The 67,602-nt window shown below is 52.9% G+C and overlaps 5 protein-coding genes across 10 annotated transcripts in view; 2 read left to right on the top strand and 3 right to left on the bottom strand.

Moving 5' to 3' along the window:
• The window catches only part of FUOM (fucose mutarotase), a 4,107-nt gene extending 994 nt beyond the window's left edge, over positions 1-3,113 (bottom strand). Inside the window, exons 1-5 of one of the 2 annotated variants that reach the window (XM_023559855.2) lie at positions 3,029-3,113; positions 2,146-2,214; positions 1,454-1,524; positions 1,218-1,316; positions 263-340 (exon numbers count right to left, since the gene is read on the bottom strand). In XM_023559855.2, coding sequence (XP_023415623.2) covers positions 263-340; positions 1,218-1,316; positions 1,454-1,524; positions 2,146-2,214; positions 3,029-3,113 — 402 coding nt within the window. The remainder of the gene's footprint in view (positions 1-262; positions 341-1,217; positions 1,317-1,453; positions 1,525-2,145; positions 2,215-3,028) is intronic. The other variant, XM_023559856.2, reaches the window with a different exon arrangement.
• Positions 3,114-7,138: 4,025 nt separating this feature from the next.
• Positions 7,139-13,556, bottom strand: ECHS1 (enoyl-CoA hydratase, short chain 1). The gene is made up of 8 exons (XM_003419656.4): positions 13,432-13,556; positions 12,011-12,208; positions 11,480-11,607; positions 10,702-10,801; positions 9,790-9,894; positions 9,171-9,290; positions 8,087-8,154; positions 7,139-7,306 (listed from the first exon to the last, which is right to left on the bottom strand). Exons 1-8 carry the CDS (start codon positions 13,517-13,519, stop codon positions 7,241-7,243), a joined length of 873 nt encoding a protein of 290 aa, XP_003419704.2. The 5' UTR covers positions 13,520-13,556; the 3' UTR covers positions 7,139-7,240.
• Positions 13,557-17,057: 3,501 nt separating this feature from the next.
• On the top strand, positions 17,058-30,131 carry PAOX (polyamine oxidase). Of its 3 annotated transcripts, XM_003419702.4 has the most exons (7): positions 17,058-17,266; positions 17,821-18,307; positions 19,137-19,336; positions 21,503-21,755; positions 26,145-26,257; positions 26,801-26,958; positions 29,782-30,131. In XM_003419702.4, exons 1-7 carry the CDS (start codon positions 17,089-17,091, stop codon positions 29,923-29,925), a joined length of 1,533 nt encoding a protein of 510 aa, XP_003419750.3. In that variant the 5' UTR covers positions 17,058-17,088; the 3' UTR covers positions 29,926-30,131. The 3 variants fall into 3 exon arrangements, with proteins under 3 accessions (XP_003419750.3, XP_064125182.1, XP_064125183.1); XM_064269112.1 differs by lacking the exons at positions 26,801-26,958; positions 29,782-30,131 and adding an exon at positions 22,468-22,645 and having other exon boundaries at positions 26,145-26,258; XM_064269113.1 differs by lacking the exons at positions 21,503-21,755; positions 29,782-30,131 and having other exon boundaries at positions 26,801-26,914.
• Positions 30,132-32,522: 2,391 nt separating this feature from the next.
• Positions 32,523-44,701, top strand: MTG1 (mitochondrial ribosome associated GTPase 1). 3 transcript variants are annotated; one of them, XM_064269109.1, is made up of 12 exons: positions 32,546-32,653; positions 33,813-33,941; positions 34,108-34,174; positions 35,908-36,010; positions 37,365-37,445; positions 38,404-38,460; positions 38,664-38,754; positions 39,794-39,855; positions 40,342-40,438; positions 40,881-40,962; positions 42,967-43,079; positions 43,870-44,701. In XM_064269109.1, the coding sequence occupies exons 3-12, from the start codon at positions 34,119-34,121 to the stop codon at positions 44,001-44,003; spliced, it is 876 nt and encodes a 291-aa protein (XP_064125179.1). In that variant the 5' UTR covers positions 32,546-32,653; positions 33,813-33,941; positions 34,108-34,118; the 3' UTR covers positions 44,004-44,701. The 3 variants fall into 3 exon arrangements, with proteins under 3 accessions (XP_064125178.1, XP_064125179.1, XP_064125180.1); XM_064269108.1 differs by lacking the exon at positions 33,813-33,941 and having other exon boundaries at positions 32,523-32,653; XM_064269110.1 differs by lacking the exon at positions 32,546-32,653 and having other exon boundaries at positions 32,961-33,941.
• A 147-nt stretch (positions 44,702-44,848) lies between these two features.
• SPRN (shadow of prion protein) lies at positions 44,849-47,414 on the bottom strand. The gene has a single exon (XM_064269111.1). The coding sequence runs from the start codon at positions 47,412-47,414 to the stop codon at positions 46,968-46,970; it is 447 nt and encodes a 148-aa protein (XP_064125181.1). The 3' UTR covers positions 44,849-46,967.
• Between the last annotated feature and the right edge of the window lie 20,188 nt (positions 47,415-67,602).

The raw sequence follows: 67,602 nt of genomic DNA, 5'->3' as shown, positions 1-67,602 counted from the left end.
AGCACCAAGGTGGGACTGAGGGAGGAAGCCTGATGGGACCCCTGCTCCCTACCTCTCAGGGACGATCTCGTTGATTCTCATTCTACCCAATGGACAGAGGCTCAGAGACAAATACAGCCTGCCCTCCCCCACACACGCATACCATACCCACCAAATCCTGCTCTCTGTGGGACAACTCAGAGCCCGGGCTGAGCATGGGCGGACTGAGCGGGGTGAGGGCACAGGATGGGGCCTCCAGGAAATAGGGGCATGCCCATGGGACTCGACGGGTTGCTACCACCGCAACGGCCTTTTTGGACCGCTCATAAAACGCAAACCGTTCAAACTTCTCCAGCGAATTCTGGAAGACAAACAGCAGTGGCTCTGTGGGTCAAGGGAGCCTGCCTCGTTTGGGGCCTGACTAGGTCGCCCAGCAGGCTCAGCCAGCCCTGCCCCCCGGGGTTGCACCCCAAGTCCCAGTGGTGGAGCAGCCCCTCCGGCCCCCCTGCACAAGGACAGCTTCCCGCAGGCTGTGCAGACTCGGGAGGCAGCAGATCTGAAGCTTCAAGCGGGTCAGTGGCTCCAGCCTGGTCCCAGGTCTTCCCTGTTGCCAAAGCCAGGCTTCAGTGGGCCCTGGGAGGTGGGGCCTGGGGGAAATCTGGGGGCCCTGGAGCAGTCCTGAGGCTCTGAGGGGATAGTTGGGGGGGCACAGATGGAAACAGGTCCCTGTCCCACCCAAATCTCAGGAGCTGTGACACCCTGTCCCTCCACGCTGGGAAGAGCAGCCACACAACCCAGGTGTCTCCCCAACCCTGGCAGGGTAGGGTGTAGGCCACAGCCAGGACTGGAGGTGGGGGTCCTGGGACCATGATTACAGTGACCAGGGAGGGGGCCAGGTACCCCCACCACCCTCTAGGTTTCACCTAGGTCCTGGTTCACTCCCAGGTGGGGTACCACACATCAGTGCCCCAGAGCTCCCCAAAGCAAGAGCTGGGGGCTGGCAGAGTCTCAGGCCTTGGAGAGCAGTTGTTGGGGATTGGTAGTGGGAAGTGAGGACCCCAGGCAGAGACAGGGGAAAGTGGGTGGGGCCGTGGGAAGTCTGGGCAAGAAGGGAGACCCAGCCACCCCCACTCCAGGTCCACTTCTTCAGCTCCAGGCAGGGAGTGTGCACCAGAGGGCCCTTTGGGCCAGCAGTGGCCACATGAAGACAGGGTCTCAGAGAAAGCATGGAGACTCACCGTGCAGCCTGCCTGGGGGAGGTGGTACTTGTAGTGTCTCCACAGTGGGATCTGAAGGCCCCTGGTCTGGTTGCTGGGCACCAGCTCCATGATGGCAGCCTGGGGCCAGGGCGCAGTCAGCTCTGCTGCCCCCACCCACCCCAGCTACCTGGCATGTGTCCCCCCCCACCAGAAAACAGCAGCAGGGGCCCCCAGACTGGGAAGGAGAAGGGGCCCCGAGCAGTGCAGGCCCTCACCGGACTCTCCATGTAGCTGTCCAGCAGCAGTAGCTTCACAACAACTTCCAGGAGCTGTGGGATACCCAGGCCTGGGAGGGAGGTGCAGAGTCCGGCTCAAACACTGCTCCTGCCCAGCCACCAAGGATGACTCTTGGCCCCCAGGACAGATGAGGTGCCCCAAGAACAATGTGACAAACTCAACGAAAGCAGTTGGTGTGACACAGTGAATACACACCCCACCACCACCTTGCCCACGACACCCACCTGCACCTTGCTTCAGAGCTGGACAGCCTTGCCCACAAGAGAGGGGCAATAGCTCTCCCCACCTTCAAGGACCTTCCTGAGGCCAGACAGTCCAAGGGTGAGAAGACGCCAAGGACACATTGAGGGCAGGTGTCATGGCTCTGGGCTGTCCACAAGTGGGCAGTAAATGACCTCGGGCCAACAAGGCACCTCCGGCCTCAGTCTCCGGGTTTGCAGGCGGTTACCACAGTGACCAGACCAGGTAGAGAGCCCAGCATCACCTCTGGAGTCTCAGGTGGCAGAGGGCCTCAGGGCCGTGGGTCATTGGGGGTTGCTCGGGGAAGGCGGGATGAGGCAGTGCTGCAGCCCCCTGAAGTGTCACAGCCAGTACTATGGCCATCAGTCCAACCGTCCTTCCCTCCCCCCGGCACCCCCCCCTCCGCCCCGGAGCAGGAGGGACTGCTCACCATCAGCGCAGATCTCCGTGGGGCCACACTGGCACAAGGAAGAGGTGCGGAAGTTGGCATCTGCAAGGACTGAGTGGACAGGCTGGTCAGACCACCCTACCGCACCTCAGTGGGTCATCTTTCTTGTCCTGTCCTGCTATGTAGACTATGCTTATCCCATCACAGCAGGTTCAGTGAGAACTGAGGTCAGAGGGCACAGACCATCCCTACTGGCCCCCCCACTCCCCCACCGGTGAGAGCAGCCTGGGTCGACGGAGCAAATACAGATAGGGGTGGGAGCCTGAAATCCACGGTGGGAGGAAAAGGCAGTTAATATCTCTGGAGATTCTGTCCAGGCCCTGAGACTCTGGGAGGGGCGGCAGAGTCAGGACCGGGCAGCAGGGCTTGAGGAGGGTTCAGAGAGACTGGAGTCCTGCCTCAGTGTCCCCATGAAGCTCCGGGCTTTGCCAACGGGCTTTGCCAACGGGGCTTTGCCAACGACCTCATGAAAATGGCACCCGCCCCAAACCGCAGGTGTTAGGGGCAGCCTGGCCTGTCGTGGTCCCTCAGGCAGCGCGGGCGGGGGGGGGGGTCTTAGGTGAGGCCGGAGAGGGAGGATTCGGGCCCAGGCCCGGAGGCTGCTGCCCCGGCCAGCACTTTTCGTCGCCGCACCTGGCCTCGAGAGCACCCAGGCTGGGGGAGGGGCTTCCTGCTCCGAAGTGGATCGAAGCGGCCGTCAGTGCGTTCTCCCCCTGCCACCCGGGCCCAGCCCTTCCAGGCACGGGAAGTCGTCGCCTCCCGGGCACGGGTGCAGGCTGGGGACTCCACCGGAGACCGGGGGCCGGCAGCTGGTGGGGACACCCAGGGCGGGGGCGCTCCCGGGGCGCTAACCCGCCGCGCTCACTGGTCTCGTCTCCCGGCCCCATCCGCGCCAGGGCGTAGAGCAGCTCTCGGGACAGCAGCGGTGGGACGCCTTTCAGGACCACCATGGTCTCGGCGGTGGGCCGAGGGAGCCGGGCGACAGCCCGGAGTCGGGCCCCAAGGGGCGAAGCCAGATGAGCTGAAAGGTGGCAGGGATGGGCGGGGCCTGGGTGGGGGCGGGACAGGAGGGGCGGGGCCCTGCCGTAGGGGCGGGGCGAGCCGCCAGGTCCTGACACTTCCTGGGACTGGACAGACACCCACAGGCCTTCCCTGGTGGCACTGGTGCCCCGACCATGGGCCCGGGGCAGCCATGCCAGGCAATAAGGGGAGTCAGGGGTCTCCACCGCCATTGGGGCCGGGACGGGGGGCTGGTCAGGGAAAGCTGCATCCAGGGTCAGCAGGGCCTAGCAACGGTGCACCGAGGCCCCGCTGGGGTGAGGGCTGTGCCTGGGAGCATTTTCTTCCCCAGCGTGGACCTGGGGTTCATCATTAACATTCCCAAAGTGTTACCTTTTTAGGACAAACACATGCTGGAAAACCAGTTTTATGTAAATAGACAAGAGGGTGCAATTTTTAGCTTCAAGAGCAGATCAAAACAAAACCAAAATTCAACAACAGAGCTAGAGGACAATGGACACAACAGAGGTGGGAGCCCTGGAGGCTTGGGGCCTCCTCTGGGGATGTCAAGTCAGGGTCCGGATTCAGTGTATGGACAGTCACCCAAGGCTCACCTTCAGCTCACTGTCCCCAGATCACCTCCAACTGGAACCAGACTTGCAGAATCCTGTCCCCTCCCCTGCCCCAGGGTGGGCTCCCTATCCCCGATGACTTCTGGAACCCAGTAACTCTGGGGAAACCTAACTTCCAGGTGGACCTGAGACTTTTCCCGCAGAGTCAAGAAAGTTTCTTGGTTGCTGGCTTTGGCCAGGCTGAGGCCAGGGTGTGAAGGCAGCCAGGGGAAATGGTCCTCAAAGCTGTCCGCAATGCCTGGTGCTTTGCTGCCAAGATGGGTCAACGCACACGAAAAATGCCATGAATGAATGAACTTTCTTGATTTGAAGTTTTCCTTCCTGGGGCACCTCTGAAAACTTCGGTGCAGCCTCTGCTTGTTGTTCTAGAATCTAAATAGAAGGTGTGTCGTCATCTAGCACAAATATTCATTTATTTATTTAGCTTTACTAATCCAAACTGCCACTTCTATCTCCTTGTGGGCGCCTACCACGAGGGAGAGGCCCATCCGCCCTGCTGAGTGAGCCCTTATCGAGTCCCCTGTACCTGTTTCTGTAACAGCCTGGGTCAAATATCCAAGTTCTCGAGGCTTATCTGAAAACAAGTCTCCTGCTGCCCCTGCCTGAGGTTGGATGCCGTCACAGCCTTAGTGGCGGTGGTCCCATCTTTATGGAAACTGCTGTCTTCTTAAGTCCCTTCGCCTCCCAAAGCCTCCTCTAAACCAGCCCATTCTGACCATGGCACACAAAACCCAGCACTTCAAAGAGTATCGGCAGGGCCAGGGGAAGCCTGCCAGCAGCTAGTAGCTGGAAGCAAGCTGTGCTGAGAGCACCTTATTTAATATTTTATTGTGCTTTAGATGAAGGTTACAGAGCAAAATAGTTTCCCATTCAACAATTTGTACACAGCATGTCCCAAGACACTGGTCGCAGTTCACTCAATGTGTCAGCACTCTCCCCATTTCTGCCCTGGGTTCTCGTTACCTTTCATTCAGTTTCAAAAGCACTCTAATCGCATGTTTCTCAAGAGATCTTTCTCAAGAGCTTGGCTTTGGTTTCACTGTACGAATGTAACCCAAACAAAGGAGCCGATAATCTGAGCTGTTCACTACCAAAAGCTTTGCAGAAGGTCAATTCACTCCTTTCTCAGTGCAGGCCAGGCTCTCCAGGTGCTGCCCTGGGGCCCTCAGAGTACGGGGTCACACACATCCCTCCCAGGTCACAACCTTTGCCTGGGTTTGTAACTGATACCCTCCGCCTAGCTGCATTAACCTGCTGGGGGCCATGCTCCACCCAGGCATGCCTTGGGAACCTGTGGCCACGTTTGCCCACATTGTGAACACAGCCTGGTCCCAGTGGTACCAGGTGCCTGCCTGTAAATGCAGAGAGCAAATCAAAACAATACCAAAATTCAGCGATGTGGGGCTGGGGCTTCTGAGGCTTGGGAGCCCACATCCTGGAACTGCAACTGTCCCTTTGGCCCATGCTGCCCTCTTGGGCCTCAGGAGGGTGTAGCCTTTGTCCAGAACACAGGGCTTGACTGACTTGCCTCTGGGACACTCACTATGTCTTCAATCCCAGTAGGTCTCCAGATGCTAGGGAATCACGCTGTTACCGCTGGCTGCACTTCCTACATGGGGTTCTGCTTCAGGAGGTCTGGGGATATGCTTTGAGCAAACACTCCAGGGTTCCAACGCAGGCCCTCCTGCTGTCAGCCTTTTGAGACCACAGCTTGTATGCCCTGGCTGGTCTCACACCTGCAGGTGTGCTGATTAGTGTGGGGGGAAGAGGGGCCCCACACCAACCTGGGGACCCCCCAACACAGCAGGCCCACTTCTAGAATCTCAGACATGCTTGGTTAATGAGCAAGGACTTGTGACCAGACACGCGCTGCGGCTTCATCCGTGGTGGTTCCATGATACCAAGAGATGGGACATATCTGAATATCCAAAATGGGAATAAGCAAGTCAGTCATGATATTTCCATATTATAACCTAACTCAGGGCCACCAGAAAGAGTGCTGTGAAGAGAGAAGATGCAGCTGTGTGACAAAGTGGCAGATGACCACGGGGCATTCACATGGGGAAGCAAAGCCAAGGGCAGTGTGTGAAGAATACCACTTTTGTAGAAAGAAAACCAAGCTATATAGCTGCGCATGTAGGGGTGTGTGCATGTTGCCTTATGTACCTCTGTTTTGTTTGAATATCACTTACAGTGAAAAAAAAAAAACCTACACTAAACTGACAGACTACTCAACCTTCTCAACTGGAGCGTGTCACTTTCCTGCATGTCGGTAGGTGTCCCTCTGGGCACAGTTGCATTTGAGCAGCTCTGAATTACACAACAACCCCACACAAGATGTGATGTCTGAACATAACGTGCTATATGCAGAACGATCGGTTTTATCATGCAGTGTGATGGTCGCTTTTGTGTGTCCTTTCTCATCACGGTCTTGTAACCCCCACCCAAGTGACTGGGCGGGTCTGTGCAGACAGGGTAATTGTGGCCCACCAAGGGGATTGGTCAGCTTTTGCCATCCCGCTGGGCTTGGAATGAGCCATCTTAGAGGCGGAAAGGAGAATCCCAGCACCACAAGGAAGAAAAGCCAGGAGACAGCATGTCCTTTGGACCTGGGATTCCTGCACTAAGAAGCTCCAGGAGACAAAGAGAGCGCTGTAACCCTGAAGGCTGCAAGAAGCTGCGGCAGAGACTCGGCAGCAGAAGATGGCGTGGCAGGCTTTCTGGCCCAAGAAGAGAGAAAGCTGAGTGCCTTTGGGCAGAGGCCGAAGGCCAGGGAAAGGCCTGCAAGCACGGCCGCGAAGAGGTTTTCCTGATAGAAGAACTGTATCCTGAGTGCTCCTGAATTGTAAATGTTACTTTCCTAATAAACCCCACAATCATTAGTATTGTCTGTGAGTTCTGTGCAGCCATTGCAATGAGTTATCAAACCCAGCAGAGTAGAGTGTGCTGTGGGTGGGCACGTTTGGTGTCAGAATTGGTAACGATGGCAGATAGAGGAGGCATGTCTGACCTCCACCTCATAGGAATCAGTCTTGGACTTTGTTGATTTTGACTCTCCTTCTCCCTTGTGAAGTTAAAGGATGTCAGATGCTACCCACATGCCATTTTTACATATCGAAACATCTCTCAGTTCCTAAAATCAAGCACAAATATTTCACCACAACAAAGGCTCCAGTGAGTGGAATTCTACTTAGAAGAATACGGTTGGTCAGAACAAGCAAGCTGCAGATGCGGCTGTCACACCTGCTGGGAGAGGACAGACCCTGTGCCTGGGAGGAGCCACAGCCCAGAGGCCCCACGTGGTCACGTAGCCCGCAACACCCAGTCAGAAAGAAACTGTGTGTCACTTATTGTGTCCTTTAAAAGAATAGGATTTATTTGCTTCTCAAACTGACAGACATATTTTTCCTACTCAGATAAAGATTTTAAGGCGAGTCAGCTAGCTCCTACTGGTCCTTGAAGTTGGCCTTTCTCTTCTCCATGAATGCAGTCATCCCTTCTTTCCGGTCATCCTGGTGGGAAAATAAAACCAAAGCTGACATCCTCGTGTTCTGCCTGTGGTCACTCAAATCATCACCCCCATCAGAAGTGTCGGTGTCAGGTGAGGACAGACGCCAGAATTCAGACTCCCCGTCTGCACCCTTTCCTTTGCATGTGTGCATGCGTGTGCACAGACGGGTGCATGCGTGTGCACAGACGTGTGCATGCGTGTGCACAGACATGTGCAGGCACAAACACATGCGGGCACGCACACATGCAAGAACATGCACACAATATGTGCAAACACCGTCTCCACTTTATGCTTAAGAGCCCAACCATCTATTTTAAATCTTTCTATAAAACACCTAGATACTGCTTCCTAATAATAAAAGAGCTGGGTTATAATGATAATGATAAGAATGATTTCCATTAGGTTATTGGCAGAAATCCTGGACTAAAGTTCCAGATTGTAGTAATACAATACACTTGAACCACATTCCAAACAATTGGTAGGTTCTAGGAAAATCATGAGTAAAATGACTTGCATTTTAAACGAAGGAGCTTGTCCAGGGTGCAATTTCATGAGCCCTTTGGAAGTGGAAAGTAACTGGCAGGTGTTCCTACCTTTGGACTCCCACGCATGGGACCGTGTGCTAGCACCAAGACTCTGGCAGAACAAACCCGACCCCACTGGATGGCACGGACAGGCTGACCAGGGAAGATGGTGCTTAGGCAAGAAGTCTGAGAGGAAACACCCAGCAGCTTTTATGAGGGGAAATACATCACTCTTCAGTGCAATACTGTTTACTCACGGTGGCAAAAGTTGAATAAAAGAGTTTCTTCTCCAACTTATTTCCTTCTGTTAATGTCATTTCAAAAGCTGGAAAAGAAAACCCTGGGAGTTATGAACTGAGCTGTTAAAAGTTGGAATGTTGGATTTTTTTTTTTTCCTAATGGTGACAGGAAACCTCCCCTGGCCCCAGCAACACATACACTTTAATTACATTGTGATTTAAAACATAACCAGTAAACCCAATTCCTACTCAAGCTTCTCTGCCTTACCCCTTCACCTCCCTCTCCAAACACATGGCCCAGGCTGAGACGACTTCATGAACAAGCTGGTCAGGTCTCCCTGGCATCCTATCCGAGGCCTGGGAGCAGACTGGCCCTAGACCGAGAAGGTTCTGGGCACCAGAAACACCATTTGCCCTGGGTCTTCATCCTGGGGGCATGAGTGAGTCTACAGATGAAAGCAGGCAAGTTGTTGTTCCGGAAATATCTTTTTAATCCAAACACGTGGAGTGATTTATCCTATCCATATGGAATTGAGCCATGATAGATGCCTTTAACAGTGACATTACCAGAAACAGCAGAGGGCCTGCATATTCAATACCCAGTATGTGCTGGTCTATGTGGACGGCTTCACAAATATTAGCAAACAGAGAGGAGCCATCCTTTCCTGCAGATAAACAGACTCACTGGGTTAAGGAACTGGCCTGGGGAGAAACTCCTCTTCCAATGCCCAAGGCGCTTTCAACAGGCAACACTAGACAGAGGTTCTTCTTCAAAATGCAAGAACGAATGTTAGATTAAAACCCAAGCAGTCCTGAGGCGGGGCAGGTCAGAGGCAGAACTGAAGGCCTCCAGACAATGTGGACTCTGCCTTATACGCTCGCATCAGGTGGTTTTAGGAAGCTGGTTCTCAGGTCCTGGGTCAAAGGGATCTCACAAGGCTTCCATGTAGTACTTGTGAATGAGGACTTGCACCAGAAGCCCACAAAGAGCTGACACTGGGACCCCAAGCCAGGCTTGCCCACAGGGGTGAGGAGACAGTCACTCAGAGCCGTAAAGCTCAAGCCTCATACCAGCTCCACGAAGCACCCCCTGGAGCCCTACCTGCATTCACAGATTCTTTGGCCATTGCTACCACAATTTTAGAATTGTTGGCAATTTTTTCTGCACACTTGATGGCTTCTTCAACCACAGTCTCAACAGGAAAGACCTTGCTTATGAGACCTGAAACACAGAAGGCAAATGATGTGTGGAAAGACTGGTTGTTATTCTTTTCTGAGTTGTCAGTGCCTTTGGGAGCAGGGATTCTGAAAGCCCAGAGTCTTCCAAGCATCCAGTGGGGACAACTTCCAAGAGTGCAGGCTCTGCTGTCTCCCTCTGCTGTGCCTGGTGCTCACAGAGCTCTGGGATGCAGACAGGCTGTAAACCATGCTGACGGTGAGATGGGAAGCAAGGAGAACAGGTGACCAGCAGGACAGTGGGGACTGCAGTCACCTGCAGGGGAGGGCTGGCGTGGCATACACAGGGACCTCAAGGTCCCACTAATGGGCCTGGGAGACAGCAGTTGACTGGTTTTATTGTTAACCTGCACATACGTTTTAGTCACTCTCCTGTGTGTATGTTATCTCCAGACAGAAAGAAGGCAGTCAGCCCTTGGTTCTGGGATGCTCTGAGCATCCGGGCCTGAATGGAGGCCCTCCCCCACAACCTGCTGCAGCCGCACCTGCCTGCTTGGCCTCCTGGGCTGAGATCCGGTCTCCGGTGAGGACCATCTCCATCGCCAGTGACTTCCCAACAGCCCGCGTGAGCCTCTGTGTGCCCCCAGCGCCTGCAAGGACCCTGCAGTTAGGATTAGTTTTGGGGACTGAAGACATAGCCTGCAACCAAGCCCTTCGCAGCCCAGTGCTCCTCCAACATCCAGACACTGTTTCAGGATCCAGCTACCTGGGTGTCCAGGTCCCAGGCCCCTCCCTGGCTCATTCATCTACCTTCTAACTGTCCAGGCCTTGCTTCCCCTGGTCCTAGCAGCTCCCGGGTGAGTCAGACCCTGAACAAATGCTTGCCTCCTGTGCTCGGGCTCACTGGGCCAAAGCTCAGGGCCTCCAGAATCTGACCTCACACCCAGAGGACAGTGTGGTGACCCCGAGAGCAGCCCACTCTCCCTCAGGGAGTGGATGAGTGCTCCAGGGACCCTGGCCCCTACATCCTTCTCCTGGCCCTTCCAAATGTGCCTCTGACAGCTGGAGCTGGGATCCACCCTGCTAACACTCCACTGGCCTAACCTCTCTCTCCTTTAGTGTGCTCCAGCTGAGAGGGAGTGCCTGACCCCACTTCCCTGCCCACAGGTGTCAGGATGCTGAAGATACACCTGCTACCCACCCAGGCTCAGGCTCTGCCTTTGCAGAGCCGAGGCTGTGGGGACCACCCGGCAGTCCAAGGGGTTTCCTTGCCTCACTGACCTGCACGCCCTCATGACTTGGCTTTGTGTCCTGGTTGCTAGGGGTGCCTGGCTCCAGGCTTGCATCTGGTGAGCTGCAAGCCTGTTTCTTTATTGTTGGAGACAGCTACAACCTTGTGTGAGGGCAATGTGTGGGAGCACCTTGAGGGCTCGTGTTCAAGGCCGGCGGATGCTCACCTGGGATGGTTCCTATGAGGATCTCGGGCTGCCCAAACTGTGCCTTCTCGCCTGCATAGATGATGTCGCACATCATGGCCAGCTCACAGCCCCCACCCAGCTGTGGACACAGAGCCCAGTCAGAAAGTCACTCTGTGGGCTCATCTAAAGATTCTGCTGAGAGGGAGCAGAGCCTGGCATGGCAGGGCTGACAGGCAGGGTCAGTCACACTGGAGCCACTATCCCTCTGTGGGACACGTGGCCTCTCGTGATGACTCAGCTCTGCTGAGGAGCTCAAAAGCAGCCACGCAGAATCCCTAAGTAATGGGCATGGCTGTACGCCAATAAAACTTTATTTACAAATAGGCAGGGCTGGATTTGGCTATGGGGCATGTGCTTTGCCGAACCCAGCTTACATCAAAGGGTAGTTTATTAAGGAATCACAGATTGCCACAGCCGTAGGCAGAGAGCAGAACAGATGTTGAAACACCAAACAGAGAACATGGAACTCTAAAATGATAGTGAGAGTGTTCACGGGGCAGTGAAGGTTGGAATGTCATCCAAACTGTGCAAAATTGCCAATGCCACGTGTCCTCAGCCTGGTGGAGGACAAGCACCTTCCTGGAGGGCTGGGGAGTGCACATGCGGAAATATGCTTAGCTCTTAGGGTCATCCAAGAGGAGAGGCACTTGCTGGCCTGGGAGCCACACTTGAGGCTTTAACAGAAAACCCTTGTTGCACTTTATATGTACAGGCTTATGGCCTGAACTGTCCTGGCAGGCTAGGAGGGGACGCTCACTGCGTAACCATTGACGGCAGCAATCACTGGCTTCTTCACGTGGGTCACTCGGTCCCAGTGGCTCAAGAACCCTCTGGAGTAGCAGTCCTGGAACTTGTGGTTCTGCATCTCCTTGATGTCAGCTCCCGCTTGGAAGAAGCAGGGCACATGCCCATCACTGGTGTGCACACTTCACCACTCCCTTGGACCCCACCTCTCATGCATCCCCAAATGCCAGAGTCAATCATGTGCAGTGACGGGGCACATCACAGGACACACAGCTGGACAGTGGCAACACGGGTGACATGTGTGTGATAAGAAGTGGTGCCAGTAGACCCAGAGCCTGGCACTGGTCTGAGCTGCTGAGAAGACTGCGCACCAAGACTGACACACACACCTGCCGGCCCTTGCACATCTTCATGTGGCACTCACATAACCCCCAGGCCGCACTGAGGCTTCCAAAGGTGTCCATCAGTCTGGAGTTCCCCTGCATGGCTGCCCCCTTCAGTGTAATCCCCTCCCTACTGCCCATGCACCCAGCTGCCCACATACCTGCAAAGGCTTTCTCCCCACCAGTGAGGACAATGGCCCCCACGGCCGGGTCTCCCTCGAAGGCTTCCAGTGCCTGGTTCAGCTCCATCATGAGGCTGTTGCATAGTGCATTGAGTGCCTTGGGGCGGTTCAGCCGGATCAGCCCCACGTTGCTACTCTGCCCCTTCTTCTCTGTGATGATATACTCAAAGTTGGCACCTGTGATGAGGAGGCACAGAGTGGCACCTTCATGTGGTGAACAAACCAGGAGGCCCACGGGACCCCGCCCAGCTCTCAATGGCTGTGGTGCTCGCCTGGAGCTACACAGTGCAAGTGGCCTCTGTGCTACTCCACTTCCACCCAGGATTGACCAGTCCCTTTATTAAGCGAAAGCACTTGTACAGACTAGCAGCCACATGGCCCTCCTGCTCTGAACGTGTCTGGAGGGCTCTTCCCAGAGCACAGCACAGAGACGCCCAAGCTTCCGCTGTCCTTTCAACAGACACTGCTGGGTGAGGGCTGTGTTGTGGGCGCTACCTGCAGCAGGACAGAGCTGCAGCCCTACTGGGTGCCAGGCTGGTAGGGGGTGCAGACAGGTGAGGATGCCAGCAGTCAGGATGGGCAGCTCTGGGATGTCAGGGGGTGGGGGCATCAGCTGAGACATCCTGGGAGGTTGGGAGTTAGTAAATCTTGGAGAGAAAGGGGGTCAGTGTGAAGAGAAGTGGGTCTGTCGGGGGTCACGAAGGAGGGTGGTTCCTGTAAGGACAACAATATTGTCTGCAGGTGTGTTAGGAAATAGCCGAAAGAACATTTGCAAAGTGCCTATCAGCAGCATGCCTGTCACTTAAAGGCCAGGAGATGACCACGGCTGCACCTGCTACTGGCGGGAGGGCCAGAGCTGAGGGGTAAAAACCCACAGGACTAGGTGATTAAGTGGGTGAGGAAGGGGGAGGACCCACAGGGTGCTTCCCCAGCCGGGGCTTGACCAAGGTTCCTCCAGCACTGGACTTGACAGTCACAGGTGGGCCAAGGGGGGGAGCCTGTGGTGCGGGAGGCGGACCCAGGTAGGGGGACACGTCTCCACCACAGACCCCATAGGACGGGGAGGGGTGGCTAGGAATACAGACTTGGACAGAGGGCTTTCTCCTCCTACCCGCCATTTCTCTTAAAGTCACTCAACACACATGGAAGGAGCCGCCTCACGCTTCAGACAAACGCTGCGATGGCCACAGGTGGTAGTGATCCCACCCGGTCCTCCCCTCCCACCTGGCCCCGTGCGCTCTGGCCGCGGGGCGCTGGGAAGACAGAGGGGGCCAGGAGGTATGGGTGCAGGCCAAGGTGAGCCCTGGATCTGGGGTCAGACTGGGGGCCTGGGGTCGACCGAGGGTCCGGGCCAGGCCGGGGGCGCGCGCCGGTCCCCGGGGCCGCCCGCCCCCACTCACCCGAGGCGAAGGAACGCAGCGCCGGGTAGCCGGCCCAGGGCCGCAGGGTACTGCGGACGCGGGGCAGCAGGACACGCAAGGTAGCCATGCCGCTGTCCGAACCTGTAGTTCCCCAGCACCGCCCCGCGGAGCCGCCCCCCGTCCGAGCCATTCAGGGCTCGCCCCACCCACGGGCAGGGTATCGCGAGACAGTGGGGGGGCGGGACCGAGGCTGGGGGCGGGGCGAGGAGGGTTCCGGCGGCTGGAAACGGGCCGGGGGCGGGGCCGAGGGTCAGATGCAGGAAGCAGGGCGGGGGTTCGCGTGTGAGGGGCGGGGCCGAGGGTCAGATGGCAGGAACCTGGGCGGGGGTTCGCGTGTGAGGGGCGGGGCCGAGGGTCAGACGGCAGGAGGGGCGGGGTTCGCTGTGTGGGCGGGGCCTAAGGTAGGAAGTAGGGCGGGGCTCGCGCATGAGGGGCGGGGCCGAAGGTCGGAGGGACCCAACAAAAGTCGGGGGGCCGCGTTCGAGGGTCGCGGGGCGGGGCGCAAGGGGCTCGGGCCAAGTCTGCTTTTCGCAGCTTGAAATCCGGGGTTGCATGAACATTGGCGGGGAGTCCCTCCGGCCGCTGAGTCTGCAGAGGACTGACAGGCGGAGCTGCCGCGCACCCCGCATGCCGACCTTCCCCGCCCCTTCCCCTCTCTGCTCCCGGAATACTGATTAGCCAGTATTCTGGAAGAATCTGGAAGTCTCCTGCCTGGGACACCTGACCGGCCCAAGGGAGAAGACCTTAGAGGTATTATCCGGGAGTTCCACAACCAACAGCTCCCAACCCTGGAGCACCTTGGAGTCAGGCTTGGATGTGACAAGCCCCGGTGGTGCAGTGGTTAAGCACTTGGGTGCTAACCGAAAGGTTGGCGATTGGATGCCACCAGCGAGGGAGAAAAGACCTGGTGATCTCTTCTAGGAAACCCTGTGGGGCAGTTCTACTGTGTGCTGTAGGGTCGCTGTGAGTCAGAACCGACTGGATGGCAACTTTTTTTTTTTAGTTCCAGTGAAGAGGGGGTATTGCACCCGTGGAGCAAGGATAGACTGTTGTTTTCCTCTAAAAAGAGACATTTGTAGAAGAAAAAACTCTTAGGAATTAAGCACTACTAAGCAGAAAATTAAAAACTCAGTAGAAGATTTGGAAGTTAAAACGGAAAGAAATCTCTCAGAAAGCAGAGCAAAAATATAAAGAGGAGGAAAATAGGAAGAAAACTCAGGGGCCAGTCTAGAGCATCTTACATTCTTAAATAGGGATTCTGGAAAGAGGCAACAGCACACCCGGAAGAAACCATTGGTAGAAATAATTGATAATTTTCCAGGATTTCATGAGGGCCAGTTAAGCGCTCAACACAGTGAGTGAAAATAGTATAGCCCCACAGTAAGGCACATCACTGTGAAATTTAAAGAGAAGACCCCAAAAGCTTCCAGGGAGAAAAAACCGGGCCACATACATGTAACGGGCTAGACATAGAATGGCTTTGAATTTCTTAACAGCACTACTGGAGGAGAGGAGAGCTAGCAGCACCACGTGAGCAATTCTGAGGGAAAATGTTTCTCATCTAGAGACTTCCTATGCCTAGGCAAATTAGTGTGAGGGCAAAATAAAGACATTTTTATTTTTAGGATTGCAGTATCTTAAAATAATGACCTCCCATACACCTCAATAAATACGTGAGTAAATCAAGAAAAAGGAGTTCGTGGTTGGGGAAACAGAAGCTCTAGCACAGGAGACAGGAAGATGGAGTCTCAGTGGTGGAGAGGGGAAATTTCAGGGGCTTCTTCAGATCAGAGGAGCGTCAGGAGTTTGTGGCCGTGTACTGCAGGGTCCCAAGTACCTGCCCCTCTCCTCCAGAGATGGCCAGAGAGAAAGTCTAGGAGCCATGGCCTTGACTGGTGAGGGCCAGAGGGTCCTGCTGAGACCGAGGGAAAGACCTCAAGAAGTGCTTCTAACATGGTGGTACAGGGACCCATGATAACAGGTGACTGGCCAGAGCCTCCTGACCCAAGGGCCGAAGAGTGGATAGAGGACTTTTCTAGACGCCGTTGTACTGGGACACACTATGAACATCCGCAGGGTGACTGGAGGCTGGAGGGTGCTCCCTCTCGGGGAGACAAGGGTGTGGCAGGTGGAGTTAGGGCTTGGGAGACAGTTCTCCATTTACCTGTTGTCTTAAACTTTGTACTCTGTGTATTACACTCTACGTATATGACCCACAATCAACACCCTTGGAAGCAGCAGTGAGGAAATCAAATGACATATTGCATTGGGCAGATCTGCTGCAAAAGACCTCTTTAAAATCTTAAAAAGCAAAGATGTCAGTTTGAGGGCTAAGGTGCAACTGACCCAAGCCGTGGTATTTTCAGTTGCCCCATATGCATGTGAAAGCTGGACAATGAATAAGGAAACCAGAAGAAGAATCGATGCCTTTGAACTATGGTGTTGGTGAAGAATATTGAATATACCATGGACTGCCAGAAGAAGGAACAAATCTGTCCTGGAAGAAGTCCAGCCAGAATGCTCCTTAGAAGCAGGAACGGTGAGAACTGTCTCATGTACTTTGGCCATGTTATCAGGAGGGATCATCAGTCCCTGGAGAAGGACATCATGCTTGGTAGAGGGTCAGAGTGAAAAAGAGGAAGACCCTCAAGGAGATGGATTGACATAGTGGCTGCAACAATGGGCTCAAACATAGCTACGATTTTGAGGATGGTGTGATCAAGCAGCGTTTAGTTTTATTGTGCACAGGGCGCTATGAATTGGAGGTGACTAGGGGGCACCTAACAACAACAGCATATGGTAGACATGTGGCTGCAGACGTGCACACATAACCTACCGTACATACACACAGCTGCATGCTGCGTGGACTGTATCTCACAACCCCCGCTTTGGACGCGTTAAGCCCTCCCCAGTCCCACCCCTGAAAATGCCAGAACCCACAAGACCTGGAAGCTTGAGTGGGCCTCTCACAGGGCTTTGAGCCCTCCCTCGCACCCTGACCCTCCAGCGGAAAAGGTCCTAAGCTCGCTCCCGTTATCTGAGGCAGCCTGTGGGGCAGGAGGGTGGCGCCTGCGCCGCCGCCTTAACAGCCGCGTCTCAGGTTCCCTGTGGAGGAGACGCGGCTGCCGGCCCGACCCCTCTTGGCGTGGGGGACCCTCGCCCACCCCGTGCGGCATTGGTGGCTGCGGTGCCTGCACCGAAGCCGCGGTCTTGCGCAGGCTGACGGTGCAGACCCCACGGACCCGGCCCAGGCTCGCCCTAGTCCTTTCCGGCGGGTCGTCCCGCACCCTCCCAACCCGCCGTCTTCGGGCTGCGGCAGTAGCCGGCGTGGGAGGGCCAGTGCCCGGGGCCTCCGCCACCGTACTGGGCGTAAGTGGAACTCCATGGGGCACGCGTGGAGCCCAGCGAGGCTGACTCGGGGTCTCGTCCCGCGCCCCGTCTCCCACCTCGGACCTCCTCCCCAGCAGTCCCGCCATCCCACGCGCCCCGCCCCCGCCCCCTGGCGCTCCAGTGCCCCCGCCCCCCGCCCCGCGCCCCAGGCCCCGCCCTCGGTCCCCGCCCCGCGCGCCTTGGGTGAGCGCCAGACCTCGGAGGGGCGACGGGCAGGGAAGCTCGCGAACTGCACACGACCGCGCAATGGAGGCGAGGAGCGGCGACGCGGAGGGCCGGCGCCCGCGGGTGCTGGTGGTGGGCGGCGGCATCGCGGGGCTGGGCGCCGCGCAGAGGCTCTGCCACCACCGGGCCTTCCCGCACTTGCGGGTCCTCGAGGCCACCGGCCGCGCCGGGGGCCGCATCCGCTCGGAGCGCAAATTCGGTAACGGCCCTTTACTGGAGCTCCTTCCTGGAACCTCTCCCCGGATCCTCTTTCCGGAAACCGTCCCCAGAACTCACCCAGTGGCGCTCTAGCTTGGCGGGCCTCGGGGCTTGGTCTGCGCCCGGGGTGAGCCGGCCCCGATGCTGACCTGGCCCCCAGAGTGAACCTCTGTCCCACGTGCACTTAATCAGCCGGAGTTTAGGGCCCCGAAACTCGGCAGCCCTCTCTCTAAAGTTAGTCAGGCCCAGGGGAAGGGAACCTGCTCTACACAGAATAAGCCCCTTTCTGCCCCCCAACCCAACCTTCGGGTCCCTCCCAGGCATCCCCTCTGCCCCCAAGCGTCCCTGCAAGTGACCTTCCAGGCGGGTGCAGGTCAGCCCCCGTCCAGGGGTCTCTCTTAAACCGAATCTGATAGGCCTGCCCCTGATTGTGTGAGACTGGCTGGGCTGGGGAGCATAGGAGGGAAGGGCAGGGTGGGTGTGGTCTGAAGAGAGCTCAGGGGCACCTTCCTGGGGAAGAGGACCTCATGCTGTGGTGCCCTTGTCCCCTCCCAGGTGGCGTGGTGGAGATGGGTGCCCATTGGATCCATGGGCCCTCCCAAGGCAACCCCGTTTTCCAGCTGGCTGTGGAATATGGGCTGCTGGGGGAGAAGGAGATGTCAGAGGAAAACCAGCTGGTGGAGTTGGGAGGCCACTTGGACCTGCCTTGTGTGTCTTATGCCAGCTCTGGGCGGAATGTGAGCCTGGAGCTGGTGGCGGATATGGCCAATTTGTTCTATACTCTGCTGGACCAGGCCCGTGAGTTCCAGCATGTGGTCGAGACCCCTGTCCCTAGCGTTGGGGAGTACATCAAGCGGGAGATCAGCCGGCACATGGCAGACTGGACAGAGAACAACGAGACCAAGAAACTCAAGCTAGCCATCCTCAACACCCACTTCAACGTGGAGTGCTGTGTGAGTGGAACCCACAGCATGGACCTGGTTGCCCTTGGGCCTTTTGGGGAGTACACCATGCTGCCAGGGCTGGACTGTACCTTCCCAGGGTATGTGCATGCCCCCCTCCCACCCCTCGCCCGCCCCCCCAGGCCTCCCATGTCCCAGCTCTCTCCCTGCAGACAAGGCTACCTCCCCTGCTGGTCCAGGCCCTCTGGCCCTGCGAGGCAGAGTTGGGCAAGAAGGCTGTTTGTCCTCTCTGTTTCAGAGAACCTTTTGCCTTTTCCTGATTTTTCTCACTTGGGAAAGAAGAATTATTTTGAACAGAAAGGGATTAAAAGAAGGAAAAAGGTCTTGTAACTCTTTCCACATTTACTGAGGTCTTTCATGTGTCAAGTGCTGTGTGAGGGGCTTCGCCTATAGAGATGGCCAGACACGCCCCCTCCCGAGACACGTAGCTGCCCCAGGCCTATGAGGGACCATCCCCAGTGGACTCTCCTGCCAGGCTGCCCCATGTATCCCCTGGCCTGTCTAACTGGACCCTCCATCAGCCCGAGGCTCCCAAGCAAGGGGCTGGGCATTTGCGGCTTGGGAACCTTGTTGTTTCAGGATCTTTGCCTTCATTAGCTCCTTTAATCTTCCCATTAGCCCAAGAGGCAGGTATTAACATTCCTGCAGCGCACACGGAAAACCACAGCTTAGGTCAGCAGCAGGAGCGGGGTGCGTGAGACCGACTCCAGGGCCACTCTTCTCCTGAACCCCTGCAACCCCCTCCTGGCAGAGTCGCATGCTGGGTCAGGAGGAAACTCAGTGGTTTCCCCTGAGATGGTGGTTCTGGCCATTGAGGCTGTTTGAGAGTCTGTAGGGTTTATTTAAGTGACTGCCCGCCCCCCTCCAGAGACAAGCTCTTTCAGCACTAATGGTGCTCATGTTCTTCAGGGGCTATGAAGGACTCACCAGCAACATAGTAGCCTCCTTGCCGAAGGACATCCTGGTTTTCAACAAGCCTGTGAAGACGATTCACTGGAACGGATCCTTCCGGGAGGAGACGCTTCCTGGGGAGATGTTCCCCGTGATGGTGGAGTGTGAGGATGGGGACCGCTTCCCAGCCCACCACGTCATCCTCACTGTACCCTTAGGTAAGGCTGAGCTTCTTCATCAGGTGTGCAGTCCACATGCACACTCCAGGTGCTGCTGACCCCAGCCTTGTCCTGTGTCAGAGTTGTCTCTGGGATATTTGCTTTTCTACTAAGCTCACACTTTCACCTTAAGAATTTCCAGGTAGACCTGTAACCCACTGCTGTTGAGTTGGCCCTGACTCATGGGGAACCCATGTGTGTCAGAGTAGAAATGTGCTCCATAGGGTTTTCAGTGGCTGATTTTTCAGAAATAGGTCACCAGGCCTTTCTCCCGAGGTACCTCTGGATAGACTCGAACCTCCAACCTTTTGGTTAGTAGCCAAGCACATTAACCGTTTGCACCACCCAGGAAACCTTCCACGTAGACAGAAATGGTGTATTTATGTTTCTAGGGAGCTTATGCTTTGGGTATAAGAGGATGCAAGCAGTGTGCACTTTGCCCAACTGGAGGTCGTTGGAAAGAGCCAGGCTGCTTTCCGAGGGTAGCCAGCTTCGCTTTCTTGGTGACGGGAAAAGAGCATTAAAAGCCAGTGTCGAGGTTAGCTCTGATGTTAATCTGTGGATGGAGTTACAGATAACAATCCTACTTAACTCCAGATCTGCTGCTTTAGGTGGAAGTCTTGGAGTAGAAATTGTTTTAAAATTTGGAGAAACATGGAGGTGATGGACTCGTAGCTGCGGTATCACACTGGTGTGATGCCTGCCTTGGCTAAATTTATCCTGTCACTATCCCCCCTTGACAAATGTGAACATTTGGGCGAAGCAGTTAAGAGATTTAATTGCTCAGGTTTACAAAACTCGCAAGTGCCAGAGCTGACGTTGGAATCTTGGTTTGGCCAAAGGGTGAAAAATGAAGAGTCGCCACCTGACGGGCCAATGCTCAGTGCATCTGTCTCCTTACAATCACACTAGACATCTCATCCTAATCGTAGTTTGCTTTGCTTTTTTGCTTAATAAATGTTTTTTGTTAGTGTTTCCAAATCAGCACACATAGGTTCATCATAGTCTTTTTTTAATGTTTAACGTCAAAGATTTTGTTCACTTAGGGATTCACTCACTCACTCATTTTTGCAATTCATAGTTACTGTAGTATAAAGCCCCTGCTAAACACTAATCATCGTCATTATGCCTAAGTTGACATTGTTCACATGGAGCCAAGTCATGTACCACATTGTTTTCTTACAGCCACATAGTATCCTGTTGTATGTACATGTTGTTATTTAACAACTGTTGATGGAAACTTAGGTTTTCATTTTACACAATGATTTTTGTGTAGGTTTAAAGACATTTGTGTGAATATGGAATCTCTGGTGGTATAGTGGTTAAGAGTTAAAGCTGCTAACCAAAAGGTTGGCAGTTCAAATCCACCAGGCGTTCTTTGGAAACGCTGTGGGGCAGTTCTGCTCTGTCCTGTAGGGTCACTAGGAGTTGGAATCAACTGGATGGCAATGGGTTTGGGTTGTGTGAATATACCTGTGGGATCATTCCCTGTAGTGAAAATTGCTGGGTCGAAGCCTGGACAAATGGGACTGCTTTAGAAGGAGAACATCAGAGTGCGCCCACTCCCCACATCCTCACAGCCCCTCGATGGCCTCTGTGTCATTTTCTCTTGGGTTGTTCATTGTTTTCTTACTGACTTGCAAGAGCTATTTTGTACATGAAGGAAGTTGGATTATTATCACGTGCTACAAATATTTCATCCTGACTTGTTATTTGCTTAATTTACTTATTTTTGCCACATAGATTAATATTTATGTAGATTCTAGATAAAACCTGTGTATGTAACTGCTACTCCAAACTAACTCTTGAGCAGGGAGTTTAAGAGGTTGAGAGGCAGAAGGCTCCAGATGGAGAAAACTGGTCAGGCCAGTTTGGGTGGGGTGGTGCTCAGTGTCCCTGCCTGGCCATTGGTGGCTACTGTGCCTGGGGTGTCCCTCTACTGCAGTGCTAGTCCTCAGGCCATCTTCATTTCTGTCTGGTGTGGGTCATGGGACTGGTCGAATGAATGGGTGGTCTTTGAAGGAAAGTGTGGCTTTGATGTCTCATGTCCCTGAGAGCCTCTTTCTCTGACTGGTTGAACTGGGCATAGGGGTTGGGTTCATGTTGGTGGTTGAGTCCAGTTTAAGAGTTTCATGTGGGTAAGTCAAGTACAATTGTGAATTCCAGGTTTTCTTAAAGAACACCTGGACACCTTCTTTCAGCCGCCCCTACCCCTTGAGAAGGCAGAAGCAATCAGGAAAATGGGCTTTGGGACCAACAATAAAATCTTCCTGGAGTTCGAGGAGCCCTTCTGGGAGCCAGACTGCAAGTACATGCAGGTGGTGTGGGAGGGCTCGTCACCACTTGAGGACGCTGCACCAGAGCCTAAGGACACCTGGGTCAGGAAGCTTATTGGCTTTTTGGTCCTGCCCTCCTTTGGGTACGTATGCTTCCCAAGTTTGTCTGTGGTCACTGCAGGTGTGACCCTGAGTGCGCGCAGAGTGCACGCAGAGTCGTTAGGCCTTTACTACAGGGCCCAACAGTGTGGTGATTCATCGCGGTGTGTTTCTGGAGGGTTCCACAAGTGAGGAGCTCAGGAGCACCCCAAGGCCCTGGTAACAGGCATCCAGGCTAGAACCCCCTGAGGAAACAGATGGAAGATTTCTGCACGCAGCTGGTTGGGGTCTCGGGACCTAGAATGTGCCAGTAGATGGGAAGGTATATTCAATCAGTAAGAAAGTATTTATTGAGATTCTGTAGGAAGCTGGGCCTTGTAGGTTAAGAAGACATCTGAAATATAGGTCTGTCCGTAACTGGGGGGCAGTACTTAAACATGCGACACCAATTGAACAAAACATCTGTGATTGTTAAGGTTGTGTGAGGCCATGATTCTCAGTGGTTTGGCAGTTATGATGTAGTTTGGCACTCGTAGATGTTGTGATCACTTCCGTGATGACATTTGATGTAATGTAATCACCTCCATGATGGGATCTGCTGTGAGTAGCCAGTCAGTTCAAAGGGCGTTTCCTTGGGCATATGGGTTGTGTTGAACATAAGTGGACATTCTGGCAAGGTTCATGGGCTTTTGCTCCCTCTGGATCCTGCAGCTAGCTCTTGTTCATCTGACCTCTTGTTCTTGGGACTTGAGCTAGCAGCTTACTTGTGATCTTGCCTGCCGAAATTGGGATTCATCAGTCTTCGCAGGCTGTGAGCAACAGCCCTGCTCTCTGCCGTGTTGATCTTGGGTTCACCAGCCCCTGCAGCTACATGAATCAGAAGAAGCCTTTACCCTGACCCATGGACTTTGGACGTTCCAGCATCTACAACTACGTGAGCCATTTCCTCGATATAAATCTCTCTCTATATGTATTTATACACTTTACTGGTGTCGTTCAATTGCATCCCCCAAAAGTATATGTCAACTTGGTTAGGCCATGATTCCCAGTATTGTGTGTTTGTCCTCCATTTTGTGATTGTAATTTTCCTGTGTGTTGTAGATCCTAATCTATGCCTGTGGTTAATGAGGCAAGATTAGATTATGTTAAAGAAGATTAGGGTGGAATTATAACACCCTTATTAAGGTCACATCCCTGATCCAATGTAAAGGGAGTTTCCTTGGGTGTGGCCTGCACCACCTTTTATCTTACAAGAAATGAAATGAAAGGGAAGCGAGCAGAGAGTAGGGGACCTCATACCACCAAGAAAGCAGCTCTGGGAGCAGAGTGCGTCCTTAGGACCAGAGGTTCCTGTGGTGAGAAGCTCTCAGGCCAAGGGAAGATTGATGACAAGGACCTTCCTCCAGAGCTGACAGAGAGAAAGACTTCCTGTGGAGCTGATGCCCTAAGTTTGGATTTGTAGTCTACTAAACTGTGAGAAAATAAATTTCTCTTTGTTAAAGCCATCCACTTGTGGTATTTCTGTTATAGCAGCACTAGATGACTAAGACAGAATTTGGTACCAAGAGTGGGGCGTTGCTCTAATGGATACCTAAAAGGTGGAAACAGTTTTGAAACTGTGAACGGATAGAGGACTCAGAAGGAAGTGAGGAGAACTCTTAACACAAGAGACAGCACAGATGATCAGAAGCCGCACCAGAGAACCAGGAGCAACAGAGAACCGGGAGCAGCAGAAAAAGGGGAAGCTGCAGAGAATTGACAGCAGCAGAACCAGGAGACCAGTGCCAGACAGTGCTGAGAGCTGACCCATGGAGTGAGAGAGCTGAGCGCCTTCCTGTCGAAAGCCTACTAGTGGAGCCGGGTGCCTCCATGCACTTATAAGTGGAGATACAGAGCTTTGGAACACTTGCCCCAGCAGGGCAGATTCAGGCGTGAAGCACGAGGGCCAAGAGGCCAAGGAACCAGGAACCAGAAAGCAGAAGCTGAAGATGTAAAGAACACAGGAAGCCGAGCTGCCTCAGTCTCCTAGAGTGTGGCCATGAACTCTGGGGTCTCAAAGGGTGAAGCCATGGCCTCTGGTGTTTCTAAAGTGGAGTCGCCACTCAGATGGACTAGGAGAGTGGCGCGCCTAAAGCCGAGGGAGCAGAGTTCTCTCCCAATGGGCCTGGAAGGTGGAGCTGAAGCCCATAGTCAAGGGGCCTCCACTCAGAATCTAGAGAGTGTGGCCAATACCAAGAGTCTGGAGGGCAGGCCCATTGTGCAAATTGTTTCAGAGAACAGAGTATTATTTTCAAAGCCTTGAGGGCTAAACTAATGTGTTCTGCTAACTGGCTTGGTGCCTGTTAAGCCTTCTTTTCCTCCAATTTCTTCCATTTGTAATGGAAATGTCTACCTTGTGCCTGTTTCACTGTTGTACTTCGGAAGCAGGTAACTCGTATTCTAGATTTCACAGATGAAGAGGAATTTTTGGATTTTGGACTTGGAGTTGATTTAAGACTTTTGCTATGACATGATGGGGTAAATGTGTTTTACATATGGCAAGGACGTGAATTTTGGGGGGCCAAAGGGTGCAGTGTCATGGAGTGAATTGTACTCCCCCAAAATATGTGTCAGCTTGATTAGGCCATGATTCCTAGTAATACGTGTTTGGCCTCCATTTCGTGATTGTAATTTTTCTATGTGTTATAAATCCTAACCTATGCCTGCGGTTAACGAGGCGAGGTTAGATTATGTTAGAGAGGGTTGGGGTGGAATTGTAACACCCTTACTAAGGTCACGTCCCTGAATCAATGTAAAGGGAGTTTCCTTGGGGTGTGGTCTGCACCACCTTTTATCTTACAAGAGATGAAAGGGAAGTGAGCAGAGGATGGGGGACCTCACATCAGCAAGAAAGCAGTGCCAGAAGCAGAGCGCGTCCTTAGGACCTGCTCTGAGAAGCTCCTAGGCCAAGGGAAGATTGATGACAAAGGCATTCCCCCAGAGCTGACAGAGAGAGAAAGACTTTCTCTTGTGATAATGCCCTAAATTTGGACTTGTAGCCTATTAGACTGAGAAAATAAATTTCTCTTTGTTAAAGCCATCCACTTGTGGTATTTCTGTTGTAGCAGCACTAGATGACTAAGACAACTGGGTTTGCTTCTCTAGGGAACCGAGCCTAACACGACATCCTTCTACATAATGGAATCATAAAAAAAAGAAAAAAATCATAGGCCCGTGAATAAAGTGCTATAAATTGCATGGCCCAGTCCTTCAATACAGTAGCATACGTGGATTTAGGTGCTGATTCAGAAAACAATGCTTGACTAATTTAGGGATGGACAGATTGATATTTTTGGCAAGATTAAAGAACGAAGTCAGCATATAGGGTTTGGAAGTGCCTACTTCAGCTGGCAACTCAAGCCATCACACAAATGCTTGTCTTCAGGGCAACCATTGCCCTTTATATGCAGCACAAGTAAGTGCTTGGTGGCATTTCCCATTTCGTCCTGTGAAATATTTAAAAGACATGGACTCAAGATATAATAAAATTAATAATCTTTACTGCTTCATCAAGGACATTATCTCCAGTGAATTTGCTTTTTTTTTTTTTTACTATGTATGTGTGTCAGTGAAGAACATAGTACCCGTGAGCATGGCTGGGGCCACTGCCTTGATTCTGCTAGGGGCGTCAGTTTTTCCCATGCTGCTCTTGCTTGTCAGAACAACTGTCAACATCGTGGAATCCACAAACACTGCCTTGGTGTTATGAGGATGGTTCTGGCCTCACAGACCCCTGTCCGGGTATCTTAGCTCTATCTAGTGCTGCTATAACAGAAATACCACAAGTGGATGGCTTTAACAAACAGTCGTTTATTCTCTCACAGTCCAGTAGACTAGAAGTCCAAATTCAGGGTGCTGGCTCCAGGGAAAGGCTTTCCCTCTCTGTTGACTCTGCAGGAAGGTCCTTGTTATCAATCTTCCTGTGGTCTAGTAGCTTCTCAGCACAGGAACCTTGGGTCCAAAGGATGCTCTCTGCTGCTGATGCTGCTTTCTTGGTACGAGGTCCCCCTGTCTTTCTGCTCCCTTCTCCTTTTTATATCTCAAAAGAGATTGGCTTAAAACACAATCTAATCTTGTAGATCTCATTAACATAAGTGCCGCTAATCCATCTCATTAACATCATAGTGATAGGATTTACAACACTTAACATAGGAAAATCACATCAGATGGCAAAATGGTAGACAATCACACAATACTGGGAATCATGGCCTAGCCAAATTGATTCATGTTTTGGGGGACATAATTCAATCCATGATGCTGGGTCTCAGGACCCCCACAATTTGGGGCTACAGTTGAGAACCACTTGCTGACATTCTCTCTGTCTGGGTTGTCAGGGATTCCCCGGAATAGTTCCTGGCTCCTTCCCAGCCCTCTCTTGGCCTTCCTCCCTGCAGGTCTGTCTACGTCCTCTGTGGATTCATTGCTGGGCTGGAGTCTGAGTTTATGGAGACTCTGTCTGATGAGGAGGTGCTTCAGTCTCTCACTCAGGTCCTTCGGAGGATGACAGGTACTTAACTCCACTGCAGAGCCACTGCCCTGCCTGTGCTTGCTGATGGCTGGTCTCCAAATGGGAACTGAACTCTTCAGAACAGGGAGGAGCTCAGGTGGCTCTAAATCTCCAGGGGAAGTCCTTCCTTGTAACAGCAGAGTCAGCACCAGCCCTTGTCTCCAAGGAACTTACATTACTCAGCAAACCCTTTCTGCTTCCCTTTTCCAAAATCAGCAACCAAAGTTAGTGCCGTTGTCCTCAGCTGGGTGAAGAAGCTGAGGGTCAGACAAAGCAAAGTGATGTCCGGCCACCTGATCTGCCGGGACTCCCCCTCAGCCGGCTGCAGTGTGCTGGTGGTCATTCCCGTTAGCGGGCAGTACTTGTTTGTGTGTCTGGAGTTTAAGCAGACATGACAGGCGGAGCCTCCTAGTGCACTCTGTAGCTTGGTTTTCTTCCCTGGCCATGTCTTTCATTTTGGAAACAGCTTACTCCTTAGAGAAAAACATATTGCCAGCATGCGGGTAGGAATGTAGCATTAACAGGTTTTTCTCTGTGGTTCAGGGAACCCACAGCTCCCCGCACCCAGGAGTGTGCTGCGGTCTCGCTGGCACAGTGCCCCATACACCCGGGGCTCCTATAGCTACATAGCTGTGGGCAGCACTGGCGATAACATCGACCTGCTGGCTCAGCCCCTCCCTGCGGACAGCGCGGATGCCCAGGTAGGACGACACCCTTAGCCTGCAAACTGGAACAGGCCCCATGAGGGGTGTGAGGGAGCCACAGGGGGGCTGGGATCCTGTGACTAAGAATTCAGTTTGTTATTGAAATTAATACGTTTCAAAATATATTATCAGCATTATATGTGCGCATGCTTAAAGAACCAGAGAATGCACGGTGCTGGCTGACAAAACCAAACCAAGCCAAAATCAAAACCAAAACCTAGCAAGCCAGTGGGGGATATGCCTCCTCCCTAGAAGCACCTGCTCTTTTAGCTGATTGTTGCCTCTAAATTTACTATATCTCTAAATAACATGTTCATACTGCCTCTTTAAAAGAAAAAATTATTGTAGAAAACTGCGAATATGCACAGAAGCAGATAGGACTTCGTGTTCCCTCAGTTTCCATCCTTGTCAGTTCACAGCAGCTCTGTTTCCTTGATCCACATCCCCCTTTACTGTTTTTAAGTGTATCCCGTACATGAAATTATTTAATCTGCAGACATTTCAGTGTGTATCTCTAAAAGATAAGGGCATGCTTAAAAAAAAAAATTAACTATAATACTATCTCACTTAAATATTAACAATAATCCTTAATATCTGATATTCAGTCGGTGTTCAGCTTTCCAGTTGTCTCCTAATCTTTTCAATTTGCTTGTTTGATAATGTTACTTTTAGAATTTTTAGCTTTAGGCATTATTGACTGAGCTCCCAGTATGGAAGATAAGGTTTTAGCTTTCTTCATTCCTCTGCCCACCCCAGCTCCCAAACACCCTCTTCCTCATCCTCCCAGATGTTTTGCAGACATTTTGGTGCAATCACTATGCAGTGTTACATTATCTTGTTAGTTCCGTAAACAATACTCATGCCTGAACTGTGAGGATGGAGTGTTTTTTTTTCCTACCCGTTTGTGTGTGTGTGTGTGTGTGAGATTGTGTGAGTGTGTGATTGTGGGATCGTGAGTGTGAGAGTGTGAGCATGAGTGTGTGAGCGTGTGAACACGTGTGATAATGTGTGTGTAAATGGCGTGTTTTCTGTGTATCCTCCCACCCCCAGCAGTCTAAACGCCTCTCACTTCATCTAGCTGCCTCTGTGTGCTGTCAGCTCTAGCTTCTTGAAGACACAGCTGGCACCTGCTTCAGCCCCACCTGTAGCCCTCTGTGCCTTGTGCATGGCTGTCATTCTGTGACCTTCTTCTGTTACCATTATCCTGGCGATTCCCTGTGCCTCTCTCCTGCTCTGGACCCTGTTCCCTGTGTTGCACATCAGCTTTGTTGGCTTCCTCCTTTCCTGGAGCATCTACCCCAGTGGCTTTCTGAGTAAGGGTGCATAGGAGGTAAGGCTTTAGAGACCTTGTATGTCTGAAAACGTTCCAGTCCTGATTGCTGCATAACAAATGACCCCAGACTTAGTGGCGGGACAATCACTTTATTATGCTGACAGATTCTGTAGGTCAGAAATTCAGAGAGCGCACAGTGGGGACAGCTTGCTTCTGCTCCAGGATATCTGGACCAGCAAGGTGTGACTCAGAACCAGAGGCCTGGAGCCAGTTGGAGCTCATTCACTGAAGGCTGGGACGGTGGCCTGGTGCCCCTGTGTGTGGCCTCTTGTGTGGCTTGGGCTTCTTCACATATGGTGGGCCTACATGGCAGCTCAGGCTCCAGCCCAGGTTCCTGCAGTGTGGAGAGCTGCATGTCGTCTGTGACCTCGCCTTGGAAGTCAGAAAGTGCTGCTCTGCCTCCTCTATTGCTGCAGCAGTCACCAGTCTGTGCTGATTCCAGTAGAGGGGGAATAGCCTCACCTTTCTGTGAGAGGAGACACATTGCCATTGAGTCAATTCCGACTCATTGCCACCCTATAGGACAGAGTAGAACTGCTCCATAGAGTTTCTAAGGCTGTGATCTTTATGACAGCAGACTGCCTCATCTTTCTCCCGTGGAGCGGCTGGTGGGTTTGAACCACCAACCTCTTGGTTAGCAGCCAAGCACTTAACGACTGTGCCACCAGGGCTCCTCTGTGGGAAGAGTATCAATGAATTCATAGCCATTTACAAACTGCCCATTGGGTGAACAATTCTAGCTTGTGAATCGTGTCCCTCAGGGGTTTCAAGGCATTCTCCAGGGTTGCTGTTGCAAAGTCCAGAGCCTTTCAGTTCGTTACTTTCTTACATCATCTGGGTTTTTTCTTTAATGTCTTCGGAAGCTTGAAAGACAATTAGACACCAGTATTTACTGAGTACTAACTGTGAGTTTGATGCTGTTCTATCCACTGTATCGTTATTAGCTCATTTGGTACATCTCTGCTTTGCAGCTGTGCACTGGAAGTTCACCAGGAAAGCCTTTCATCCTGTGCTGAGCCCTTGGCCAACCCTTTCAACGTGGAAACTCATGTTCACCAACTTGGAAATTCTCTTGAACTATCTGCTGTATCTCCTTACCTCCAGTTTATTGTTTTTTTTTTTTTTTTTTCCTTTTCTCTCTGAAATTTTTATTAGTTAGGTGCAGGATTTCTTGAGTGTTCCTCAGATATATTTTCCCTTCTAACTTCTATCTCTTTGGTTTTTTGCTCTACAACGTCTTGCAAACCTTCTGTTGAGCTTTTAATTTTGCCATTGTGCATAACTTCCAAGAGCTGTTTCTTGTTCTCTGCAGCTCCCTCCATTGTTGTTGCTGTTTGTGGTAGTAGTAGTATGTGGCTTTTGTTTTGTGCTCACATAGGGTGTGTGATTAAGTGAAAAACAAAAGTACTTACTGGCTGTCACCTCTGCAGCCACATGGGAGAGGCTGGTGGCTATGTCCACATTCTGATCCAGACCTTCTTTTGCAGCTCCAGATACTGTTTGCCGGGGAAGCCACACATCGGATGTTTTATTCCACCACGCATGGGGCATTGCTGTCAGGGCGGAGGGAGGCTGACCGGCTTACCAGCCTGTGGCACACGAAGGCGCAGCCACCCCAGCCTGAGCCCTGAGATCCTCCCTGTCTGCTCTTGCCATCCTTCCTCTGACAGAGGAGATTCAGCCCAGCTTGAGATGTGGGGATGCAGTGGCGCTCCTCGTCCTCATTTGGTATCCAGGGTTTACCTGCCCCCATTCCTCACATCTGCCCTTGGAGTCCGGCCAGGGCTGAGCCCTGGCTGAGTGCTGCTGCAGACATAAAGTGCTCATGCTTCTGTCAGGGTCGCTGTCCTTTGTCCTCACCTTGCCCCAGGCCCAGGCCCCATGTTTATCCCAGTGCGCAGCCCCTCCCTCTGGGTCCCCTGGACTCTGGGTCCTGGGGTTGCCTCTCATTTGATGTCTCCTGTGCTCTCCGAGTTCTTGTTGCCGGTGCCTGTGACTGTGGTGGACGTGATGTGCTTCCCCAGTGTTCATGGGCAGATGCTGATGGGGACCTGCTGTGTGGGAGGCTGGGCAGGGTGCTTGCCTGAGCTTGTGAGCACCACCAAGGGCGGAGGTGGGCAGGTGTGCAGAGGAGGGCACTGCCCTGGCTTGGGAGGGTTCTGGGAGAGGTGACAGGGTGTATAGGACCCAGCAGGGTGAGTGGCAGAGGGGGAGGGGGAAGGAGAGCTCATGGGCATGCAGGGTGCAGTGCTTAGCTCCCCAGCTCACCACATTGCATCCTTGAAACCACCCTGCACATTGGCCACCTATTCCCATTTTCACAGCTCACCAGTTGCCCAGGTTCACAGCTACCAGATGGTGGAGTGTGGATCGGAATCAACTTGACGGCAATGGGTTTGGCGTTTTGTCTTTTTTGGGCACCTCTCCATGATTCCACGCTACCGATGGTGAGGCCTGGAAGGAGGCCAGTGCAGTTGGAGGGGTGCTCTTCAGGAAGGTGCTGAACTCCTGCTCCGGAGCCTGAGTCCACCCTGCAGGCAGTGGAGGCTGCTGGAGGCTTGTGTGGGGGGTCAGTGTGGGCTTATTTGCTGCAGGAGTTCCTGGCCACGCACCTACCTCTGAAGTTGGCCACCCTTTCCTGCCTCTGGCCCCCCAGGCTGCAGTCCATCTCTTGCTGTACCTGGGCCTGGGCTGAGGGGCTCTGGCCTAGCAGAACCCACTGCTCCAGAGTGGGAGGGTGCATGTGTTAGGAGGAAGGTCCTCTGACCTGCCTCCTTTCCAGTCCCATAGGCACATCTGTCCACAAGTGTGCTGTGGTCACTCGGCCCCCAGGCCTGTGTGCAGGGTGCTCCTTTGCCCCTGTACACCAACCTCGGTTTTCCCAGGGCTCCTCCCTTCTCATCCTTCAGTCTCCATTCAAGTCCCCTCTCCCAGGATCTCCCTGGCCCCCATCCTACCCTACCAGCCATTCCTCCTGTAGACTTAATACAACCCAGAGCATTGTACCTGTGCTTGTCGGTGGGTCAGTAAAGTGGTTTTGCATGTGACAGAAATCCAAAATTCTGCAGGGTTTGGTTTTCATTTACTGGCCTTAGACTGTGAGAGAACACAGCATCCATCGTTCAAAGATCTTCATTGTGGACTGGAAATGGTGGTTATGTTGAGGATTCTATCAGTCCACACGCCTCTGGGAGGCATTTCTGTGTGCAGACAGGAAGGCTGTAGGACCCAGGCCAGCCCTCTTGGTGGGAGGGGAACTGGGGGTGGTTGGTATCTGAGGTGCTTAGGTACCCCTCCCCACCTGCTAGCCTGGAAGCACCTGGGAGGGCTCCTGTCCCCAAGGTGGGAACACAGGTTAACCTCAGGAGCAAGCGTTAGGAGCTTTGGAGACACCAAAACCACAGGGGCGATGAATTTACACCGAGAAAGAATCTGAGTATTAGAAGCTAGCTTCAAAAATTCGGATCATTAGAGTACTGGTCTGTAACCCAACATATGATGTAAGTCAGAGTCCTAATATTGGAATGGTCCAGAGAATTTCAGATTCGCTGTATTAACGAGTTCAGTTTACCAGGATTGCATCAAGTATTTGTTGTTAGGTGCTGTGTAGTCGGTTCCGACTCATGGCGACCCCATTTACAACAGAACCAAGCACTGCCGGGCCCTGCGCCATCCTCACAGTCATTGTTATGCTTCAGCCCATCGTTGCAACCACTGTGTCAATCCGTCTTGTTGATGGTCGACCCAGCAAGTATTTTTTGGAAAGGGCTTATTTGTTACACCCAAGCCATGGAAAAGGAACACGAAGATCTAACATTTTTAAAGGAAATTTAAAATCCTTTAAAGCCTTTAACCAAGTTTGTAAAAGGGACCAAACGAACGGCTGACTGCAAATGTTGAACATATGCTCAGGACAAGCTTAAGAAAGAACGAGGATTTTTTAACTTAATGAATTTTAGTAAATCGATTACTTATTTAAACAACCGAGAGCACCTGAGAACTCCCGCGCCCCCAGCCTGACGCGCGGGGTCTGGGGTCTGGGGTCCGCGTCCCGCGCACAGCCCCGCCCCCCGGCCCGGTGCTCTGCTCCCGGGACCGCCCACCCTGGGTTCTTGTGCGCACGCGCGGGCCGCCGTCCGGCCCCTTCGAGCGCCGGAACCCCAGTGGTCTGTCTCGGGTCGGGCGGAGGAGGTACGCCGTGGGAGCGTCCCGCCGCGGTGTGCAGGCGTTTCCGGGACGGCGGCGCCATGAGGCTGGTTCCGCGCGCGCTCTGGAACGCGGCCGGGGCCTCCTGGCGGGAGAACTTCCCCCTGGGCGGCCGCGACGTGGCTCGCTGGTTCCCGGGCCACATGGCCAAGGGTGAGGCGCGGGCGGAGGCGACAGGGTCCCGGCCATCCCCCGGCGCCCGGAGCTAGTTCCTCAGGGTCGCCTGCGTGATCAGGCTGGGAGTCCCGGTGGCGACCGGTGCTGCTCCTCCCCGGGCTGCCAGGGCTCCCGCGGGCCGGGGACGGCGCCCCTTCTCGGCTCGGGGGTCGGCTGGGGCGCTACAACCGCAGGGGAGCAGTTGGATAAAGGGGCGCCCTCGCTGCAGGGGGGAGCAGTTGGATAAAGGGGCGCCCTCGCTGCAGGGGGGAGCAGTTGGATAAAGGGGCGCCCTCGCTGCAGGGGGGAGCAGTTGGATAAAGGGGCGCCCTCGCTGCAGGGGGGAGCAGTTGGATAAAGGGGCGCCCTCGCTGCAGGGGAGCAGTTGGATAAACGGGCGCCCTCACTGCAGCAGAGCACCATCTCGCGGCCCGGGGCACAGCCCTATTTAACCCGTGAAGGTCATTCCGAGCTCTCTGATGTGAGCCTAGGTTCCCTCTGCCCCGCACTGATACTACTACCTTGTACAAGCCGCCAAATGGCTGTTTCCACATCTGTTTTTAAAAAGTTGTTAGACCTGCCTCACAGGATTTTCAAGGCTGACCTTTAGGAAGCAGGTCGCCAGGCCTGAGGCACCTCTGGGTTGGTTAATGCTGCCTGCCAACCTTTCTGCTCGTAACCAAGCACTTAACCGTTCATACCACCCGGTAAACCCGTTCCGCTGAAGTCGATTCCCACTCATAGCCACCCTATAGGACAGAGTAGAACTGTCCCCTAGGGCTTCCAAGAAGCAGCTGGTGGATTCCAACTGCTTGACCTTTTGATTAGCAGCCGAGCTGTTAACCACTGTGCCACCAGAGTTCTGTGCCACCCTATATAATTCACTAAATGTTATTTTTAGGATTAAATGAAATGGTGGACACGAAAGCACTTCTCACATTGCAAAGTTTCTAACTATTATTACTGCAGTACCGTTAGTATTGAGTAATGCTGTTCTCCTGTGTAAACATCCCTGGGAGTTTCTTATTTTTTTTTGTCTAAGTCTGACCCCAAGAAGACATGTAGGACTATTGCAGTCCTTAGTGTTACCATCTGCCACTCTTCTCTCCCTCCAGTATCCCCTCATCCCTTTAGTAAGCTCTGATTCATCCAACAGACATCCACCACATGCCCACCATCTTGGGCTTTGTGCCAACCGCTGGTGTGCACTGGTGGTGTACAGAAGGCCCTCTCGGTGGCAGCAGTGGGAGTGGAAGAAGTGGGATGACGTGAGATGTTTTAGGAGGTATGGAAATGACAGGGCTTGGCTGCTTGAGCAACAGGCTGAGGGTGGTATTGCTGTGTACATGGCGGGGGCAAGTGTTATGACTATTCCGTGTGTGTTCCTGGTTAGGAGATGTGTTCGGTGCTGGAGGCGTAAGTGAGACACGTGTCTTTCTTCTGTTTTCCAGGGCTGAAGAAGATGCAGAGCAGCCTCAAGCTGGTAGACTGTATCATTGAGGTCCATGATGCCCGGATATCCTTTTGTAGCTGTGCTGCCTGAGCCAGGGAGTGGAGTTTTTGAGGAAGGCTGCGGAAACCTTGGCCGTTGTCTCTACCCACCTCCCTGTCTGGACCCTGTCCTAGTTCAGCGAGAGCCCACAGGGGCCCGCAGCCTCACCTGTGTTAGTTATTGGCTTTGAAAGCAGTGGGTCCCACCCTGAGTTGTACATAGAATTAGTCAGGAAACTTTTAAAAAGACTTGTGCCTCAGCCCCATTCCAGACCAATTAAATCCGAATTTCTGGCGTGGGGTCTGGGCATTGTGTTTTTTGATGCTCCCCTTTGATGGACAAGTATCGTCCTCTGTCCCAGGCCTCCTGCACAGCACGTCAAGCCTTTGAATCAGCTCCAGCCATGGGGTTCTCCAGGCAGGACATGAAACTTCAACTGAAGTGCTCCTGTCGACCGAGCCTTTCTCCTGTGCTTGAGGGATGAATCAACATGGTGAAGCTGTTGTTTCATTAGTGAGCGTACCTTTGAGACTTTGTTTTTATATTAGCACTACATTTAGGTTCCCCTTGTGTGATGATGATAATGTCAGTTAAATGTAACCAGCCTGCTGGGTTAGTCCCAGAGGGGCTTGGGAAAGATAAAAGAGCAGCTCTAAACCTTCAGACAGTGCTGACATGTTTCTAGAGATTTGGGAACCGTTTGCACCGTTTCTGAAGCTTGTTGGAACTCTTGTAATAAATGCACTGAGTTTCTTCACTGTAACTATAGCATTTCATCATGTCTTATCCTGGTGTTTACTGGCAATTTTATATATGATTATTAAAAAATAACAAAACAGTTATTAATATATTGTGATGAGAGGGCATTTCTCCTCCCTCTTCTCTTGATGTTCTGCCTTCTCACCCAGCCCTGCTGAGAAGCCCTAAGGATGGATCGTGGCCTCTCTTATGTCCAAGGAGAGGGAGTTGGGGGCTTTGGTGCTGAGTTAGCTCAAGACTGGTTGACCTTGAGGGGAAGTGTACATTTTTGCAAAGTCCCTTTGCTGTGTGGTGTGGGTTGCTGCATCTTACGGGGTGCCGAGAGGGGTGTGCCAGAGGCTGGGGTCCTAAAGCTAGCCAGGAGAGGAGAGAGCAGGAGGCAGCAGGAAGGGGCCAAGGTTCCTTCCAGCCTGGGGTTGTCACACAAGGTGGAACCCCCCCAAGTGAGTCCTGAGGGTCTGGGTGAGGGAAAGAGGGGCCTGAGGTATGGTAAGATATGGTTCAGGAGGCCCCATGAGGGAGCGGATATGCTTGCTGCTCTTTGCCCTGGAGGCCCAGTGGTCCGTGGTGGTGCGAGATGCCCCAGTCAGACTTTGTGGGGGCAACTTCTTCTGAGTGGTCTGCACGCTCATCTTGAGCTTCTGCACTTGGCAGCTAACCAGTGATCTAGTTATAGAACTTGTCATAGCTTGGTTTTGTATCTGTTGTTATTTCCACTATCATTACTGTTTCAGCAGCTGTGTGAGGGCCTGCTGCCCTGCCCGTGTGCTTTAGGACCTATAAGCTGTGCAGCTTCTGTTACTAGGCAGAAAGGAGAAGTCACGCCCTTCCCTGCACCAGGATGCCTCTACTGGCGCAGGTTTGGCCGGCTAGTGGCCTGGTCTAGACCCCGGTCAGAGGTCTGTTTTCTGAGGTGGTGCCAGGCTGCACAGTGAGACAGGCCAAGGCAAGTGATTGGCTGATGAAGTTTCAAAGGAATTTTGCCTTAATTTTGCAACATCCCACTTTCTGGCCGCAATCCTCTGTTTCAGGAAACCCTTGGCCTCAAGCCACACCTGCTTGTCCTCAATAAAATGGACTTGGCAGACCTCAGGGAGCAGAAGGTGAGGGCCTTTCTCTCAGACACATCAACATCCTCCTGGGACCACCTGTATCGCATACAATGTCAGTATAGATTTGCCCAAACAAAGCGTTGGCAAGTAGCTCTTACCTGGCAGGAGAGTTTCAGTGCGATATCTCACAGTAGCGTGCCTCCCATGACGTTCATGATTGGGTGGTTGGATGCACCTGTCCCCATGTAAGGTGACTTTTGCTGCAGTGGGAAGGCTGTGCTGCCAGGCCTGGGACGGACACCCTGTGCAGCTGGTGAGCTCCCTGATGGGGAGCCACTCTGTCCACCCTGGCCATGGGGGCTGTGAGTACCACTGTGGCTGCTGTGGCTGAGAGGCTGACTTTCACATTTATTTTGATCTTAATTAGTTTAAGTAAATTCCAATAGCTGCATGTGGTGGCAAGCAGTTGCGGTACTGGGCAGACTGGCCTAGAGACCCCAGTATCCACACTCACCAGCTCAACAGCCTTATGGACCATCTGGGCAGACCCAGGCCCACTGCTGGCTGCCCTTTACACACCACGGGGTGTGTGAGCTGAAAGGGGCCATGGAGGTCGTCTTACAAAGTAAAGTGATAGATGAGGCTCAACGTAGCTGACGAATTTCCCCATTCCAGGGTGCTCTCTAGTGGCAGAGTCAGGGTATAGTGAGCCAGTGCAGGACATTTCCCACATGTCCAGGGGGTAAAAGAAGCTCAGAGACTTTGGAAACGTTAATTTTGAAGTGTTTGTCTCTGCCTTTCTTGTTGTGTTGTCAAGTCCTTAGCAGAGAGTGGGTATCAGGACCTTTGAATTCAAGCTGGTGTTTGTTAATTTTTTTTTTTTTTTTACAACTTGTTACTAGTGCAGAATCTTTCTTTTTGTAGCAGCAACAGTAACATGTGTCACGTTACTTAGTTCGTTGTGGTACTTCAGTTACCCAAACCCAACCACAGTGACACAGGACTTTCTTCTACCACGAGGTTTCCAGGGAACCAGGAGACACTAAGCCATGAGAGTCCTTTGTTCCTTGGGATCTGAGCAGACGGCACTGCATGGTGACGCCCCACCGCGTGTGTCTGCAGACATGATGCTGTAACCCTCTGCTCCTCTGAGGACAAAATGACCCCGTTTTCACTCCTATGCAGCTTTAGGCGTTTATCATCACAAGTGCTTTCAATCATTTATATTAGTTGAGACTTTTGAGTCTTGTCAGCGATTGTCCTTAAATTTGTGTGGACAGTGAGTGAGCAGGCTAGGGGGACCTTTCCACATGGTATAGTGTGTCACTGGCTGGACAGCCCCGAGGCCACATGGTCTCCATGATTTTCTTTCATATTTAAAATGGAAACATTTTGTCTCTTTCAGAAAATTCTGCAGCACCTAGAAGGAGAAGGCATGAAAAATGTCATTTTTACCAGCTGTGTGAAGGATGAGAATGTCAAGCAGGTGGGCCTTTTCTGTTCTATGCAGGGGGCTGCCCCTGCCTCATTGTGACATTGTGTCACATTGCAGGGTGACATCAGTGAGCTTGAGCTTTGTGAGGAGGCAGCCAGGAGGTGCCTCGGCCTCAGGGATCGTGTCTGCTGGGGTGCAAGCAGGACCACTGAGCACTCTGATGCATGTGGAGGGGCATGAAGTCAGGCACTGAAGACGTGCCCCAGGTCGCGAGGATAAAGCTTACTTTTCCCAGTTACATGTGCAAAACCTCACTGGTTGGTGTGCATCTTCATTAGAAGGTAGCAGCAGTCGCAGCCATCATTGGAACCACCCCTGGGAAGACTGCCCTGCTTGTCGTGGTGGGGGAGCTAGCATGGTGACCCCACCAACGACAGCATCAGTGTGACAACGGGCAGAGCACAGGTGTCCCAGTACTGGTGCTGGGACACACTGCCTGCAGAAGGAAACCAAGTCTTGTTATGGGGAGTGTGAGATCGCTGGCTGATAAATGGAAAGGGGAGCTTATTCTGAGGTGGCAGGAGAAGGGTGGGTGTGTACTGCAACGTCAGACCTTTGAGAACGCTTGGTGTGTGTGCATGTGGTCTGTGTGCACTGTACTCTGTGTGCTGTGTGTGTGGTCTGGTGTGTGTGTGCTCTGTATGTGTTCTGTGTGCGTGGTCTGTGTGGTCTGTGTGGTCCGTTGTGTGTGTGCTCTGTGTGTGCATGTGCACTATGTGTGCTCTGTGTATGCATGTACTCTGTGTTCTCTGTGTGGTCTGTTGTGTGTATGTGCTCTGTGTGGCATGCACTCTGTAGTCTTGTGTGTGTGCCCTGTTGTGTGTGTGATCTCTGTGTGTGGTCTTTGTGTGCATGTTGCTCTGTGTGTGTGTGGTCTATGTGCTTATGTGCTCTGTGCGTGGTCTGTTTTGTGTGTACTCTGTTGTGAGTGTGGTCTGTTTGCTTGCAGATCATCCCGACAGTCACAGAATTGATTGGGAACAGCTACCGCTATCACCGAGGAGAGGTAGGTTTGGGGGTGCAGACTGGGAAATGAGAATATTATTGATCACCTGTCCCTCCTGCTGACTGAGGACCCCAGCAGGAAGGGCCGGGTTTGTCCCCACTGAGATTGGCGAGGCTTCTGGGAGGGCCAGCGGTGGGCTCCCTTACACGGCCAGGCTGGGGGTCTGGGTATGGGACTGTGACCCCATACTCCTGCCCCCACAGAACCTGGAGTACTGCGTGATGGTGATCGGGATCCCCAATGTGGGCAAGTCCTCCCTCATCAACTCCATCAGGAGGCTGCACCTCAGGAAAGGTACTGCGGGTCAAGCTCCAGCTGCGACGCCTCCACTTCCCCGTGGCACGAGGGGTGTCAAGGAGCACGGGACCTTACAAACGTGGCCGGTCCTCGGTGACTGTTTTAGGACAAAACTTGCATATCCCAAAGGGTGTTGGGGATTGTCCCAGTGTCTCTTTCTGCTTGTCAGCCTGATACAGGGCTACGTGGTAAGACAGCACCACTGTTGTAGGTTTGTTCTTGTTTTCTCTTTTAAGATCTGTGGTAGGAATGTGACTTTTCTAAACTTTGATGATTTTGTTTTCTCATTTATTTAAATTCCTTTGATTCAGGTAATTCACAGCATTATGACATAGATGGGGTTTGATTGTTAGGCAGCAAGGCTGACTTTTAAGAAGCACGTCTGAATGTGTCAAAAACAACATAGCTTCCCCTCCCAGCAGTGGCCTTGGGAGCTGTGTGTCTGTCTGTCCTGCTTCAGGTGCCAGAATGTTCTCTGAGACTTCCATCATCTTTGCAGCCAGTTGTAAGCCCCACAGGGAGTGTCTCTTTGGCTCACAGTTACTGTCTGATCTTGGTTCAGAACAGAGTCATGAGGTCACTCACTTTGCCTCAGCCCTGGAGCTGACCGCACAAGGTGTGGAGCAGTTCCTCTGGGCACCCTGAGCTGGCTTCCGAGTGGAGGCAGGCCTGGTCTTCTGCCCAGAGAACACCACTGGGAGCCCTGCCCTGTGGCCAGGCCTGCATGGTGTGTGCATGGGTTGTAGGCTCACAGGTGCAGGCTCTGCCCAGGCCCTGACCCTGCTTGGGGAGGTGACCATGTGGAGGGAACAGCCTGACTTGACCTTTCTCTGTTCTGGTGTGTGGAGCCCCCACAGAACTGCTCCCCCCAGCACCGCCTGCGTGAACTACTTTGGGGTGGGCCTTGACGGGTCCAGATGGGTGTGCTCAGTGGACCTTTGGTGTGCCTGTCTGTCTTGGTAGACACTCTCGGTCCCATGTATGTGCTTTGTTACGGATTCTGTGGTCATACCTGACGTCCCTTTGTGTCCTGCAGGAAAAGCCACCAGGGTGGGCGGCCAGCCTGGGGTCACCAGAACTGTGATGTCCAGAATTCAGGTACAGCCCTCAGTGGGGCTGGAGCATGTGGACCCACGATGGGTGTCTTCTAAGGCTCGTTAGGTGACCCATCTCCCTGCCCTGTCCATACCTCCCAGCCAGGCACTCCCCACACCTCTTACAGCAGGATCACCGAGGCTCAGGGACATTGAGGCTCAGGGAGGCTGCACAGCGTCAGGGCAGAGTGGCCAGCCTGCTCCCGTAGCCTCTGAGGCATTAGCTCCTCCTCCTGTGCCGTCTCTGGGAGGAAGTGAAATGAGAGCTATTTGGGAGCCGATGCCCTAGTTTTTCTCGTTGGTCAAGAATTCAACCCTTTGGGGACTTCTGAGCTTGGTGACAGTGGCACATGCGGTGTCTTGGGTGCCTTCTCCAAGCCGGAGAAACTCAGCAGTATTCCTGGCATGCCACCCTGAGGCTCACTGAAGAGGGCAGGGTGGGGGGGGGGTGGGCAGCTGCCCCTGGCCTGATGTCCCCCTTCCTGCACAGGTGTGTGAGCGGCCCCTCGTGTTCCTGCTGGACACTCCTGGGGTGCTGGCCCCTCGGATTGAGAGTGTGGAGATGGGCCTGAAGCTGGCTCTGTGTGGTGAGCTGCTACCCCTCTTCAGGGCGCCACCTGCTGACTTTGGCATGGGACCCCTAGACTGGGTGGAGTCATTGCTGCCTTTGCCCTGGCTGCTGCCAGGTGGCCCTCATGGCTGTGGTTTGAGGGTTTCTCAAGCTGCAGGTCCAGCAATAGCTGCCAGCCAGTGTGCACCAGGTACCATTCCCATCCCACTAGTCCTCATACCGCCCCGTGAGAGGGGGGCCTTCGGCGTCTTCATTTTATAGATGAGGAACAAGGCCGGGTGACGTGGCCCAGAGCTGGAGGACAGGCATTGGGGCTGTCACTCTCCTGGGAAAGTTCCTTACCTCTTGTGGTCCTCTGTCGGCTGTGTCAGGGCTGGGCTGAGGGGGTGCACTGGAGCACAGAGAGCGTGCAGAACTGGGCTGTTCCGTGGCTCACCCTCTGCTGGTGGGCTTCCCAGGAACGGTGTTGGACCACTTGGTGGGTGAGGAGACCATTGCCGACTACCTCCTGTACACCCTCAACAGGCAGCAGCTCTTTGGGTAAGTGGCAGTGTGTGTAGGGCAGGCAGGACTCCTCCCTTCTCTCATCTTGGTTAAATGTAACTAAAAAGCATTATTAAAGGCATTTAAGGTATGACTGACGATAATCTGCACATTGGTAAGTTCTGACATGTTTGCTTCCATGACACCATTGTCTCAAGAAGATGGACATTTCCATCACCCCAAATGTTCCCTTGTAATCCTCCCTCCCCATCCTCTTCCGTGCTCACTTACCTGCTTTCTGTCACTGTAGGTGAGTTTGCATTTCCTGGTCTTTTCCTTGTCTTTTGTCTGACTTCTTTTACTCAGTCCAGTTGTTCTGAGATTCCGCCATGCTGTCGTGTGTATCGATAGTTCATTCCTTTTTACTGCTGATCGTATTCCATAGCATGAATCTACCACAGTTCATTTATCCATTCTCCTTTTGTTGGCTATTTGGGTCTTAGGAATAAAGCTGCAGTGAGCATTCACGTAGAGGTCTTACATGGACACGTGCTTTCATTTCTCTTAGGTAAATATCTAAGAGTGAAGTGGCTGGTCGTGGGGCAGGCCTGTGTTTAACTTTTTAAGAAACTGACAAAACATTTTCCACAACGGTTATACCACTTTACGTTCCCACTGGCAGAGAAGGAGAGCTCCAGTTTCTCCACATCCTTGCCAGCACTTGGCGTGGTCAGTCTTTGAATTTTACCTAGTCTGGTAGGTGTGTAGTTGTGTTGCGTATGGTTGTAATTTGCATTTTCTTAATAGCTAATGATGTTGAGCATCTTTTCATATGATTATTTACCATCCGTTTATCTTCGGGGAAATGTCTGTTCAAATCTTTGGTCTGCTTTTTGTTTTTTGAGTTGTTTCTTATTATGGAGTTGCGTAAGTTCTTTACGTATCCTGGGTGCAAGTCGTTATTCAGAGATATGGTTTGTAAATAGCTTTTCTTTTCGTACCTTAGTACTATCTTTTGAGCAGTAGGTCTGCACGCTGCCCTCCCTGCCCCACGGCCTGGACACTGGCAGTGAGCTGGGCAGCCGTAGACTCGCCTCATTTGCTCTCTGAGTCTCAGGACCTCTTCATTCACTGCCTGATGTCCAGTGTCTCGAAAACCATTGTTTTGTGTACTTTTTCTTTTTTTGTCATTTTGGGTGTGGGAGGATATCTGGTCCTGTTATTCCATTTATCATCAAGTGAAATTGCAAATGGAAATTTTTGCTTTATTTTTACTGAAGTCAGTTTGCCTGGACTTCCAATATTCTGCAGTTTCTGGAAAATTCAGCAGTTGGCAGGCACTGGGGTGTCTGTTATGGGTGTCTGTCCTCTTTCCTGGGACAGTAGTGTGCCTCAGAAGTGCCCATGGACGATGGGGTCATCAGATCCCAGCCTTGGCGTTTCTCAGACGCTCGATTTAGGACCATATGCCCCCCAGTGTCCAGCCACTGCCTGAGAGTGGAAGCCCTTGGTGCCAGTGCTCACAGTACTGGCTGCACATGGGCTCGGCTGGCCTTGCTGCATCATCAAGTGTGCGTGTCCGACTCCCTCAAGGCGAGTTCCTGGCTCTGTGAACCTGAGGCAGCTCTCCATCTCAGCCTTCTGCATGCTAGGGACTCAGCCTTCTGGGTGACAGGGAGTCAGGGTCAAGGAGCTCAGTGACTTGCTTCAGGTCACCCAGCAGGGGTGTTAAGGTCCTTATTCGGACTTATGGCTTCTGAGGTCAGGGGAGATGTTTCTGTCAATGAGTTCTTTTCTCCTCCCCATCTCTCAGTGTTAGAAACACAGTGCACTGCTGCTGTGTTTTAGCCTGCTTGTTGGGTCTTTCTGCCCAGACCCTCACCACAGGGCCCCCACCTACCTCAACACCATGGACCTCCACCCTCGCTGTGGGACCCCAACCGTGGGAGGTGACTGTGGTCATATGTGATGCTGGCTGTAATCTGGGGAGGTGACTGGGTTGGGCTGTCCAGAACTACCCCTAAGTGTTGGCTCCCAGCTCTGACCTGCGTCTGTGTGCAGGTACGTGCCACACTACAGTCTGGGTGGTGCCTGTGATAGTGTCGAGAGTGTGCTGAAGAGAGTGGCTGTGAAGCTGGGCAAGACCCAGAAGGTGAAGGTGCTCACAGGCACTGGTGAGTGAGGTGTGGGGGCAGGGAGACCAGATGCCCCCACCCAGAGGGGTCCTGGGTGAGGTGGGGCTTGGGGTGCCCCCAGTGAGCCAGGGGGGGCCGGAGAAGGGAGGGAGGGAGAAGAGGAGGGAAGGGAGAAGGGGGAGGACACTGAAATGAACACATGCTGTCCTGGGAGAGGGGCTGGGTCCCAAAGAGGAAGGAGGCTCTTTGTCTGATCCTCAGAGGGTCAGAGTCTGGCCCTGCCTCAACTGGACCCTGGACACTGATGATCTGGAGGTTAGGAACCTGGTGCTGGAGTAACCCCCCCGTGCCCCGTCCTCTCCCTTCTGGTCATCGGTTCCCCCATTCTCTCTCCTCTGGGCCCGGGTCCCCCTGTCCTCTCCCCTCTGGTCCTGGGGTCCCCCATCTTCTCCCCTCCAGTCCTGGGGTCCCCCCATCCTTTCCCTTCTGGTCCTGGGGTCCCCTGTCCTCTCCCCTCTGTTACTGGAGTCCCCCTGTCCTCTTCCCTCTGGTCCTAGGGTCCTCCCATTCTTTCCCTTCTGGTCTAAGGTCCCCCCATCCTCTCCCAGTCCTGGGGTCCCCCTATGGCCTATCCTCTCCCCTCTGATCCAAGGGTCCTTTCCATCCTCTCCCCGCTCATCCTGGTATATACCCTTGTCCTCTCCCTTCCAGGCCTGGCGTTCCCCCATCTTCTCCCCTCTGAACCTGAGGTTTCCTCCCTCCTCTCCCCTCCAGTCCCGGGGTTCCTCTGTGCCCCATCCTCTTACCAGACACTCCCCCCACCCCACAGGGAATGTGAATGTCGTGCAGCCCAACTATTCCGCAGCAGCCAGCGACTTCCTCCGTGCCTTCCGCAGTGGACTGCTGGGCCCTGTGATGCTGGACCAAGACGTCCTGGCCCCCTGCATGGACACAGACCCCTGACGGTCAGCGTGGCCCTGCTGGCCTGGGCTCACGTGTCTGGCTCAGATATGAGGCATGTGGTGGCCTGGGGCCTCCTGGCTGGTGGTTCTGCTGGGGGCTGATTATTGTGTCACTGAGGCCCCTGCTCAGTGAAGGACACATGGTCTGCCCTGCCCAACTTTACCCTGCTCCCGGTCACAGTGACAGCTGGGGGGCCTGGACTTCAGGGACCCCAGGGGGGACAGTGACCTCTCTGAGCCATCTTGTGAGCCTGGCTGGGGTGGGGCTTGGTCCTTGGGGACCTTGGGGACAGTGTGGCCAGGGTGGGGCCTGAACCTCAGGGACCTTGTGGACTTTGGGGGAAGTGGTCTCGCTGAGCTGTGCTGTGAGCCTAGCTGGGGTGGGGCTGGTCCTTGGGGACAGTGGCCAAGCCGAGTGTGGAGGCTCAGGCACAGTGTCTCTTAAAGGCTTTGTTGTCTGGAACAAATTAAAGCTGATTAAAAAGGCTGTTCTCTCTGCTGACCCACACACAGGACACCCCCAGGGCCGTGGGCCCACCCACAAAGCCCCTCGTACACATCGAGCTCTGGGACATGAACAGGCCAGTGACTGAGGGCTCTTGTCTCAGATGCTTAGTCCAGAGTCCGAGGGTCCCACAGTTCAAGAGTCACATCCCCAGCTGAGTGATTTATTTCCACAGCACTATTAAATGCGCACACAGACACAAACAGGTGGTTCCAGTACCCATGGCAGAATCAAGGACCAGCTTGCCTCTCATGCCCCTTGTAGGACACCCCTTCCTGGCCACGTTTGGCCACTGAAGCGTCACCCAAGGGGTCACCCAGTGAGGGCAGGAGACCCCCAGGTGTCCAGGTGTCTCGGGCACCTGCTGGTGGACCGAGGAGCAGTGGAGTGTCTGCACATTGCTATGTTGGGCCTGAGAGCCATCGATGCACTTTTGCCCCTGACTTTGATGGTCCTGGGAATCCTCACTGCCTCCAGCCTGCTTTCTAGAGGGGGAGTGGGGGTAGGGGGTGGGGCACACACTGAGGAGAGGCTCCTAGTCCACCCTGAGGTCCTGTGAGCACCAGGTGTGCTGTGGGCCTTACTCCTTGTTGGGGGTGGACTCCTTCCATGCACCCCACTAGATCTAGGCTGTCCCCATGGTTTCCCTGCACCTCTATGCACTGTAATGCAGCCCCACATGAAACTCTGGTCACCCATGATGGATGCTGTCTGCTTCTGCCGGAGCCTGACCCTAGGGGGTAGGGAGCATGAAAAATCCGTGGTTGTGCCAAATGCTGAGCAGGCTCTGGATTCAAGAGCACCTCTTCCACCTCACATCCGGAAGGGTGCAGGGCGGCCCTCCCAGGGCGCTGTGGTTGGTGTGCGTGGGTCTGGTCCATGGGCCTTGGTGCTGTTGTTGCATCCCAGGGTCGCCCCTTAGTTCTCCAAGGAGAGATGGTCAGACTCTCCTGGGCAGACCCATTCCTGGCTGGTTGGGAGCAGAGTGGGTAGGATATGACTCATGGGGATATTGGCAGTGTGCAAGCAGGCGGAGGCTGGCTGCTTTGTGCCCCTGTCTTTGGAGAGAGATGCTGGGTCCAGCCTCTGCCAACCATGAGCCCTACCATGTTAGCTGTGGGAGTGCAAAGGTGGGGGACTCCAGCAGCTGCTGGGGGATGTTGGTCTCGGTGTTGGTGTCCACCGACTTTGAGAGTCAAAGGCACAGGCCTCGGTCCTGGGGCAGCCAGGCCGATTTGGAGGGCCAGAGCACCGAAGGAGATGAGGTCTTGAGGCTGCAAAAAGCCGTTTTACCTCACATAAACCATGATCAAAGTTGGAGACATTTCTATAGCAGGACTAGAAGGGATTTGGAAAACAGCTGAGATCCCGGGTGGCACTCAGTAGATGAACCAGGCTGGTGTCAGCTTCGCAGGGGGTGGGCAGTCGGGGCTGCCTGGCACCAAAAGAGTAGAGTGCTAATTTATGCACCGAAGGGTGAACCCTTGTAAGGACCTGTCTCCTTAGACGGTCCTCAGACTGTCCTCTGGCATCCAGATAGGCCGCGGTAGCTCTGGCGGCTCTGCTTTCTCCTGCCTGTTACTGTCTTCTGCTGGCGCCCTGGGGCAGGAGCAGTGAGGCTCTTCCCCACCCTGGCGCCGTACTTGTCCATTGCTGGGACCTGCTGTGGTCACTGGGGTACATGTGTCTGACTGGAGCTCCTGACCTCCTCAAGGACCAGGCTATCCTTGCACCTGTGCCCCCACACTGCCCTCTGCCTGGCCTGGGGAGGCTGCTGGCTGCTAGCCAGTGCTCCCAGACCACTCCGGCAGGGCAGTGCCCAGGATGGACTCCTTTGTGGGATTGGAAGCTGTGGTCCCGAGTCCAGGTAAGAACTCCGATTCCGGAATGTGAACCTCAAGTTCAAAGAAGACGGTCTCAAGTCGAGTTAAATGACTTTTGTTTCAAGTTGTGGTGGTGAAGCGGCTCTAAGGGAAAGGAGACCCTTCCCCAAGGCCAGTGGGCCCTGGCCTCACAAGGGTTCTGACAGGGAGAGCCCCTGTGAGGCTGACCCCTTGGTTGGAGGTGAGGTGGCAAGGTGTCCTGCAGCAGGTGTGCTCTTAGAAACCACTCAGACAGCTATGGTGGGCATTCCTGGGAGGGCTATGTAGGGAGCCCACAATAGGCACCTTCCTGGCTGGGGGCCCCGTGGCCCTGAGGCAGGTGAAGTAGTCCTGGAGCCCATCGCTGGTAGGTGGGAGAAGGGTAGGATGAGGTGGGGCTTAGGCGAGCCGCCTATGTCTCAGGAGGGGCTGTGGTTCCCCCAAAGTGCCTGGAACTGCCCACTTAGCCCTTCTGGGCTCCACGACCACGGACAGCGAGGGGACTGGTGCTCAGCACCTGGCAGCCTCCGGCGAGGGCCCAACGGGCCTTCGAGTTAGGCACAGGTTAGGAGCCGGTGGTCCCTGAGCCCAGCCGGGCCTAGGAATGCAGCAGCCTTAGGGTGCCGAGGACACCGCCCAGCAGCAGGCAGAGGCGCGGGCCGGCGCGAACTGGCCCCGCGCACGAAGTCCACGCGCGGTAGCTGTAGACGCCTGGGCCGGTCCCGTTGCTGCCGGGTGCCCAGTCCTCGTCGTCCCTGGTGCCGCGCTCCCCGGGCCTCGCGGCCCGCCGCCAGCCAGAGCCAGCCGCCAGGCCCGCAGCCGCCCCGGCAGCCGCCCCCGCTGCTGCGACGCGCAGTGTGGAGCCCCCGGCGCTGTAGCGGGGCGCGGGCCTCACGCGCACCCTCGGGGCCCCGCGTGCGCCTCCCCGCAGCCCGCCCCGCGCACTGCCCCGCGCCCCGCCACGGCCGCCCTTGGCCGCAGCGCTGTCACAGAGGAAAGCTGCGGCCAACAGTAGAGCCCAGCATGTCGCGGCTGTCCAGTTCATCTTCGTGGGGCAGAACCTGCGGGAGGAGGGGGTGGAGAGCAGAGACTCAGGGCTTGGGGACAGGACGGGGGCTCAGTACCTGGAGGATGAGAGGGCTCTGTGCTTGGGGAAGGGGAAGGAAGGGTTCTCAGCTCCTAGGAAGACCAGGGAAGGGGACTCCACTTGGGTACAGGGGGCTCAATACCCCGGGATGAGGAGGTTCAGTATCTAGGGCAAAAGGCCCCGCACCTGGGGCAGCGATTCAGCAAGGGGGAGGGGGAAGAGGAGTGAGCCCCAGCCCTTATAGGGATCAGGGAGGGAGGGCAACACTTGGACGGAGGTGGAGCCCCAGCCTCTTGGAAGGCAGGGAGATAAGGGGTGAGACGGGATGGAGGGGCTTTAACCTGATGATCAGGCACTGGGCCTGGGGGTTGGGGTGGGAATCTGATTCAGGAACTGTGGGAAGGGGTGGGTGGGGGTGGGAGGGCTCAGTACCCGGGGATTGGTTGTTCTGCGTGGAGGGGGGACGGTGTTACAGAATGGGGTGAGGTGCGCACCCTGCGGAAGGGACTCAGGCCTGGGGAGGGCGTTCCTTACCCTGGGCCCTGAACCCTGCAGAACACAAAGGGCCGGCGCAGGCCTCCGGGTGGGCCGGGTCCGAGGCTGCACTGGGGGCGGAGGAATCAAGGGTCTTCCGGTTAGCAGGTGGTGGGGGAGGGGTCGTGTTTGTACGACGAGGTCTCAGGCCCCCAGTGGGAGTTTCTGCCCGGCTCCTTCCGACCCTCGACGCCCTTGCTCCCTTCCTTTGAGGGCCCCAGGCCCCGGCGGCGCGCTGGGCACGGGGCCAGAGTCGGAGTTTGGGCCTCGTGGGTGGCGTGAAGGATGCGCGGCTGGTGACATCGCGCGGGACCGCCCTGGCGCTGAACGCCCCCCATCCAGGCCCGAAGCCAGGCACGGTTCTTTTCCCTCGCCCACCCCGGCCCCCGCGCTCCTCCCCTACCCCGGTCCGCCGGGCCCAGCAGCCCTCGTGTGGTCGGGGACCGGGACCCGGACAGATGAGCAGCTCAGGGAACGGCAGTCTGGGCGCTCTATCCGCCGGTCCTGCTTGGTGCCCCTATCCCGGATCTCGCGTGGTGCCCGCCCGGATCCCACTGCCCTGGCCTTACCTGGCACTGGCTCAGTGAGAACAGGCGGCCGGGGAGGCCGCTCCAGTGGCCGCTGCCGACAGGGAAGGGCTTCCGAGCCCCGAGCCGCTGCGCTAGGTTCTTGCGCGAGGCCTCGCCCTAAGATTGGGGGCGGGCAGACGCGGAGGCTCATCCCCCGGGAAACCAACTGGAAGGGAGGAGATGCAGACAGTCTTGGAGGAGGGCGCAGCCACTTCCAGCACCCCACCCTCCAGCACCGCGTCCTCTTTCCTCGTTCCGTTCCCTCCATCCCTCACCTTCATCCCTCCCCCTCCTCCATTCCATGTCCCACCTCCACACATGTCTGCCCGGAGTCTGGCCCCATCCCCCGCCCCCAACCCCGCCCCTGTCCTACTTCCCACTGTGACTCCATCCTTCACCCCGTCCCTCCTCTCTACCTTCCCACCCTGTTAATACCCCATTCTCACCCACTCCACACCATCACCCATCTCCCATTCCCACCCCTCTCATTTCTTTAATGGAACCCCAGCCCCACCCATTTCCCCATTTTCCTCTCTCCCGCCTTCCCTTTTCCCATGCCCTTGCCCCACCCAGATGGATGTCAACCATTCCATTCGCAGAGACCACAGAGTCTTCCAGCTCAGTGCTCTAGGAAGGGGACTCTGAGGTCCTGAGGGGAGAGGAGAACTGTCCAGGGCCTCTTGGGTGTCCTGAGTACTGGAGTCCCCCCTCCCTCTCCAGCAGGCCACCTTGAGGTCTGTGCTTGATCTCCAGAGGCCAGGAGGTGGGAGCCCCCCTCCCATCCTTCACCAGATATTGCAGGATTTTGCTGCTCCCTGCAGGGTCCACTGGTCAGACCCCACATGGTGGCCCTCCAGCCAGCTGCTCACAGCCAGCTTCTTCAAATGGTGGCCTATGCCTTGATCACCAAAATATGTTGTCCTGCTGGGGAGACTCTACAGACCACTTCTTGAAATGGTGCTGTCCCGGCTTCCAAGGTGGGCTCTCTCCTCTGGGGGCCTCTTTCCCCTTCCACCCATGGGCATTAGGCCTTCACCCCAACTACCCTGCTATGGACCCTGGCCTTCTTAACCCAGCTTTAGAAGGGGCCGGGAGCCTCCTCAAATTGTGTGCATCATGTGGTTTGAACATGTCTGTAATTTTTCTTAGCTTTCATCAGATTCTCATGATCCGAAAAGACTATCTTACTCCCTGTCCTCGTTTCAAATCTACTGGGGCCAATGGCACCAGATTCCACATGTCCTGGCCAGACGCCTCTGCTGGGCCACGGAGTCGTTGATGTTGTTCTGGCAAGCTCTCACATGTGGGGGCTTAGACGCTTTCTGGAGTGGCTTGAGTGCAGGGGCCACTGGTGACATCTGACCTCCGAGAGCTGAGCACTGCCGGCTGCACAGGGATGCACAGGGAGCATTCGATGAACAAATGAACGAATGAACAAATAAATACGCATGTTTCTGTCTTTAAGGTAGGAACTATGGGTAAGTTAGAAGAAAATATTCTGGAAATAAAAATCAAGTTTCCTATTAAATTGTAAGTACATTTAAGAACTGGTGAGAAAGCCATGTTTGTACCTTAGCCTTTCTTGATGAGACTGGACAACAGGGTTTTTCGAACCCTTGACAAGTAAGGGTTGGAAGAAACTGTAATTCGAAAGTGACAAACAGACCTTCTGGCTCCAGGTAACAGACTGAGCAACTCCATTTAGCTCCCTTCCCTCCCGAAATCTGACTAATATTACTGCAAAGAAATTAAAAGGGCACAGACCTAACAATCAGAATGGGAGGGATCAGGAGACAAGAGACTTGAGCCTGTTTCTGGAAGCTGGAAGGTAGGAAGGTCTTAGTTTCCTAATGCTGCTGTAATAGAATATCACGAGTGGGTGGCTTTAAAGAAAAGAAATTCATTTTCTCACAGTTCAGAAGGCTGAAGTCTGAATTCAGGCCATGGCTCTAGGCGGAGGTCCTTTCTTGTCTATTTCAGCTTCTAGTAGTGGCTGACCATCATTTGTTGTAGACACCAGGTACTCGCATAGTGTCTTTCTTCCACATTTGTGTTTATCTGTGTCTAATCTCTTCTTTTTATCACTCAGAAATGAATGGGTCTGGGGCACACCCTCACTGATAAGACCTCATTAACATAACAAAAGAAACCCCTATTTCTAAACAGGGCCATATCCACAGGTACGGGGGCCAGGACTTCAATACATATTTTGGGGGGACAGTTTATAACAGGGAGTATAGGCTGACAAGGCACAGTAGAGGAACCTCCCTGGACTCAGCGGGGTGGGGAGGAGGGAGGGGGCTGTGAATCAGGGAGAGCAGACTGGTCACAGGATATGCTTGCAGCTGGATGAGGGTGGCTGTGGGAAGTCGGGGTGGAGATGGGGGGGATTACCAGGGGTTTACCCCTCCTGATCTCATACATAGAACAGCCAGCAGCAATTGCTCACCCCAGGGAAGGAAAGGAGGGTTCTCTTCAGAAATTGGAATGAACCAGGTCATCTCACATTGCATGTTGAGGCCCGTAGTGGATGGTGGCTGCTTTGACCACTCAACATCCATTGGCCCTTGCTCTGTCCAAGCATGCCCTGTCTGTCCCCCGGGTGTCAGCCCTCTCTTATTGTAAGGCTCTGGTGTCTGCGTGAGACTGACTCCTTCTCTGGCTGTGTGAGGGGACAAGCCAGCCATACAGTTCATCCTGGGCATGCGGGTCTGCTCTCCATCCCTGGCCCAGACCAAGCCTGCAGCTGTCCATGGAAGCTAAGAATAGAGCCAGCCCAGATGGGACAGGACTGAGAGAGACAAAGAGGTAGGTCCTGGTGACCCAGTTTGATTCCCTGGATCAGGATCACTGAAGACAATGTCCCCAGTCTTCTGGTTTATGAGAGCTAAACCAAACCGAACCAAACCAAACCCAGTGTCGTTGACTCAATTCTGAGTCAGCGACCCTATAGGACAGAGTAGAACTGCCCCATAGGGTTTCCAAGGAGCACCTGGTGGATTCGAACTGCCATCCCTTTGGTTAGCAGCCGTAGCACTTAACCACTATGCCACCAGGATTTCTGTACGAGAGCTAGACTCCCCTTTTTGTTGAGCCTGTTGGATTTGTGCTCTCTGTCACTGGCAGTTATAAGGACCCCATCCCAGTGGCTGGTTCCCTGCCCACTCATTCTAAAGGAATATCTTCCAGTCAGTGAAGCCGAGAAGAAGGAATAAACAGACTCTGAGAAAGAACGTTCAAACATGAAAACACATAATTGCAAGAAATAAAAAACCCAACAGAAGGATTGAAGTAGAAAGTTAAGGAGAACTCTGGAGAACAGTGAAACAATGGCAAATACGAGAGACGAGAGCTAGAGGATCAGCTTTGGAGTCCAACATCTGACGAACAATTCCAAGGAGAGAGAACATAGAGGAAGAGAAATAATAACGTGAAATTAGAGAAGCAAAGGGGAGGAGCCCCAATGAATTTTATGAGACTCTTATCGTAAGATGTATAAAGAAAGTACAAGACAAAAAAGTTAGGTTATTTTATGTTTAAATATAAGATGTGAAAATTCTAAATAAATTATTAGCAAGCCAGGTCCAACAGTGCACTAAACAGTTTATCATGAGCTTGGGGAAGGGGAGGATGGGGAGTTATTGCTTAAGGAGTACCAAGTTTATGTTTGGGGTGATGGAAAATTTTTAGATATGTATGGTGGTGATAGTTGCACATGTGAATGTAATTAATGTCACTGAATTGTACACTTAAAAATGGTTAAAATGGATTTTATGTTACAGATATTTTACCTCCCCCCCCCCCCAAAAAAAAAGAAAGAAAAAGTGTACATCATGATCAGCTAAGGTATGGGATGGTTTTACTTTGGAAAACATGTCAGTGTCACCTCAGTGATGGAACAACGGAGAACACTCACGATTTTCTCAAAAAGTAAAGAAAAAACATTTGATTACAGTCAACATTCATTTGGGATAAAAATGCTAAGAAAACTAGACCAAAAGTGAACTTTTTAACTTGTTAAAGGCTATTTTTCATAAATCCTTAGCAGACATTCTTAATGGAGAACCTTTAAATGTATTCCTTTAAAAAAAATGAACGAGAAAAAATTGCTTACTTTGACCACTTGTTTAAGGTAGTATTGGCAAAAGTGCTAATAGCAACAGAAATATGTGTTGAAGAAGTGTCAGATTCTGCAGATTTGCAGCCCAAATATGCGTTCCCAGGCACAGAGGCTCAGTGCCTGAGCACCGGTTTTTCACCCTAACATTCACAGCTGGGTGGGGCACATCACAGACAGAGCCCATAACCTACGACAAAGTGTGCTCTGGGGGACCCTGGAGAACTTTTGTCCCCCCAAAACAGGAACTATGCAGAGTTATATGCCCTTTTCCTCTTCCATTTTGCCTGCCTGGATTGTGGACTTGGTGCAGGGATGGCCCCTGGGACCTGAAGACCACACGACACTGAACCAGTAGACTGAGTGTGGTGGAGTGGAAGAAGGGAAGACGTTGAGTCCCTGGTGGTGTGGCAAGGCTGCCTCTTTCCCTTGCCCCTGCCCTGCAGACTTCCTAACTCTTTGTCCCTCCTTGTTTAAGTGATGATTACCTAGATAATCTTTGACAAGATTGAGATTTTTGGTAAAGAATGGGACACAATAAAAAGAACCATATGGAAATTCTTGAAATAAAAAATGCAATTAAAAACATGTTAGACATGGCTAGAGAGAAAATTAGTGACCTGGAAGATCAGAAGAAAATATTCAGAAAAAAGCACAGAGAAACAAAAAAGCAGAACATACAGAACAACATGCCAGGGGCCAAGGGATATACTATAAAAGGTCTAACACACATGGAATTTTAGAACCAAAGGAAGAGGTGAGAACAAATGATATTGATACAATAGTTAAAGAGAACGGCTGATAATTTCCCAAAACTGTTGGAAGATAATTTCCCAAAACTGAGGAAAGTTACAAATTGTAGAAGCATTACAAACTCAAAGCACAGTAAATACAGAGAAAAGCATACCTGGGTAAGATTGCTAGAAACCAGAAACAATGCAAAAATCTTAAAAGGTTCCCGAAGTGAGTGACACATTACTTACAAAAGCATAAAGATGAAAATTGACAGGTGACTTCTCAACAGAAACAGGTAGCCACTGGCAAAGCAGAAATGGGGTTTGCAGAGTCCCAGCTCCAGCATCACAAAGCTGGCTGTGAAAGGGTGGTTAGAAGGTAAGATAGGTTAATAGCTGCCACAAATGAGAAATATCATGCAAATACTAATGAGAAGGAAGTTGATGCAGCCAGAGGAGAAAATAGCATAGATGCAATATTTAGAGGTGATGTTGTTGTTAGGTGCTGTCGAGTTGATTCCGACTCATAGTGACCATATGTACCACAGAATGAAACACTGCCAGGTCCTGGGCCATACTTACAATCGTGGTTGTGCTTGAGGCCATTGTTGCAGCCACTGTCAGTCCATCTCGTTGAGGGTCTTCCTCTTTTCCACCTCCCCTGTGCTTTTACAAGCATGATGTCCTTCTCCAGGGACTGATCCCTCCTGACAACGTGTCCAAAGTATGTAAGGTGCAGTCTCACCATCCTTGCTTCTAAGGAGCATCCTGGTTGTACTTCCTCCAAGACAGATTTGTTCGTTCTTTTGGCAGTCCATGGTATATTCAATATTCTTCGCCAACACCACAATTCAAAGGCATCAATTCTGTCTTCCTAATTTATTGTCCAGTTTTTGCATGCATATAAGGTGATTGACAACACCGTGGCTTGGGTCAGGCTCACCTTAGTCCTCAAGGTGACATCTTCACTTTTTAACACTTTAAAGAGATGACTTGCAGACAATTTGCCCAATGCAATGTGTCATTTGGTTTCTTGACCGCTGCTTCCATGGGTGTTGATTGTGGATCCAAGTAAAATGAAGTCCTGGACAACTTCAATCTTTTCTTCCTTTATCATGATATTGCTTATTGGCCCAGTTGTGAGGATTTTTGTTTTCTTTATGTTGAGGTGTAATCCGTACTGAAGGCTGTAGTGTTTGATCTTCATCAGTAAATGCATCAAGTCCTCTTCACTTTCAGCAAGCAAAGTTGTGTCATCTGCATATTGCAGGCTGTTAATAAGTCTTCCTCCAATCCTGATGCCCCGTTCTTCTTCATATAGTCCAGCTTCTTGGATTATTTGTTCAGCATACAGATTGAATAGGTATGGTAAAAGGATACAACCCTGACACATACCTTTCCTGACTTTAAACCACTTAGTATGCCCTTGTTCTGTCCGAATAACTGCCTCTAGATCTATGTACAGGTTCCTCATGAGCACAATTAAGTGTTCTGGAATTCCCGTTCTTCTCAATGTTATCCATAATTTGTTATGGTCCACAAGTTGAATGCCTTTGCGTAGTCAATAAAACACAGGTAAACATCCTTCTGGTATTCTCTGCTTTCAGCCGGGATCCATCTGACATCAGCAACAATATCCCTGGCTCCACATCCTCTTCTGAATCCGGCCTGAATTTCTGGCAGTTCCCTGTCGATATACTGCTGCAGCTGCTTTTGAATGATCTTCAGCAAAATTTTACTTCCATGTGATATTAATGATATTGTTTGGTAGTTTTCCATTTGGTTGGATTGCCTTGGGAAAAGACATAAATATGGACCTCTTCCAGTCGGTTGGCCAGGTAGCTGTCTTCCAAATTTCTTGGCATAGACAAGTGAGCATTTCCAGCGCTGCATTTGTTTGTTGAAACATCTCAATTGATATTCCATTAATTCCTGGGGCCTTGTTTTTTGCCAGTCCCTTCAGTGCAGCTTGGACTTCTTCCTTCAGCACCGTTGGTTCCTGATCATATGCTACCTCTCGAAATGGTTGAATGTTGACCAATTCTTTTTGGTATAATGGCTCTGTGTGTTCCTTCCATCTTCCGTTGATGCTTCCTGTGTCATGTAATGTTTTCCCCCATAGAATCCTTCACTATTGCAACTCGAGGCTTGAATTTTTTCTTCAGTTCTTTCAGCTTGAGAAATGCTGAGCCTATTCTTCCCTTTTGGTTTTGTATCTCCAGACCTTTGCACATGTCATTATATTTTACTTTGTCTTCTTGAGCTGCCCTTTGATTCTCCCGTTCAGTTCTTTTACTTCACCATTTCTTCCTTTTGCTTTAGTGGCTCCAAGTTCAAGAGCAAGTTTCAGAGTCTTTTCTGACATCCATTTTGATCTTTTCTTTCTCTTCTGCCTTTTGACTGACCTCTTGCTTTCTTCATGTATGATGTCCTTGATGTCATTCCACATTCTGAGCACACTTTGTCATAGGTTATTAGCTCTATCTGTGATGTGCTCCGCCGCCCCCAGCTGTGAGGGATCGGGTGAGAAACTGGTGCTAAGGTGCTCAGCCTCTGTGGCTGGGAACGCATGCTATGGCTGCCAAGCTGTAGAACCTGCCTCTTCTTCAACGTATCTTTCCCCTGTTGCTGTTGGTGCTTCTACCAATACTATGTTAAACAGAAGTGGTCAACGTAGACAATCTTTACTTATTCATATTTTTTTGAGAAATAAACTTAAAGGTTCTCCATTAAGTACAATGTCTGCTAAGGTTTTATGAAAAATACCTTTTATCAAGTTAAAAAGTTCACTTTTGGTCTAGTTTTCTTAGCATTTTTATCCCAAATGGGCATTGACTGAAATCAAATGCTTCATCTTTACCTTTTGAGAAAATCATGAGTGTTCTTCTCCGTTGGTCATCAATGAGGCTACAGTGACATGTTTTACAAAGTAAAACTATCCTGAACCTTACTTGATCATCATGAACATGTTCTTTCTTGTTTTATTTTATTTCATTGTGGGAAAATGTATATAACACAAAATTTGGCATGTTAGCCATTTGTAAGTGTCAATTCAATGACATTAATTACATTCACAATGTTGTGCAGCCATCACCACCATCTATTTGCAAAACTTTTCATCACCTCAGACAGATACTTGGCACTCTTAAAGCAGTAATTTCCAATTCTCCCCAGTCCCAGCTTATGACATACTTTTTAGTGCACTGGTGGACTCCCCTTGCTAGTATTTTTTTTTTAGACTTGTCCCATCTATATTCAAATATAAAATAGCTAAGCTTTCCTCTCATACTTCCCTTATACATCTTAAGATAAAAGGTTTACAGTCTTTAAAATCAGTTGGGGTCCTCCTCCTTTTTTGTATTGCTTCTTTTGTTATTACTTACTCTTGGTATCTATCCTTGCTGTACTCTCTCCTTGGAACAACCATTAGTCGGATGTTAGACTCTGCAGCCTAAGTCCCTTCCCCTGGCACTACCAGCCCTGGGGCCGGAGAATGCAGCCTCCCCTCTGGAATCCCTCTTTGTTCGTAAAATGGGGATAATAATCTCTCTCACTCCCCTGCCCCAGGAATCAAATGGGATCATGTGTATAGAATGCTGAATACTCCACAAATATAAGGATTTTTCTTGTGACTTGTAATAATAGCTACAAAGCTCTGGAGACGAAGCTAGAAAATAAGAAAGCAGAAGGAAAGCATGTATCATGATGTTCAAGTGGGGCTTGTCCTGACTCCATTTCACCTGAGATGCTGAGATGATGGAAACTCAGACTTCGCAATCAGGCTCTCCCCCAGCTCAAGGACTGATAAAGGTTAAGAAAGCCACGTGGGGAGTCTGTGAAGGATCTCCTCTGGAGCCAATAGCTGCTTTCCTTCCAGCCGAAAGTGGTGTCCTGAGTGCCTTGGATGGCAACAGAGGAAGGACCAAGAGGCCAGTAACCGCTCCTGTTGTGGGGTGTAATTAAAACACCTCTATTTTGATCTCTGAGGCTCACTTCTAAAGTGCTGATGGGGCTTCCACTCCCACTCATCCCAGCACCCCCACTGCAGACAGCTGAGTCCCTGGCCAGCTGGGGCCCAGTTCTGTCCATGGCCATGAGCTCAAGGCTGGCTCACCTACTCCTGAGTGCTTTGCGTAGGTGCGCACTCCACAGGTTCATGTCCACAGGTGCATATCCCACAGGTTTGTGTCCATTCACAGGTGTGCACTCCACAAGCATATGTGCCACAGGTGTGTGTCCACAGGTGTGCACTCCACAGATGTATGTGCCACAGGTGCGTGTCCACAAGTGTGTGCTCAGCACCCATGGGGTCTGCTTGCAGAGACTCAGAGGATCAGGGCCTCACCCAAAGTCACTGGGTCAACAGAGGCTCTTCCCTGTATTGCAGCCTTCCTCCTCCCTACACAGGGCTGGGACATCCCAACCTGGGGTGCAGGTAGTCTCATTTCCCTCAGCCTAGCAGTGCAGGGCTGCTGGTGCCATTTCCATTTGCAGAGGAGAAGCTGAGGCACAGAGTACCTGCCCACAGCGCACAGTGTCCAGTGTGCAGTCAAGCCACATGGCCCGATGCTCTCCTGTTTCCCCTGCGTGATCTCAGAGCATATGGGTACCTGCTGCAGTATGTGGCCTGGAGAGAGGCCAGTGTGGTATGAGTTGTGGATGAGACATGGCCGCTAGGCACAGCCCCACTCACGGCAGGCTGGGAGCAGCCCCAGGACCGCCCTCAGGGTTTGTCTTAGACCCTGGGGCCCCGCTCTTGCCAACTGCATAAATGGCCGGAGGGCTGTCTGCCAGGCACAGGGCACAGCCCCTCTTCCTAATGGGTGGGCAGGACTGGGCTCCTTGGCCACTCTGGTGCCCCCTGCCCAGGAATCAGGGCAGGAAATTCCCCATGCTGGAATTTCTTTCGACATGTTTGCTGCCTGAGGGGGAGCTGGAGCCAGAGACTCGGGTCTGGGCTCCTGGCCAGCTCATTGGCTGATGGCCACCAGGGTCTGGTGGAGGCTCTGCCCTCTGGCCAGGCTTCTCCCTGGAAGGACATGGGGAAGGTGAGGACGTAGCCATGGAGCAGGGCCTCCTCAGAGGAGCTGCTTGCATCTTCCCTTTGGTCTGCAGGGGTAGGGAACACTTCTTCCTCCGGGGTTTGCACCTACTTAGCTGGACCGCTTGGGCAGAGCTGCCTTATGGACCTGTGGGCTGGCTGGTGCCAGAGGACCTGCAGGGCAGCCAGGGGTGCCTTCCAACCAGCAGACCCACCTCCTGGCCCAGCCATAGACTTTCTGTATCCTCGGGAGAGCTTTGGCTACTCCCAAGCATCCAGAGCTGCTGTGACCCCCTGGGCCCCCTTCTTGACCATCACCAGGAGGAGGCGGGACAGTGGAAGCAAGGGGCTCAGCCAGCAAGAGAGCTGGCTGGTCAGCTCACACAGTGTATGAGCAGTGGCCCTTTTTGTGGGGTGCAGGCATGGCCCTGCCTGGGGAGGGTGGGCTTGGTGAGTGACCTCTCTCTGCAGCCTCCAGGTCATTCTGAGCTGATACACTGGGCGAGTTGACTCTCCCCTGTGGAGGCCAAAGTCCCACCCTTGCTGGGAGGAACTGGGCTGTAGGCTCACTGCTGTCTGGACCCCACTTTAATCTCTTGAGCACTGCAGGGTCAGCTGCACCCGTCTTCACCCTCATCTTCTCTTCATAGGTCTCAGGGACCCCTTCAAGATAAAGTGGTCATGGCACTCAGCTCCCAAGACTCAGGGGGTCAGTGGGACCTGATTTCCCTCACCCCGAAGGGTCCTGACCCTCCCATTTGGGTGTCCAGGCTCATAGGGTCAGGGCTGTGGGCAGACAGGCCTGGTGTAGATGCCATGGGACAGTGAGGTGGGAGCTGCAGCCAACTCGCCCCATCTCTGTGGGTGGAATGTCTGGTGCAGGGGCCGTTGGAGTGCCAGATAGCACAGGTGTTGCTGTTGCTGGAATTTCTTTTCTTCTCAGCTCTTTCAGTTGTAATTATAACAGGGAATCATTTTTAAACAACCAGCTTGTCCCGAGTCAGGGCTGAGGCATAAAATAACCCCATTCTCCCCGGGTCAGGCCCATCATCGCTTGGAGCAGACACAGGGTCCACTGTGGGTCAGGGTCCACTGTGTCTCAGGGATGCTGCACCCAGGATGCTGACCATGGCTGGTCAGACCACGAGGATGACCCATGAGGAGTGGAGGCACCATTTCAGCTCCTGCAGGGCGTGTACCCACTTTTGGTGTTCAGGGCCCCGGCTCTCTGCCCCTCAGAAGACACCATTGTGTGGGCTTTGAGAAGACCCCCTGCCAAGACTCTGCCTGCTTGTCCCACCAGCAGGGCATGTTTGCTGTAGACGCTCCCCACTGAGGTTTGCTTTTGGCCTGAATGCCCACCATGTGCTGTCTGCAGGGTTCAGAGGCCTCACATCCAGCATGGCTCCAAGGGGCAGCGGGTCAGATGGCCAGCACTCAGGGACAGAGCCCGGGTCTGTGACCATGATGAGAGAGCATCCGTCATTCTTCAGACTGGGGCTGTCTGAGAACGAATGGACAGACTAGACCATGAGTCTGGCAGGGGCATGGCCAAGAGCCCCCGTCTTCCCGGGTGGGAGATGCTGCCAGTTATACCACTGGGAACAGGGCACTCCAGGGGTTAGGGGCTGTGTGCACATGTGTGTGCATATGTGGTATGTGAATTGTGTATGTGCTCACGTGCAGTGTGTGCATGTGTGTATGCGTACAAGCATGAGTGCATGTGTGTGCATGTGTGCAGTGTGTGAATGGTGTGCACACACATATGCATGGTGTGTGTGAATGTGAATATGCATGGATGTGGTACACCTGTGAGGTGTTGGTTGTCTGTGTGTGTGTGTGCACATATGCACATGTGCATGGGGGGAGAGTGAAGAGGGGGAAATGAGGAAGGGAGAAGGGGAGAGGAGGAATGCATGGCGACTGCCTGGACAACCTCTGGGCCCCTCTCTGCCTCACTGGGCTGCTGGGTCGAATAGGGCAGTACTGTCTGGGTACCTGGGGACTCAAAGCATGCAGCCTGCTAGAGCCAGTGGAGTCGCCCACCTTGTGCCATACTACTCTGAATGCTCACGTGTGGGTAGGCCCCAGAGCAGCCAATTTGGGCCCTGTGCCCCCCGGCCAAGCATCAGGGCAGGGCACAGTCTGCAGGAGGTGCCCCGTCCCATGGCTGGCCAGGCACAGGACTGAGTGTTGTTCCTGTTACACCCCCCTCTCCCCTTACCAATTTCTTAATCTTTGAGGTGAAATCAGTTTGGTTTGTTGGATGGAAGCACTACACATCAGACATAAAATTCCAGTTGTCCAGCCCTTTCCTGGCATCTTGGTTCTAGAATAAGGAAGTGCCCATCCTTCGTAGCTGACAGGAACCCACTGCCCACACCCACACTGCACGCTGTGCACAGCTTTTCCCTGTGTGAGACAGTCCACACCTCCAGGGCAGTGGGGAGCTTGGGCTGGGCTGGGGATTACAGAACAAGGTGGGAGCCCAAGAGAGCAGGGGTGCTGGCCCCCATTCTCGATCCCCCAGGGCAGACTTTGGGGCCAGATGTTACTTCTAACAGCTATGTCTGTGTCCTGCCAGAGTGTCCATGGCCTGGGGCTGCAGCCAGACAGCTCGTTGCCGGAGATGCTTATCCTGCTGGGCTTCCCCAGGACAAGGGCTGCAGGCCAGCCAGCCTCTTCCTGCTCTCCTCGTCACCTACATGAGCAGCAACCTGGCCATCATTCTCCTGGTGGGCACCTACCAGCGGCTCCAGATGCCCATGTACTTCCTCCTCTGCAACCTCTCCTTCCTGGAGATGTTGTTCACCTTGGCCTGTATGCCCAAGACCCTCACAACCTTTGCCTCGTGCAGGGGTGCCATTTTCTTCCCTGGCTGTGGCCTCTTAGCCCACCTGTCCTTCTGCAGCTCGCACTTCATCAACTACTTTCTCTGTGATATTGCTCCCTGGATCAGGTTTGCCTGCTCTGACGTGGGCTGTGGAGGTGGCCACCTTCACCATCACCTTCTTCATCATCCTGGGTCCTGCTTTGTTACACTCATCTCCTGCGGGCACATTGTGGCCACTGTTGTCTGCATCTGCTCGGTGTGCGACCGGCACAAGGCCTTCTCCACCTGCTCGTCCTCCCTGGCTGTGATGCTCATCTAGTGGGGCTCTACCATCTTCCTGCATGTGTGGGTCTCTTTGGAGAGCTTGCTGGACCTGATCAAGGCCATTGCTGTCTTCAACACCATTGTCACCCAGTGCACAACTCCTTCATTTACACCCTGTGGAACAAGGATGTGAAGGACACTCTGAGAACAGTGCAGGGTAGATGAGCAGGGCCTGGCCCATGGGGACCTTGGAGCTGGCTCTGACTTACTCGGTGGACCAGGGAGGCTATCCTTAGGAACACCCACCTGACTGCTAGAAATGGGGTCTTCGGGGGCATGGGACTTAGGTGGGAATCTTGGTTGACTTTGCAGATTGCTCCATCCTGGCTTTGGCCACTTTTCTATCCCGGATCCATAGGCTTTGCCAAAGGGTGCACAAACCCTGGGGCTCTGGACATGGATTCTAGAAGAGAAATGGGGAAGCATAGTCCCTGAGGAGGCCATGTCCTTGTGCGGATGCCCCTGTCTGTGAGCACAGGCCCTGGGCTGGCCCACCTTCCAGACCTCTCTGCCTGCCACCCTGCACCTGCTGCCTCCTGAGCCCTCCCTGGGGAGAGTGTTCTTGGCCCTCTGTGATCTTTGCAGAAGCCCTGAGTGACCTGATGAGGGCATTTGGGATCTGTGGGAGGGTGTGCCTCACAGCAGGGGAGCCTTGGAGAACATCTGCCAGGTCCCCCATGGGCCTGGGGTTCTGGGGTATGGGGTGACATGTAGGGGCATCACAGGGAGGGTGCATCTTAGTGTGGCCCCTGAGTGGGGGAGAACATGTGCTGCTGTCCGTGTGTCTGGAGCTGTGGAGAAAGGCCCAGCCTGTCAGACCAGCTCCATTGCTTATTCTAGAAGCAGCAGGGAAGGGGTCTGTCAGGATTGAATCCATGCCAGCTGTCCACTCTGAACCTCTGTTTCCTTCTCTGTAAGTGGGATCATGAGATTGCAACCTCATGGAACCCAAGTGAGTATTAAATGAGTTAATGCATCTGAGTTAGCTTTCAGTGAATGTAGCTGTTGTTGCTGTTATTTTCATGAATAAGTAGATAGAACAGTCTGCAGACTGCCCCTGTCTCCCTCCTTCCACTAGGGCGGCACCACCTGGCATCTGGTGGAGCTCCTGGCTGGTGCTCGAGGAGCCCCCACTACCCTCAGTGGAACCGGTGTCCAAGTACTTCCTTGTCTTATTTGTTGTTGATCTCCAGAATGGGAGCCCTATGCAGGCAGGGAGTCGGGTGAGTTGTCCTCTACGTAGTCCCCCGATAGAGCTGACGGCTACATAGGGAGGAGCTGGGCTCCGAGTGCAGAAATATTAGTTTCTAAGCCTGTATGGCTCTCTCCAACTCCTGTGGTCTTGTGTAACTTCTATGACTGCGATGGTGTTGTCTCTGGGCTTTGTGAAGCCACGTCTGCAGCATACACCTAATCGCCAGTGTGTGTCTCTTGCCCTGAAGATGGTCAGTCATGGCCACACAGGGGGGTCACGGCCCACACAGACAATGGTGGGGGGGCATTGGGATGACCCTTCAAGGCACTGATGTAGGTGGTTCTCCCACTTTGATGTGGAGACATCAGAGGTCTGAGAGGCTTAGCGGCCACCTGAGTTCACACGGCCGGGTAGAGACCCCAGCCCCAGTCTGGGGGCCCGTGTGGCCTCTGCGTGCTCATGGATCCTTCTTGCAGTAACCTTTCCTATGATGATGATGCGTCTCTCAGAGACCGAGGCCCCAGGGCCTGGTGGGTGGCTGCCCCTGAGGGCTGGGTGATCGGTCCATCAGGTCCCTCTCTGTGTCTCCTCTCCCTGTGTGCCCCTTCCTACATCTCTGTCTCTGGGATCCCTCCTCCATGCCCCCTCCCTGCACCCTTCTTCTCCCTCCACCCAGTCATCTCCACGCTAAGTGTGGATTTTAGCCCTTCTCAGTCCTTTTTGCTGTGGTCCAGCCCTAAGCAGGCGCTGTCCTTGTGCATCTGACCCGGGGTGTGCTAGGATATGGTTTTGCAGATGACTCTGCCTGGTCAGCCCTGGCCTGTGTCTGACCTCGGTGGAGAGGTTCCCACACCTCAGTGTGAGGAGGTGTCTGGAGTGGGAGCCCACAGTCATGTTCAGGATGTGCACCTCTATTCCTGGTTGACATGTGTATTTAAATCAGAATTCATATTAAATCTTTTCAGCTTTCCTACTTGTGCTTGTGTTTGCTCTTCTTTGTCCTGGTGTGTGAAACCACGTCAGATTAGTTAATACTGAAACTTGCGTTCTTGGCATGTCACTCTTTTAATGTTCTTCTGGCATCAGTTGCCCTTGAAGTATGTAGGGTGTGGCCTCTCTTCACGAGTGAGCAGGGTGGGTAACTCACTACAGGTGTGCTCCAGGCCTTAGTGTCCAATGTACACAGTGCCCGGTGGGAAATCTGAACGCGGTGCAGCCCTCCCCATCCATGGGATGATCCAGAGCCCAGCTGCCTCCATTGGGGTGGCCTTGAGTAGTCATGGGGGCACAGGGTGGGCAAGTGGGAAGCCTACCCAGCATCGAGGACCATGAGTCTCCCACTTTCACCCCACTGGTGAGAGCATCATGTGGCCCCTCCGGCGGGCAAGAGAGGAGTTTGGGTGTCTCGGCCCCCCTCTCCAGAGATGGCGCCACATGGGAGGGAGTGGGGTCTCTCTAGACCATGGGCCCCAGGGACCACCCCAGGGATTCCTCTGCAGCCCCTCACATGGGGATGACACACTCCTGCATCTGGCCCTGTGTGAGTCTGAGGGTTCCAGATAAGACACTACATGGCTCACAGACAAATTTAAAGCTTATAGGTGAGCTGACATATTCAGGAGGTCATAGTCAATTAGGTCTTGAAGATGAGTAAAAACCTTGCTGAGGGGGGTTGAGCATGAAGCCTTCCAGGTTGGAGCAACACATGCCAGGGCCCCGAGGCCTGCAGCATCTGGCATGTGTGCTGCTGGGCTGGCTCAGGAACCCAACACCATGGGGAGACTTGTGGTGAAAACAGAATCATGTCAGCTCCAACTTCAAGAGGAAGTATGGGGTCAGGACAGCGTCTCTACTTTGAGGGAATTGGCTCTGATGAGTAGAAACCACAGTCACCCTCAGACCTGAAGGTTTCTTGGCCTTCAGTATAAGAGCCACATGCCCTCACGTGGGTGGAAACCTGTTCTCATTCAGAGCCTGTCTTTGCTTTTCTGAAATGTCATCCTTACACCTTGAGGCTGTCTTAACCTCAGTTTGTGAAACCTGCTTTAGACGCCAATGCAGCTGTAAAGTGTGGCCAGTAGAGGCAGCAAATAATGATAGGTCGAATGGTGTGTCTGTGGTTAGTTACATAAAATGTAAATGAACCTGCAGTGAAGTTGAGCTTTTCTCTTCCCAACCACTGTCCCTTTGCCTTTTTCTGGGTCTTTTGTCTCCTGTATTATAAAAACTCAGTGGAACTGCTGGTTTGAGACAGGGGCCTGCTTTCCTTGACCTGCCCCCATCACCCCCGTCCCTGTGGCTGAATAAATCTGCTTCTGACAGTGTCTGCACCACACTGAGTGTATCGTGGGTTATCTACAAATGGGATCACACAGATGTGATCTTCTGTGTCTGGCTTTTTTCACTCAACACGTTTGTGAGGTTCTCCCATGGGGTTGCGTAGTTCACAAATTATCATCGCTGATTATATTCGACTGTGTAAACAAACCCTGGTTTACCCATTTTACTGTTGATGGGCGTTTGATTGCTTCCAGTTTTTGGCTGTTACCAACAAAGCTGCTCTGATCGTTCCTATGATGTCTTTTGGGGAAATATGCCACATTTCTTTTGGGAGTGAGTCTAGAGTGGAACCGCTGGGTCATAGGCATGTGTTTTAGTCATCTAGTGCTGCTGTAACAGAAATACCGCAAGTGGATGACTTCAACAAACAGAAGTTTACCCTCTCACGGTCCAGCAGGCTAGAAGTCCAAATTCAGGGCGATAGCTCCGGCGGTGGCTCTCTCTCTCAACTCTGGAGGAAGGTTCTTGTCATCAATCCTACCCTGGACTAGGAGCTTTTCCACGCAGGAACCCCGGGTACAAAGGATGTGCTCTGCTCCTGGTGCTTCTTTCTTGGTGGTATGAGTTCTCCACCTCTCTGCTTGCCTCTCTTTTCTTTTATTTCTTGCAAGATAAGAGGTGGTGCAGGTCATATCCCGAGAAAACTCCCTTTAAATTGGATCAGGATGTGACCCGAGGAAGAGTGCTACATCCACCCTAATCCTCTTAAACCACAGGGAGAGATTATGATTTATAACACATAGGAAAATCACAAAATGGAGGACAACCACACAATACTAGGAATCATGGCCTAACCAAGTTGACATATATTTTTGGTGGACATAATTCAGTCAATAACAGCATGTGTGGGAGAATTTCAAGCAGAGAATTGGTGTGAGAAGGTTTGAGTTGTACAACTATCCCTTTGGCAGGGATGTGAAGAATGAGTTGAGGAGGAGTAAGGGGCCTGGTGCTTCTTAGGGGGCTCATAAATTGTGGGCTGAGGTGAGGTGGGGCCATGGATTTGGGGGGCTAGACCTGAGAGGGATGGGAGGATGGTCAGGCCCTGACTTCTGGGGGGGGGGGCACAGGGAGATCATGAGCCCATGTAAACAAACCTTTTTATTGTGACATTTTCTAACATATACGAAAGTAGAGAGGACGTTACACTGGGCCCTTATGTACTCATTATATGTCAACAAATTTTTGATACGTGTCCACTCTCCTTTTCTCTATGCCCCTCCCTCCCCTTCCTCTGATGGTTAATTTTAAAGCAAATTCAAACCATAGTGTAATTTGACCAGTAAACAGAGTATTTGAGAGATGAAGACACTTGTAAAATGTTAACCTCAATGTTATTATCACACTTAAATCTTTGTCTTTGGCACTTGTGTCTCTGTCTCCTAGTCATCTTTTTTGGGTCTGGCTGTCAGAATCAGGAAGAGAACTTGGTCCCCATGCACAGAGAACCTCACACCCTCTGCATTTGGGTGTGCGTGTGTTCAGTGTTGAATGTGGACTTTGGAGGTACAGGAGGGGGCCCAGGGAGTGTGGGTGGGGGGGGCTGGGCTGTCCAGCAGGGACCTCACACCTGAATGGATGAGGCCAGAGGCAGCCTCCTGAACTGCGCCTCCTCATTAAGGAGTTGTGTCATCTTTTTGGGTAGGGGGCAGCAGACACCACTCACATTACCTTGTAACAGCTGGAGGACAAGACATTGAGGCCTCAGGTCATGAAGACCAGCCACGGGCACTTGCTTGGTCCTTCCACCTCTTGCCCTTCTTTCTTCACCTCTGGCTGCAGTCCCTCAGCTCCAAAGCCCACGTGTCTATTCCTGACACCATGACTCAGCAGTCTCTCAGTGCTGAACCTCAGGGTACTGGACCAGGAGACACAAGCCCTTAACTGGCATGCGCAGGCTCCACCCTTGACTGACATTCATGCCTTAGAGTGTCAACTTTCCCTGTGGGATGTAGCCTGAATTCTAGACAGCGACCCAACAGGCGTCTCAAAGCAGCTCAGCAGAGGTAGGCTTCCCCTGAGGTCTCACAGCCTGCCTGCATTAGAGAAAGTCATCTCTGCTGCCTGGGGCTGTTCTTCCACTTCAGAGAGCTGCTTATGTGGGAACTGCCTGGGCACTCCTTTCTTTCTTCCTGCCTCTCACTCCACCCACCCACCTGAGGTACCGTGGCTCTGGTGAGGAACACTGCTGATTCTGAGTCCTGTTGGAGAGAAAGTTTGAATTCTGCGGGCAATCGGGGAATAGTTCACAAACCTCTTGGTGCCCAATCAAATTTACTTTTGATAAGCTTCTAGCCAATGTGGTTGGGAAATATTTTCAGAGCAGGGAGACAGAATGCTGCTTTCCCTGATGCATCATTAAAAATTAGATGGGTGGGCGGGGGAGGCACCGTGCCAGGCTCCACTGTTAGAAGTTGGTGGTTCTGGCTCATTAGCCTGCAGTGAGATGTAGGCCAGGG

Source organism: Loxodonta africana, chromosome 16, assembly GCF_030014295.1.
Source record: "Loxodonta africana isolate mLoxAfr1 chromosome 16, mLoxAfr1.hap2, whole genome shotgun sequence".
NCBI lineage: Eukaryota > Metazoa > Chordata > Mammalia > Proboscidea > Elephantidae > Loxodonta > Loxodonta africana.
The sequence above is the reverse complement of the archived record's forward strand: the minus strand, read 5'-3'. Positions and strand labels throughout refer to the sequence as shown.

Coding starts and splice junctions, on each gene's coding strand:
- PAOX (XM_003419702.4), top strand. CDS start 17,089: ATGGAGGCGAGGAGCGGCGACGCGGAGGGCCGGCGCCCGCGGGTGCTG. Junction 18,308..19,136: donor CTGGACTGTACCTTCCCAGG/GTATGTGCATGC, acceptor CATGTTCTTCAG/GGGCTATGAAGGACTCACCA. Junction 26,258..26,800: donor GGTCCTTCGGAGGATGACAG/GTACTTAACTCC, acceptor TCTGTGGTTCAG/GGAACCCACAGCTCCCCGCA.
- ECHS1 (XM_003419656.4), bottom strand. CDS start 13,519: ATGGCTACCTTGCGTGTCCTGCTGCCCCGCGTCCGCAGTACCCTGCGG. Junction 12,209..13,431: donor GCTGCGTTCCTTCGCCTCGG/GTGAGTGGGGGC, acceptor TCCTCATCACAG/GTGCCAACTTTGAGTATATC. Junction 9,291..9,789: donor CCAGGAGGCCAAGCAGGCAG/GTGCGGCTGCAG, acceptor TCTGTGTTTCAG/GTCTCATAAGCAAGGTCTTT.
- MTG1 (XM_064269108.1), top strand. CDS start 32,542: ATGAGGCTGGTTCCGCGCGCGCTCTGGAACGCGGCCGGGGCCTCCTGG. Junction 38,461..38,663: donor ACCGCTATCACCGAGGAGAG/GTAGGTTTGGGG, acceptor CTGCCCCCACAG/AACCTGGAGTACTGCGTGAT. Junction 43,080..43,869: donor GAAGGTGCTCACAGGCACTG/GTGAGTGAGGTG, acceptor CCCACCCCACAG/GGAATGTGAATGTCGTGCAG.
- SPRN (XM_064269111.1), bottom strand. CDS start 47,414: ATGAACTGGACAGCCGCGACATGCTGGGCTCTACTGTTGGCCGCAGCT.